At 40.2% G+C, this 63,073-nt stretch overlaps 1 protein-coding gene across 1 annotated transcript; it reads left to right on the forward strand.

Annotated features, from left to right (window-relative positions):
* The first annotated feature begins 16,843 nt into the window (after window positions 1-16,843).
* On the forward strand, window positions 16,844-60,126 carry trpc1 (transient receptor potential cation channel, subfamily C, member 1). The gene is made up of 13 exons (XM_079806738.1): window positions 16,844-17,346; window positions 18,406-18,560; window positions 18,660-18,761; window positions 18,893-19,095; window positions 28,303-28,434; window positions 29,523-29,718; window positions 33,157-33,493; window positions 42,944-43,083; window positions 44,294-44,440; window positions 52,939-53,123; window positions 53,496-53,697; window positions 56,545-56,739; window positions 58,631-60,126. The coding sequence occupies exons 1-13, from the start codon at window positions 17,181-17,183 to the stop codon at window positions 58,856-58,858; spliced, it is 2,388 nt and encodes a 795-aa protein (XP_079662864.1). The 5' UTR covers window positions 16,844-17,180; the 3' UTR covers window positions 58,859-60,126.
* The last annotated feature ends 2,947 nt before the right edge of the window (window positions 60,127-63,073 follow it).

The following is a 63,073-nucleotide window of genomic DNA, read 5'->3' on the forward strand; positions in this document are numbered from 1 at the left end:
TGTAGGCTATGACAGCTGAATAGACTTGCTTTTGACATCATTCATTTTCACATTTCAGGGAACCCAAAGAAAAAGAGGCAGTTGATGTTAGACAAACTTTGAACCATTTGGCCAAAATGGCAGCATATATCATAACATGATCAAAAAACGTAGGTAATTAACATATAAACAAGTAGAATATACACAAATATAATTAGAACATTTACATTTATTTACATATTTTAAACACCATTTCATATAGGGTGAATACTGGTAAAGTGGGGCATTGGGTAAAGTGGGACAGTTAAGCTTTATAATTTCTATATTTACATGTATATGCTTCCATTAATAAAAATCAACACTGAGCTCATCAAGCAATTATGTGAAAAAAATATATTGGTTCTGTGGCTATAAGAAATGACAAAATGTAAAATGTGTACCTTGAATGCAATGTAAGTCGCTTTGGATAAAAGCGTCTGCCAAATGTAAAATGTCGCTTCAGGGGTGTGTGGCTTACCATATTCAATAACCTTGCTGTGAATCAGGATGGTAAGTAAAATGACATAGCATTGTGAAGTGAATAATGTTAAGGTTATAAAAATAAAAAAAACTCATGGATCATTAGTAATTGCTATATATTTTGTTATGGGATATAATGGTGAATTAAAATGTTAAAAATCACATTTAATTTTAATAATCTATTTTTTTAAAGGTCCCATGGCATGACATTTTCATTTTATGAGTTTTTTTAACATTAATATTAGTTCATCTAGCCTGTATATGGTCCCCAAGTGGCTAGAAATTTTGATAGGTGTAAACCGAGTTCTGGCTGTCCTGCTCTGCGTTTGAGAAAATGAGAGCTCAGACGAGCCTATAAGGAATCTTCCCTGTATGTCGTCATACGGGGAACGGTTACCTCCCCTTCCTCTGCTTTGCCAGCTCAGAGAATTTGGAGAAAATGGATTCCGTTTATCAGTCGCGATGTCAGCACAGGTTTTACAAACAGACTTTTACCAAATGGATCCGACAGCACCGCCACAAACAGTGAGTAACAGTGTTCATTAATGCCTGATCTGTGATCAGTGATTTCTGATGTGTAGCTAATTATTCAAGTTCACACAGACTTTCTTCCTAAATCGTTTAATACTGTTTATGCATCAGTGAATCAAGCCAGTGACTAAACGATAAACTTCACATCGTTTCTGTTAGTAGCATGAAACAAATCTGTTATTTAAATGATTACAGAGAGCGATCAAAGAACACTCTCTTTATAATGTTCGGAGCTGTCAATCACACGTCGCGAGTGTATCTGCACACTTGTCTAAACTGCCGTTATAACGAATGAAGCTGTTATGCTGCACAACAAAGATCTTACTGTATTCATGTCGATGTCGTGTTTGCTGTTAGTTGTGGTCAAAGCATTTTGTGAGAGAAAACGTGTTGCAATGACGAGATCACTGCATTCACGCCCTCAACAGACTGTCTGTGTACTGAATGCTCAAACCTTTCATCCCACATGAAAAAATACTATAGTATATTATAGTAAAATTACAGTAAAATTACTCTAGTAAATACTATAGTTTTTGAACCATACTATATACTACAGTATATTGTAGTATATTGTAGTATATTATAGTATTTACTACACTTTGTTAATTTACTGTAGTATATTTACTATAGGACGGTTCAAAAACACTATAGTATTTACTAGAGTAATTTTACTATAATATACTATAGTATTTTTTCATGTGGGATGTGATGGGAAAAGACCTAAAGATAATGCTATAATCAACACTTTCACGATTCGTTCATCTCACCGGCTGTGATGGGAAAAAAAACGTAGTAAAAGTATTCGAGAGGAGTTCCACATGTTACACAGTTCGTAGAATAAGGAGGAAGAAGACAGGGGTCGTGTGACTGGGACTTGTGTTTATTCAGAACTCTCAGATACAAACAAAATAAACTTAAGCTCTCAGCACTCTCAACAACTCGGTACAATAAAACTTTCTCAGCTATCTTGTGTGCCCAGTCTGTCTCTCTCTGGACTGGCAGTGCTTGCAGAGTCAGGCGGTGCCTCGCAAAATCACGCCCGCTCCGCCACATAATCTAATACTAATTTCAAATGCAAAGATGTCAGCCAATCACAACAGTGGGCGTTTTCACTGAAGTCAGGACTTTTGCAATATTTGTAAAGCCAAATTTGGTGATGAAAATGATCCCAAGAAGACAGAGGATTGGATCATGTGCATTACTTGCAATGACTAGTTCCATGAGACGTGTGGCGAGGAGAATGGCATCTTTGAAGATGGGGAGGCATTCACTTGCACTGGCTTTATTACTGATCTGAATCCAAGATGGCGGCGCGAGTAGTTCGCGAGGCTCTGGGTCTCTCCAGATTCTGCAATTTTGCGGTATTTTTCCTGCTCATCTCGGGTCTGTTCGTTCAGAATAGTTGTGCCTTAACATCGTACACCCGTGGTGAGATTTTGGATATTGGTTTGCGAATTTCCGACAGTTTTATGGACAATCTTCGACTCCTTCCTGAGATCGCTAGAACACCCGAGGCTATGCACTCTGCCCGGCCGGGCGGAAGTGCTCGCAGGCGGCGCCGAGATCGTAAACAAAGGCGGGGAATACGCGGTGGTCTGAGAGCTAAGCTAAGGCTAAAGCTAAAGCTTACCCCACATCGGCTCTCTTTACCCAGTATTTTCCTTGCCAATGTACGGTCGCTAGTGAACAAAATGGAGGAGATTCGACTCAGCATCACACACAGTAAGAAACTTTTGAACTGTAACGTCCTAATCTTCACGGAAACCTGGCTAAACGGCGGAATACCGGACACCGCTATTGAGCTAGCGGGATGCCACACGCTCCGGGCGGATAGAACATTAGATGGCTCCGGTAAGACCAGAGGTGGTGGATTGTGCATTTACATTAACAAAGCCTGGTGCACAAACTCTGCTATTGTTGGGAGTCATTGTTCAGCTAACCTCGAGTTTCTCATGGTTAAATGTAGACCGTTTTATCTGCCGCGAGAGTTCACTTCCACCATTATAACTGCAGCCTATATTCCCCCGGATGCTGATGCCAAGCTTGCTATGAAAGAACTTCATGCAGCCATCAGTAAACAACAGACTGATCACCCGGAAGCTGCTTTTATTGTTGCAGGTGACTTTAATCATTCAAACTTAAAGTCAGTGCTACCCAAGTTTCACCAGCATGTTTCCTGCCACACCAGAGGAAACAAAACCTTAGACCATGTTTACACAAACATGGCTGGTGCTTACGTTGCGACACCCCTCCCCCACCTGGGACAGTCAGACCACATCTCTTTGTTCCTCATCCCCAAATATTCACCCCTCATCAACCGTGTGAAGCCATCAGTAAAGACCATCAAGGTGTGGCCTGCGGGGGTTGATTCCACACTCCAGGAAAGGTTTCTACACACAGACTGGAGTGTGTTTGCTTCTCAAGCCACCAGTGGCGCTCACACGGACATTGACTCCTACACCTCCTCTGTATTGGATCATATCAATACCACCATTGACAGTGTTACAACCCAGAAACAGATCACCACATACCCAAATCAGAAGCCATGGATGAACAGGGAAGTGCGACTCCTGCTGAAGTCACGCAATACTGCCTTCAGATCAGGAGATGCACAAGCCTACAGCGCATCCAGAGCTAACCTGAAGAGGGGCATCAAAAAGGCCAAGCACTGCTACAAGCTAAAGATAGAGGGTCACTTTTCCAACTCTGACCCTCGACGCATGTGGCAGGGCATCCAGGCCATCAGTGACTACAAACCCACCCACTCCACCCCCGCAGCCACTGATGTCAACTTCCTGAACGAGCTAAATCACTTTTATGCTCGCTTTGAAAGAGACAACAGAGAAACTGCCACCAAGCTCAAACCCTCAGCTGACCCACCAATCACACTCTCCTCCACAGATGTCTGCAAGTCACTGAGCCGGATCAGCGCGCACAAGGCTGCTGGACCAGACAACATCCCTGGTCGTGTTCTCAGGGCATGTGCGGAGCAGCTCGCTGAGGTTTTTACAGACATTTTCAACCTGTCTCTTGCCCAAGCAGCTGTACCTTCATGCTTCAAACGCACGTCCATTGTGCCAGTGCCAAAACACTCTAACCCGAGGTGCCCTAACGACTACCGCCCTGTAGCACTCACACCCATCGTCATGAAGTGCTTTGAGCGGCTGGTCCTGGAACACCTAAAAGACTCTCTACCATCCACATTGGACTCACACCAGTTTGCCTACCGCAGCAATAGGAGCACAGAGGATGCCGTTTCCATGGCACTGCACTCTGTGCTCACTCACCTGGACAATAAGAACACTTATGCACGCATGCTGTTTGTTGACTTCAGCTCAGCATTCAACACTGTCATCCCAACCAAGTTAATAGCCAAACTTGGAGACCTGGGCATCAATACCTCAATGTGCAACTGGATTTTGGACTTCCTAACTGACAGACCCCAGAATGTTCGTTCAGGATCCACCTGCTCCACATCCATCACACTCAACACTGGTGTACCACAGGGCTGTGTGCTAAGTCCGTTTCTCTACTCCCTCTTCACCTCCGACTGCAAGCCTGTGTATGGATCTAATTCTATCGTCAAGTTTGCGGACGACACAACGGTGATTGGGCTCATCAGCAACAACGATGAGACTGCCTACAGGGAGGAGATCCAGCACCTGGCCACATGGTGCACCGAAAATAACCTGCTCCTCAACACCACCAAAACGAAGGAGCTCATCGTGGACTTCAGGAAGGAGTCAAGAGGCACACACGACACCATCCACATCAATGGAATGGCTGTTGAACGTGTCTCCAGTTTCAAGTTCCTGGGGATCCACATCTCAGCGGACATGTCGTGGACGACCAACACCTCCAGCCTGGTCAAGAAGGCTCACCAGCGCCTCTTCTTCCTGAGGACACTGAGGAAGAATCAGCTCTCCTCGGCTATCCTGGTGAACTTCTATCGCTGCGCAATAGAAAGCATCCTGACCAACTGTGTCGCAGTGTGGTATGGGAGCTGCTCTGTTGCGGAGCGCAAGGCACTGCAGCGGGTGGTGAAAACTGCCCAGCGCATCACAGGGACTCCACTGCCTGCCATCGAACACATCCAGAGGAAACGCTGTCTGCATCGAGCTCGCAGCATCCTCAAGGACTCCTCTCACCCAGCCCACAGACTGTTTTCTCTCCTGCCCTCCGGCAGGCGTTTCAGGATCCACCGGACCAGGACCAGCAGACTTAAGAACAGTTTTTTCCCCAGAGCTGTCTCTTTATTGAACTCAAACCCCCGCTGATCCACTCCCCTCATATACTGATAACTCTCCTACCTCACATCCACCTTCACTTTGTTATTTGCACTACCGACTCTTTATTACAGTAACAACTGTTTACTTATTCATTTTGCACTACCACACCGTAACTGGATTATGCTCATTTGCACTGCCGACTGTTATTTACAGTACCTACTGTTTACATTTGTATTTTGCACCGTACTTCTAACTGTAATATGCAATCACTTCCACTGCACTTTTACACTTTTTTTCGGATAGCTTCTGTCCATAATTTATTGCACTACCTTAATCCACTGCCATATTCCTAATTTTAGCCTAACATATCATTGTATACCTCTATCTGTAAAATTCTGTTTATAGTAATAGCCATCTGTATATTATATTATATTCATAGTACATATCCACCTGTAAATTCTGTTTATAGTATTAACCATCTGTATATTATTCACTGTACATATTCACCTGTAAATTCTGTTTATAGTAATAACCATCTCTCTATTTATAGACATATTTATATATACTCAGTACATATCCATGTCCTGCACTTATGCAAACGTTGTATATCCTGCACTTGCTGCTATTGCACTTCTGGTTAGACCTAAACTGCATTTCGTTGCCTTGTACTTGTACTTGTGTAATGACAATAAAGTTGAATCTAATCTAATCTAATCTTTATTGATGCGTAGACTAACCGTATAAAAAGCAGAAATGAAATGTAGCCTGTGTGAAATGAATTAGCCTATAAGAGGATATGTTCATGAAGGTAACTCTTTTTTAAATGTAAATTTATATGAAATAAATTAAACCTAATGCAAAATATTGTGGGCAGGCGAGAGGGAGGGGGTGAAACTGCTGTCCCTTAAAAAGTGATGTTTATTATTATTGTTTATATTGTTATAGTGTTATTGGTATAGCGGCCGCCAGTTGCCGCTGAGAGGCTAAGCAGTGGGATTAACATCTCTGACGCGTTTCGTTTCAAATTAAGATAGTTTAATTAAAGGAACAGACAAGTGTTGTATAATGATAATAAAGCAGAAAACATAAAATAAACAAAATAACAATACAAAAATATATGGTACGAAAACGGTCAACAGAAAGTGAGCGTCCCAGCTACTCACCCCCTCCCTGTCTGCCATTCACAATGAACAGGTAATATAAGCACCTACACCCTAAGTGAAGTTACCCAAACAGAAAAGAACAATTTCAAAATAAAAGACTATTTCAAAATAAGAGACATCGCACTGTTGCTGGCACCTACATTCCAGCCCCTGATTATTACACCCCAAAATAGTAATAATCACAATACAATACAATCAAAGTACATATAAATCACAAATATTTACCTGTAAGCATGTAAAACATGAATTTTACAAATAAACAGTGTATACAAAAACATGTGTATGTGTGCAAATGTCCAGTTCTTCAATGTGTGAACAATGTCCTGCAAATCCATCAAAGTCAATAAGTCCATCAAACAGTCTATAGTCAAAGTATCCAGTAAGTCATTTGAGAGCTCTCATAAGTCGGTCAATCAGTCAGTCAGTCAGTCGGTCGGTCGGTCGGTCAGTCATAGAACAGTTAGAAGTCTTCTGTTTCAAGGAGAAGACAAATCTTAGTAATGGGTCGGGTCAAGCAGGTGCTCTTTGTCTTGATTCTTACTTGACGTGTCAATCCTCTTTTATCCTGTATGATTTCAATGATTTTGCCCATAATCCATGAGCTCCTTGGGGCAGTCTCATCCACTACAAGCACAATATCACCCAATTGAAAATTGCGTTTCTTCACCAGCCACTTCTGACGTTCTTGTAGTTGAAGTAGGTACTCCCCGATCCATCTCTTCCAAAATAAATCCGCCATATATTGGACCTGACGCCACCTTCGTTGTGAATACAGATCGTCCTTATTAAACAGTCCAGATGGTAAAGATGGCTGTGTTTTTAGCAGGATGAGATGGTTAGGAGTAAGTGCTTCTAAATCATTAACATCCATAGATGCTCTGGATATAGGACGATTGTTTAGGATGGATTCAACTTCACAAAAGAGTGTGTAGAGACCCTCCTCGTCCAAACTTTGTCCTCTAAGGATAGAATTTAGAATCTTCCTTACTGACCTTATCAGCCTTTCCCAGATTCCGCCAAAGTGCGAACCAGCCGGGGGATTAAAGTTCCACTTAATTCCTTTCTGCAGCAGAACTGAATTGATCTGATTATGATTCCAGTTTTTTATAGCCTCCTGCAGTTCACGTTGGGCACCAACAAAGTTAGTTCCATTGTCTGAACGGATCTCGACTACTTGTCCTCTACGTGCAATAAATCGCCTTAATGCATGGATGAAAGAGTCCGTATCAAGTGAAGCAGCTATTTCAAGGTGAACAGCTCTCATAGTCAAACATGTGAAGATTACTCCATAACGTTTTACAACGCTCCTTCCCCGTTTTACTTCAAAGGGACCAAAGTAGTCTACTCCAACATGCGTAAATGGTGGTTTGTCAGGTGTAATTCTGTCTTGTGGCAAATCTGCCATCTGCTGATGACCTGTAGCTCCGTGAAGACGTCTACAGACTACACATTTAGACAAAATTCTTCTTATAGCCGTGCAAGCACCAGGGATCCAATATCTCTGCCTCAGTTTAGCCAGCATATAATTCCGTCCACAATGTCCAATGTCATGATGAATTTGCAACAGAATCAAATCTGAAATGGGTAGATCCTTGGCTAGTATTACTGGATGTTTCACTTCCTCAGGCATCATAGCCTTGTCCAAACGTCCACCCACTCTGATGATATCTGAGTGAAGCACAGGGTTCAGTCTGTAGAGTTCACTACTCCGTTTTACCAATCCATCTTTCCGAAGACTAGTCAGTTCCTCAGAATACCTTTTCCTTTGGCAAAGACGGATAATCTCCAATTCAGCCCTTTCCAGCTCCTCTGAAGACAACAAATTCGAAGGCATATTGGATCTGAATTTTTGCATCTCTTGATTGACAACAATCTCTTGTTGGAACTTGTCTATGTCAGAGTAAGTAGTCATCAACCCTTTTCTTTTCTTGCTGAGATCAATCAGAATGTTTCTGAATCGAAGGATCCAAGCCACACCCCTTTTCAATCCCATCCATGAAGAGTAATACTTAAAGAATGGCATAAAATCATACTCTTGATGAACCTGTACCACATTTACCAGAACACTCCCTTTCACTTCTGGGTCACAAGTGGACATCACATCTACATCAGTAGGATCCATGGGCCACAACTCTTGTGGTTGAATAAGAAATGGAGGACCAGAAATCCATATCTGGTTTTTCAAGAATGAATTTACATTCAAACCTCTGGATGCTAGGTCAGCTGGATTGTTGGATGAATTCACATACCTCCATTGTGTGACTTCAGAAACCCTTTGAATTTCAGCAACTCTGTTTGCTACAAAGCATTTGAATCTTGAAGTCTCATTTCGAATGTACTTAAGCACTGAGGTGCTATCTGTCCAAAAAACAGAATCCTGACATTGTATGTTCAGCTCCTTTTTCCACAGCATGTCCATGCGACTAGCCAGTGTGGCAGCTGTAAGCTCCAGACGAGGGATAGTAATAGATCTTAAAGGCGTCACTCTTGCTTTACTCATTAGAAGAAAGGAATGGGCAAGTCGTTGATCATTTTGAAGTAGTAAATAGGACACCATGCCATAACCCTTCTCACTGGCGTCTGAAAAGTGATGCAATTGGGCAGACAGAGCTTCACCAAAGTTTTCAGGTTTCAGACATCTGCGAACCTTGAATTTCTCCAATTCATGAAGTTCCTCCAACCAACTTGTCCATCGCTGAATGTACACTGTAGGAATCGTGCTGTCCCATCCAATTTTCTCTCTACACAGATCCTGAAGTATAATTTTGGCACGTAGAATCACAGGAGACAGAAAGCCAAGAGGGTCATATATAGAACTAATGATAGAAAGAATACCTCTTCTGGTAAGAGGTCTATCCTTGATGGTCACCTTGAACTTGAAAACATCCGACTCCGCACACCATTGAACACCCAATGCTCTTTCCAAAGGTAGCGTGTCATGTTCCAAATCCAAGCTCTTTACTTTCGTGTCTTTGTCTTCCTCAGGGATAGCACTTAACACAGTGCGGCTGTTAGTTATCCATTTTGTTAATCGGAATCCACCTTTGGCGCACAACTCCGTGAGCTTCTGGTACAATAGTACAGCATCTGAATCTGTAGACACAGATACAAGACAGTCGTCTACATAGAAGTTTTTAAAGACAATGTCTACAGTCTTAGCATCATACAGATCCTTGTGGTCCTCTGCACACTTTCTCAGTGCATAGCTAGAGCAACTTGGAGATGATGTCGCTCCAAACAAATGTACAGCCATTCTGTATTCTTGCAGACTGCCATCAAGCTTTCCTCCTGGCCACCAGAGAAACCTCAAAAGATCGCAATCATCAGGATGCACCTTGACTTGATGAAACATTGATTCTATGTCAGCCATCATGGCAACATACTCCATTCTGAATCTCACCAGAACACTCACCAATGAACTTGTTAAATCTGGACCTTGTAAAAGATGTTCATTCAATGATGTTCCTTGGTAGAAGCTCCGCAATCAAACACAACTCTGATCTTTTGTTTCTTAGGATGATACACACCGTGGTGCGGTATGTACCATAAGCGTCCATCCAGTCTTTCCAATTCAGCTGTGGGAACCCTTTCAGCATGGCCTTTAGCAATGACACTCTCCATAAAGGTAGTATAATCAGCATGAAAAGCAGTGTTTCGTTGAAACCTTCGTTGGAGATTCAGAGCACGTTGTTCCACAAGTGATCTATTCTTTGGCATGACTACCTTTTCAGTTTTAAGTGGAAGACCAATGTAGTAATGTCCGTTGATCAGTCTTGCCGAGCCTGAAACAAAATCCAAGAATTGATGATCATCCTTTGACAATCCTTGCTGTTCCTCCTGAACACACTCAGGGAAGTCAACCCTAAACTGTTGCTCCCACAAATCATCAAGTTTCATAACTGTGATCCTGTTAACAGTCATGTGAGGATGGTCCTCAACAGCATCCTCTTCCTGATGCTTAATTGGTCCATTAACTGCCCACCCAAACATGGTCTTAATAGCATATGGGCCATTGTCTTGACTGCGAATAATCTGCCACGGCTCCAATGCCTCTGGAACATTAGCACCAATCAATAACTCAACATCAGCATCAATTGAAGGCAAACATAGATGACTTAAATGAGGCCACAATGCAAGATCGTTTTGTGTAGCGATGTTAGTTTTACTTACAGGCATATTCTTCTGCGTGTATACTTCTGGTAAAGCACAGTAATGCTCTTGATTCAGTCCAGACACTTCCAAATCCTTAAGAACATAACAGAAAACTGATTTGTCCTGACTCATGGTTCTCATTAGAATGTTGATTTTCTTTGCAGAGAGATTAAGCTTGGACATCAAACTCTCGGTGCAGAAAGATGCTGAGCTCCCAGAGTCCAGGAAAGCATAGGTGGTCACAACTTCACTTCCTTTCTGCGATTTCACACATACAGGAACAATGGACAATGCACAATTATCTTTACCAGCCCCAGTAAGAGCACTGGACTGGAGTGAGACCAAAGCACTTCCCACTGTAGTTTTTGACTCATCCTTTTTGTACTGAATGCCCCTTTTCTCTGATGAAAGAATATGAAGAATGCTAGGGTGTTTGAGGTGGCATATCTTACATATGCGTCTCTCCTTACAATCACGACTGATATGTCCTGTACATAAACAACCGAAACAAATCCCCTTCTTCTTCAAGAAATTCATCTTTTCGCCATGAGGCTTTTCAGCAATCCTTTTACAGGAATCCAAAGCATGTTCTCCTTCACAGAAAAGACAGATGTTGTTCACAATCTTCCCACTATACCCCTTTGCACCAGTTTCACTGACTGTAGTGGCAAAACTGCTTCTGGGTTTTGAATGAGGTGGTTTGATATTCAAGTTTCTACCTCCACTAGGAAGAACATCTTGAATGTTTCCAAATACCGGATCAGTGACTATTTTCACTTGTCTTTCTATGAAGTTCACAATATCAGAAAAGCAAGCTGGATGGTTACGTCTTTCCTGTAGATCATAAGCTACTCCTCTCCATCTTTCTCTGAGCTTATAAGGAAGTTTTGCAAGAACAATTTGCATATTAGAAGCAAGATTTAACTCATTCATGTAACAAATATTCTGCATAGCATTGCAACAACTTCTGAGAAATAAGCTGTAGTCCTGCAGAGCCTTAGCATCCTCAGACTTTATTGTTCTCCATGACAGCGCCTTTTCCATGTAAGCAGAGCCTATCCTCACCTCATTGCCGAAGTGTTCCTTGAGCAAAGCTTTAGCCCTTATGTACCCTTGCGATGGGATCATGTGCTGACAGCTCCTAACCAGCTCCTTAGGTTGCCCTCTGGTGTACTGTTCAAGGAAATGCAATGAATCTGCACCGCCACTAGTTTTCTTTTCTACAACCTCTTCAAACGTTCTCATAAAGTCGTGATAACGCAATGGATCTCCATCAAAGAATGGGACGTCCCTTGGTGGAAGTGAAGACAAATTCTGTTGTTGAACTAACAAAGCAGCAATTTCATTTTGCTTGTCAATCAGCTTAAGAATACTTCCTCCTTCCAAACCATCCTGTACACTTGATCCATGTGCACCTTGCAATCCAGGTCCATATACACCATCATGACTGATACTGGGCAAAGCAGAGGGTGTCAAACTTGTTTTAGGTCTTACAATTGGTTGCTGTTGTTGTTGAGTTGACTGAGTTGGAAGACGCCTTGAATCTTGTGTTGCTCGAGTCGTTGAATAAGATACAGGTGGTTGTTGTGATATTGAATGTGAACTTGAAGGTACAAATGAATTCACATTAGGGTTAAGAGAACGGGTTTCAGTAGGTTTCATCCTCAATGCATTGGTATCAGGACGATTAGTAAACTCACTCGCCTCTGATCTTGCATCACTATATACTTTCATCTTGGCCATAGACACAGCAATTTTAGAATCAAGCTCCATTTGTTCCTTTTTCCTCTTCAGATCATCCTCTTCTTGCTGTAATGCATGTTTGCGTTGTAACATTTTTTGATGTGTCAACAAAGCAGCCATTTCAGCCTTGATCTTGAGATGAGCAGATACAATAGAAGATCGACTTGATCGAGATCCATGAGTTTTCCTGCTCACATTAGAAATACTGTCTGTTGGTTGTACTTGACTTTGCACATCACCATAGTCGCTGTTTTGACATTCACTTGGAACATTCATGTTACGAGAAGATGAAACTGGTCCAGCTGACGATGGAATTTTTGAATCACAAGTCAACCGAGGTTCCACAGAGTTATCCATTGTCATTGCATCATGAACACCAGAGAGTGATGGTACATTTCCATAACCTTGCGTAGATTCTGTTATTTGAGCATTTTGCCTCAGACTCTCAGCTTCATTCAACCATTGATCGACATCTTCCATGAACCCATCATTGTGCTTAGAAATCGAACCAAACCACTCATTTTGTTTGTTTTGTTCATCCGGAGGTAAGAAAGGAAGTAATTCTTTGTGCAACCCAGATGCATCATCTTTCAAACACTTCAAAGATCCCAACATTGAAGACACCTTTAAATCATTCTCATCACATTTCATGAGATCTTTCATGGATAAAATCAAGCTCTTCATGTGATTCACTTTAGCTTTACGATCCTTTTGCAGTGTTTCAATTTTCAGTGCCAATGCCTTTGCCGTAAGCTTAGGCTCTCTTTTACTGCTCTCAGCAGCACGCTCAGAATCATCGTCGTCCATTTCACACACAGCGCGAGCCCAGTACTCCAACGCCGTATTCAACGTGCATTAATCACGCCACCAATTCATGAATGAGCGCAGCACCATCGAGCGATACCAAGCACGCCAACTTGTACTTCAATCCACAACCGCGATCCATTCGCCATCTCACTCAATAAACAGCAGTGCTGTATCCAAACATAGCAAACCGCTTCACATACCTCTTCTGTCGTCGGGATACAGAAGCGTGTTGTTTCTCTTCAGTGTGTGTGGCTGTGTTTCACATGCGGCAATGGAATCCTTTCCGATGATCCACTGGCTCCAATCCAACGGTAGCGGTTTTCTGTTGACTAAATATAGCGGCCGCCAGTTGCCGCTGAGAGGCTAAGCAGTGGGATTAACATCTCTGACGCGTTTCGTTTCAAATTAAGATAGTTTAATTAAAGGAACAGACAAGTGTTGTATAATGATAATAAAGCAGAAAACATAAAATAAACAAAATAACAATACAAAAATATATGGTACGAAAACGGTCAACAGAAAGTGAGCGTCCCAGCTACTCACCCCCTCCCTGTCTGCCATTCACAATGAACAGGTAATATAAGCACCTACACCCTAAGTGAAGTTACCCAAACAGAAAAGAACAATTTCAAAATAAAAGACTATTTCAAAATAAGAGACATCGCACTGTTGCTGGCACCTACAATTGGTATTGGTATATTGTTGGTATATTGGTATATTGTTATTGGTCTTGGATGGGAGACCAAACTGGGAAAACTAGGTAGCTGCTGGTAGAGGTGTTAGTGAGGCCAACAGGGGGTGCTCACCCTGTGGTCTGTGTGGGTCCTAACGCCCCAGTATAGTGATGGGGACACTATACTGTAACAAGCACCGTCCTTCGGATGAGACGTTAAACCGAGGTCCTGACTCTCTGTGGTCATTAAAAATCCCAGGATGTCCTTCGATAAAGAGTAGGGGTGTAACCCCGGCATCCTGGCCAAAAAAAATGTGCCCATTGGCCCCTGTCCATCATGGCCTCCTAATCATCCCTATATATATATATACAATTGGTATCATCCCTCAGTCTCCTCTCCACCAATCAGCTGGTGTGTGGTGGGCGTACTGGCGCAATATGGCTGCCGTCGCATCATCCAGGTGGATGCTGCACATTGGTGGTGGTTGAGGAGATTCCCCCCTTCTATGTAAAAGCGCTTTGAGTGAGTGCCTAGAAAAGCGCTATATAAATGTAATTAAAGCTACACTGTGTGATATTTTCCCCCATCTAGTGGTGAAAAGGTATATGACCATCCAGTGAATTTTAGTTTCTGTTCCTCTCAATTCCGATTTCGTTTCAACTCCTACGGTGGCCGATTTAGTCCAAGATTAACATGGCTTCCCGTTCGACCTCGTCCACATTCGACACGGTGCCTGTGGGATATTCTGTGTGCAGTGGGATGGTTGGAACTCAACTGGCCTAATTATTCGGCTAGAAAGAACTGCAGCTAATCCAGAGTGAACTTTGATGATAGTAATGTTTATTCAGTCATCCAATTGCAAGGCATAAACAGGTTTGTGTGGATATGTACATAAATGTGGTTTCTGTGAGAGAACATAAGGATGGTAAATATAAATACACAGTTAAGAACTGTATAACTATACTTATAAGTTACATTTGTATAGTGTAACCGTAAACCAGAGCTTATTGTACCATATATAGGCGCTAAATGCAGCTGCATTAAAAGGAGCGGAGCTGCCGCTGCTGCTGCTAACAAGCGGTGTCGGATACAAAAGTGTGTGCGCCGCTTTAACGTTAGCACTGCAGTGCGCTCTGTATAACAATTGTTAATATGCCGATCAGACCTGATACATATTTCCATCAACATACATTACAAGTAAATATTTTCTATAAACGAATAAACATTGTTGATAACAAAATAACTGAATGATTATTCAAATAGGTGAGCATTACGCTATGTTGACACAAAAATACTTCTGAGGTGACATCAACTGAATTACGCGATGACACACTCTGAAACACATCTACAATGACAATAACTATTATTACTTACAGGGTTATTAACGCACAGAAATACCACACAAGGAAAAACAGACTTTTGAGGAATAAACAAGCCAGGAAAACTCTGTATAACTCTGTTACTGGACGCTGCTGAGATGAAAACTCTGCGCATGCACCAGACAAGTCTGAACAAGTTGACGCGCGAGACAGAGAATTTTGTACAGTGCCATCGAGTATTAAAACCGGTTAAAACGTGAAAGGCGACGCTTGAATTTACGGGTATGTCCCTCTTTGGCTAATGTACTTTCAAGATGGAGGGGCAACATGGCGACCACCGTTAGATCCCATTACCTTATGTATTTTCAATGGCATATTATAAACTTACGAGAATACTTTATTACTTGAAAGAAGTAAATATACATTAATGAGCACATATATTTTTGAAAGAACTAAGTGTTTTTAGCTAAGAATAGACTAAAAAAGTTACACAGTGTAGCTTTAACTACTAGTGTATTTAATTAATTAGGCCTACACTTGAATAATAATTTAAAGTGTTTGAGTTGGTTTGCCAATAAAGGTGTCCCAGTTTTGACAGTATAGCGCCTGGAAAAATGTGGTTTAGAGTCAATGTTTGTTTGAGGAAGAGTCACCCATCCTGTGTTTAATGTTTCTTTCTGTTTTATTCTGTATAGTATAGTATAGTAGAGCTCTTAAGCTATTTAAAATAGTATTGTATGAGGGGCTAAGACATTTGGATCATAATAAAAAAATTATGCAGAATGTAAATTATCAGAAAGTGTCCCACTTTACCAGTATTCACTTCATCATACTTGGATTAATACAACTTTTTTTGTAAAACATCAAATCAATCAAATCACTTTATTGTCATGCAACCCACAAGTGCAACAGTGGTGAAATTCTTAGGTGTAGTTCAGAGCAACATAGCAGTCGTGACATGAGACGTATGACAATTACAGCAAACATCCGATTACACATCTAATGCGCGCACAATTACTCACAGCACAGTATACATTAAACAAAATACAATACACAATAAATAATATACGTAATGTGAGCGCACAATTTCTCACAGCACAATATAATTTAAACAAAATACACTAAACAATATACTCCAAACAATAACAATATATATAAATAAACAATATACAATAATAATATACAATGTACAGTACATCCATAAATACATGTTTTTGGTATGGTGTCAATGCATGTATTGTTTCACCCTTTGATTAATTGCTTTTGCTTGTTTAATTCGGTTACACTTTATTTTAAGGTGTCATTGTTACAGTGTAACTATATTTAAGTACTGAGTAATAATCATTAACAACATAGCCTACTTAGCTACTAGAGGGTTAGGGTAGGATTTAGGTTTGGTTGTGGGTTAGTTGCATGTAATTATCATAGGTAATTATGCATAATTTACTGTTATTACTATGGTAAGTACCTGTAATATATGAAACGAGGACACTAAAATAAAGTGTTACCTTCAATTCTTATTGGTAATTTGCTTGACGAATCAGTTAGATGAGCCTACAATAGAACATTTCCTTCGTTTTTTTGACTACAATGCAGAAGACTCAACGCTCAAAATCATGGTATGTTGTAAAATATACAATCAGATGTACTGTACTTAAGCTTTGTCAGTGTCAAAAGAGGTTCTCACGGACATTCATCACTTATGTAACTATTGATGCTCCAACGGCGTGGGCGCGCATGCGCATTTAAAGCATCATCAGCACCAGCTCAACAGATCATCGCGATGCTCCTGCCTCTTGTGTTTACTATCGTTTGGGGAAGATTTGGTTATGAAAACCTTTAGAGTATCGTCGTACATGCTGATGGATGTTTTCTCTATCGTACCATACACATAAGGCGAGACGCGGACGGTGAATAAAGAGTCTGACAGGAGTCAATCTGTCATTATAGTGAGTGAGGGCCTCATCAGAGCGCGCAACATCGTTTTCTTCAGGACTGACCAGGGCTCGTATTTTTATTTCGGGGATTTCATGTGTATAAAGGTGTAATTATCTGCTCAGTGGGATGCACATCAGTGCTTTGCCGTACTCTCTCTCCGTTATAATGGCTGCTCTATATCAGGGCACGGACGTGTCCTCACCGGATAAATATCTGGCGTTAAAAGACGTCAGAGAGGTGAAGGAGGAGACCACTCTGGACGAGAAGCTCTTTCTGCTGGCCTGCGAGAAGGGTAAGTTCATCTACCATTCGAACGAACGCTTAAAACGTTTAAAATATATTATATAGTCCAACAACAACAATATATTTTTGGTTATATTTATACGTTTTGAGGTATGCTTATATGTGAACCTTTTTATTGTTGGTTTTATTTATTGTTGTTTTATTAAAACAATTCTGCTCTAATGTCAGATTACATTTATTCAGTGTATATAGTTAAACATGAGAAAATGTTACAACATAAACAATTTATTAAGAGAAAACTGTAAAATAGTGCTAAAATGGAAAGTTTTAAAATTTCTTAGATTACAGAGATGTGACTGTGAAATAATAGAGAATGACAATTTTATTTTGAATGGCTTAAGAGTAATTGCATGCAAATCAAATAATTCTATTAAAATAAGGGACTATAATAATTTCACAGATTTATTTTTACGTTACGTACTACTAGGTACTAGTCATTTGTTTTGAAATAAGTAGATTTTGAGAGCTTGACTGATGGTTCAGACCTCTTCAGCGGGTTCATACTTCCATTTAGAGTTTTGTTTAACAGCGGTGCGTTGCGTAGTTTATTTCCAAGCATTCCAGAAACAGCTTGGAAAACGAATGAATTTTCTCTGGTTACATTGTGCAGACAAGGGTCAGTTGCTATTCTTTTACCATATAAAGAAATCCTAAAACGGCTCAGGGAAGGATATCTCTCCTTTAAAGGCTATATTATTTTCCATCACAAACCGCTGTCCTCTCCTGCTGATAACATAAAGACACATCTCTTCAAGCAGCACCTGACCAATCAAGGATAGCACTTATCATTCTATTCATTTTCTGTCTGTCTAATTTATTTATAAAAAATTTAAAAAATTCTGTCCTGTGTGTTCTGTGCTACATTAACTGAGACTTGTTACAGCACTTGCATACTGTTGCCCTTGACTGTTCAAGTTGCTTCTTTTGCTCTCATTTGTAAGTCGCTTTAGATAAAAGCGTCTGCTAAATGACTAAATGTAAATGTAAATGTAAACATTTAGTAGGTGTCATTGAACTAATGTTTTGTTATATCTAACTGCATTTTAAGGAGACTACTACATGGTAAAGAAACTGCTGGAGGAGAAACGACATGGGGAATTAAACATTAACTGTGTAGATGTACTTGGAAGAGATGCTGTCACCATTTCAATCGAAAATGAGAATCTAGACATATTGCAGTTGCTCTTGGATCATGGCTGTCAGGTAAGAACACACCCATGTCCTCAGCTCATAAGTAACATATTAGATAAAACCAATCTGTTCCTTTGTGATGGGTGGATGTGTGTGTATGTGTGCGCACAGGCCACAGATGCATTATTAGTGGCTATTGATTCAGAAGTGGTAGGAGCAGTTGACATCCTGCTAAACCATAGGCCCAGGCGTTCCTCCAAGCCTTCTATTGCGGTTAGTCTATTTTGCAATTATATATTCATTCTTTTTTTTCTTTTTAAAATATAAACTCTACCTATCTATGTTTGATTGACTAGATATTAGTATTTTATCAGTGAATATATTTATAAAAATTCATGTTTCAGAAATTGATGCAGCGCATTCAAAACCCAGAGTATTCCACAACCATGGATGTTGCTCCAGTCATTCTTGCTGCCCACAGGAACAATTATGAGATTTTGACCATGCTATTAAAGCAAGACATCTCACTGCCCCGACCCCATGCTGTAGGGTGCGAGTGCACCCTCTGTAATGCCAAGAACAAGAAGGACAGTCTTCGCCACTCAAGGTAACCATTTTTATCCAATCAATCAAACCATGAATGGTTTATTTAAAGGGTTAGTTCACCCAAAAATGAAAATTATCCCATAATTTACTCACACTCAAGACATCCTAGGTGCTTATGACTTTCATCAGAAACAAAGTTGAATTTTTGTAAGAAAAATATCCATATTTATAACTTTATAGGGCTGCACGATATTGGGGGAAAAAAACGTACATTGCGATATTTTGTTTTTCTGCAGTATATATAATCCAGACCCATCCTAGCGTCAGCAAATGTCAACTCAATCAACTCTAGTCAACTCTAGCCAATCACATCGTGCATAGAGTCGGTGGGCGGGCTTAACATTATGACGGCAGAGTTGCGACGGTTCCGTGTGAATTCCCTGCTAACAAAGAATGGCACTGAAGTCATTCTTAAAAAAGGAAGATGTGTTCAGAGTTTTGCCGACCGGATACGGCTAGCTAGCTCCGCTGGTGGGAAAATTAATGGGGCTCAGCCACAACCCACTTGTGATGGTTGTCTCACCACTGATAGCGCTCTGGTTGGTTGTAGCGCTATCCTATTGCGTGCGAGGGAATTTGAAAGACAACCCTTTATCCCGACCCTCGGATTGATCCCTGCCAATGGTGTGTTCTCAGACTCAACATCTTGATGTAGGTCTGGCTTGTCAGGCTAATATACATATATTGTGATATAAAAACAATTTCACCAAATGATTTGAATACTCTATTTGATAAGAATGAATCATTCTAGAATGATTGGGGTGATTTTGTAGGGGAGTGAATCTGCATAGAAAATAATAAACAAATTACAAGCATAGATAAATTCAATAGAAGAAAGACACAATTGAAATAAGCAGTGCTAAATCTAACAGTATTGAGGTACAGAAATTGAATAAATAACAGTCTTCATTGTATAAATGAAATATAACTAGTATAATTAATGAATCAATTAATACAATTTATCTTTGTTAAAGCTACAAAAGTCATTTTCTCTTTCTCTTTTGTTGTTTGATCACCATTGGTGACAAACACCTGTGGGTGTATTAGGTTTCTGTCCCTGATGAATGCATGGATCTAATGTAAATTACATGCATCCGTTTTCTTTCACAACTGTTTACAACACATAACCGACTGTGTTTATGAAGATACTCACAGAGACGGGTCCGTTTAAGCTTAAAAGAAAGAGCAAGAGAAATGAATAGGGCGCTCACGTGCTGTCTACATGGCTCTGTGTGTGCGCAGAGAAAATAGTATGCGAGTCCTCTTGTGCTTGATTCCTGACTCGTATGGGATGATCTTAGACTAAAAACGATTAATGAATGTACACACAATTATCCATGTACTAGATAAATGTTATGAATGTATCTTACTAGCCACAAACAAATGCCATTCGATTTGAATCTGTGGAATTCGGGTTTGGAATGATTGTGCAGCGATTTGTACATGTTTGCGAATAAAAATGTTCTGTTCTGCATTCATAAATCATAAATTGCTCATTCAAAAAGTAATTTGTGCATTTGTGAATCAGGTGACACGCGTGCATTTATTGACGTCTTGTTCGAGTGGATCGCGTTCGGTTCATTTGGATTTTGAGACTTCCTTTTCGCAGTTTACAGCATTTCAAGACCCGCACACACACAAACAACCAACTAACAAGCCCAGTGCTATTCATTAATGTGTAAACGATTTAAAAAATTTGCAAATGTTCGTTTCTACACTGAAACAAATGCTTTTCAACTGGTGTCTGTAGAATTAAGATTTTCATTAACGTGAAGCATTTTGTACCAATAAAGTCATCTTTGTGAGTATAAATGTTCTATTTTGTAGTAAAGTGTCATAATTTCCACGTGCAGAAAGTAATCCGTGCATTTGTGGATCAGGTGACGTGCATGCATTCATTGACTCGTTTGTGAGTCGATCCTATTTGATTCATTTGGATTTTGAGACTTTCATTTCGCCGGTTTGGCCTTGCACGATCCACACACAGAGAGATGTGTAAGAAAACCTGCTGCCACTAGATGGCAGTATCTGCCAAAACAGACACCGCACCGGAATCAAGCGTTCTCACCATAGACTGTAAAAAAGTTCTCACCCATATTATGCTTAAAGTGGCTTAAGGAAGTGATATTAAAACACCAAATTCACAACACACTTTATTTATAAAAACATATTTTGTAGGCTTCAGACAAGCAGAAAAATATGAACTCAAAACGCGAATGTTTCCTCGTTGTAAAGATAACGCTTAACAGTAGGCTAACATTAAAATCATAGTCTAGCTACTTTGTATAGGCAAGCAGATTAAATCAGGTTATGAACAACATTTTCTCATCACAACATTATTATCCAATAGAAAACCATTATACAATGCTTAACATGCAATAAAACGAGTGGATGTTCAATTAGGTGTATAGTTTTATCATCACCATCTTACTGCATTAAGCCACGTTAAGCGTTTTCTTTTAATAGGCTCTACAGTAGGAAACCGCTTAGCCTAGGCTACAGGCAAGAGCCTAGAATATAACACAACGCAATCTGGGGAATTCTTCCCTTAGAGCCCGTTAAGAAGAAACGCTTAATGTGAAACTCCCCAGTTGCGCTCATATTCTAGGCTTCTTTTTATCTGCTAAATTAATAATGTATGCAGGCCTATATGGAGTTTGGTATTTTAATGTCTTACTACATTAAGCCAGGTTAAGTGCTTTATAACGGGTTTCTAAGAAAAGGCTTAAGTAGGCCTAAAATTTTATTCTGGTCTGTTTTTATGTTGCCTACATATAGGCTACTATATAGCCAGCCTATTCTTTATTAGTGAGGTACAGAATTTGTTCTTTTAATACCACTGGTTATAATTAAGCCATGCACGTTAAGCGTGCAGAAAAATGCTTAACGTAATTATAGAGCTGCCTTTTTGCACATGCTTGCCTATGCTTTATTAATAAGAGTTTGGTCTTGCACAGTCTTCATAATGCGTTTTAGAATATTCCAGAGGAAACAATGTGAAACTATGCGCGTTTTGAGTTCATATTTAATGTCACTGTCTTGCATTAAGTAAAAAAAGAAAAAGAGTTTTCTTTTTAACAGGGGACGAAATGCCCTGCACGTGATAGCTTACTTTGCGCGTCGCATTCATATTCTAGGCTCTTATCATAGTAAGCGTTTTCTCACATAAAGCCTGTTATAAAAGAAAACGCACATTAATGTGGCTTCATGCAGTAAGACGGTATTAAAAGTGAGTAGGCTATACACTTTATTGAACATGCTATTGTAACAAAGTTCAAATAGCAAGGATGAAGACAATTGGGTAAGCGTAACTTGAACTCTTTTATTCAGAACTCTCTTTGTCCAACACAAAGTAAACGTTGCGCTTACAGCGTTCTAAATAACTCAGAACTATATAACTTGTTTCCTCTCAGCTTTCCAGCTCCCAGTGTCCGCACAAGTTCCCAGTCAGTCTCTCTCTCCTCCATTGATGATTTCCCTCTGGTTTTATACTGTCTCTCCATGCCAATCACTGCAATCAAACTCAGGTGTTCATCATTTGAACTTGACTTACCCATCGCCACTCTCCCGTCTCTCTCCGTGCAGACCTCGCCAAACCACGCCTCCTCTGTCACAGCTAAATTGCAAATTAAGCATTTTATAATGGTTTTCTATGGGAGAAAAATGTTGTGATGAACAATGTTGTGTTCATAACCTGATTTAATCTGCTTGCTTATACAAAGTATGCGTTATTAATACCTTTTCAATGCTAGCCTAATGTTAAGCGTTTTCCTCGTCTTACGAGGACACAAAGCGTCTTAAAGGCAGAATAACGCTCACGGTGCGGTGTCTGTTTTGGCAGATACTGCCATCTAGTGGCAGCAGGTTTTCTTACACATCTCTCTGTGTGTGGATCGTGCAAGGCCAAACCGGCGAAATGAAAGTCTCAAATCCAAATGAATCAAATAGGATCGACTCACAAACGAGTCAATGAATGCATGCACGTCACCTGATCCACAAATGCACGGATTACTTTTTGCACGTGGAAATTATGACACTTTACTACAAAATAGCACATTTATACTCACAAAGATGACTTTATTGGTACAAAATGCTTCACGTTAATGAAAATCTTAATTCTACAGACACCAGTTGAAAAGCATTTGTTTCAGTGTAGAAACGCACATTTGCAAAAAATTTAAATCGTTTACACATTAATGAATAGCACTGGGCTTGTTAGTTGGTTGTTTGTGTGTGTGCGGGTCTTGAAATGCTGTAAACTGCGAAAAGGAAGTCTCAAAATCCAAATGAACCGAACGCGATCCACTCGAACAAGACGTCAATAAATGCACGCGTGTCACCTGATTCACAAATGCACAAATTACTTTTTGAATGAGCAATTTATGATTTATGAATGCAGAACAGAACATTTTTATTCGCAAACATGTACAAATCGCTGCACAATCATTCAAACCCGAATTCCACAGATTCAAATCGAATGGCATTTGTTTGTGGCTAGTAAGATACATTCATAACATTTATCTAGTACATGGATAATTGTGTGTACATTCATTAATCGTTTTGAGTCTAAGATCATCCCATAGACTCGACTTAAAAACACATGCAAATGATAAACTTTCAGTCTATGATGGTTAAACTTTGCAATTAATACGCAAAATCACATGCGTTCTGAACCGGGGTGCAGCTGGCCCATATGGATCAACTATGATCCCTATACTTGACACCAGGGCCGGCCCAAGCCCTTATGGGGCCCTAAGCAGAATTTTATTTGGGGGCCCCGCGGTGCCACCAATACGATTGACTATTGTCAATTCTTGATAATTTGCACACCCAGTATCAATGTTAGTAGTTGTACCGATGTTGTTTACATCATGTCTGGCTGTCATGTTTTCACCCGTATACGATTTTTAATTGTACCAGTAGCAAACCCACAAGAGTGGTCAGGTGTTAATATTCAAAACCTTACAGTACTACAGTTCAGGATGGGATATGTATTTAAAAAAAAATAAAAAAAAATGTGTTTCTTGTGCTGAATATGCTCACTTTTCCCTAGGATTCTTTGATGAATAGAATGTTCAAAATAACAGCATTTCTCTGAAATAGAAAGCTTTAAAGCTACACTGTGTAACTTTTTTAGTCTATTCTTAGCTAAAAACACTTAGTTCTTTCAAAAATATATGTGCTCATTAATGTATATTTACTTCTTTCAAGTAATAAAGTATTCTCGTAAGTTTATAATATGCCATTGAAAATACATAAGGTAATGGGATCTAACGGTGGTCGCCATGTTGCCCCTCCATCTTGAAAGTACATTAGCCAAAGAGGGACATACCCGTAAATTCAAGCTTCGCCTTTGGCGTTTTAACCGGTTTTAACACTTGATGGCACTGTACAAAATTCTCTGCCTCGCGCATATGCGCGTCAACTTGTTCAGACTTGTCTGGTGCATGTGCAGAGAGTTTTCATCTCAGCAGCTCCAGTAACAGATGGAGTTTTCCTGGCTTGTTTATTCCTCAAAAGTCTGTTTTTCCTTGTGTGGTATTTCTGTGCGTTAATAACTCCGTAAGTAATAATAGTTATTGTCATTGTAGATGTGTTTCAGAGTGTGTCATCACGTAATTCAGTTGATGTCACCGCATAATGCTCACCTATTTTGTTATCAACAATGTTTATTCGTTTATAGAAAATATTTGCTTGTAATGTATGTTGATGGAAATATGCATCAGGTCTGATCGGCATATTAACAATTGTTATACAGAGCGCATTGCAGTGCTAACGTTAAAGCGCCGCACACTTTTGTAATCCGACACCGCTTGTTAGCAGCATCAGCGGCAGCTCCGCTCCTTTTAATGCAGCTGCATTTAGCGCCTATATATGGTACAATAAGCTCTGGTTTACGGTTACATTATACAAATGTAACTTATAAGTATAGTTATACAGTTCTTAACTGTGTATGTATATTTACCATCCTTATTTGTTCTCTCACAGAAACCACATTTATGTACATATCCACGCAAACCTGTTTATGCCTTGCAATTGGATGACTGAATAAACATTACTATCATCAAAGTTCACTCTGGATTAGCTGCAGTTCTTTCTAGCCGAATAATTAGGCCAGTTGAGTTCCAACGGTCCCACTGCGCACAGAATATCCCACAGGCACCGTGTCGAATGTGGACGAGGTCGAGCTGGAATTCATGTTAAAGCTACACTGTGTAACTTTTTTAGTCTATTCTTAGCTAAAAACACTTAGTTCTTTCAAAAATATATGTGCTCATTAATGTATATTTACTTCTTTCAAGTAATAAAGTATTCTCGTAAGTTTATAATATGCCATTGAAAATACATAAGGTAATGGGATCTAACGGTGGTCGCCATGTTGCCCCTCCATCTTGAAAGTACATTAGCCAAAGAGGGACATACCCGTAAATTCAAGCTTCGCCTTTCGCGTTTTTAACCGGTTTTAACACCGTGCGCGTCAACTTGTTCAGACTTGTCTGGTGCATGCGCAGAGAGTTTTCATCTCAGCAGCTCCAGTAACAGAGTTATACGGAGTTTTCCTGGCTTGTTTATTCCTCAAAAGTCTGTTTTTCCTTGTGTGGTATTTCTGTGCGTTAATAACTCCGTAAGTAATAATAGTTATTGTCATTGTAGATGTGTTTCAGAGTGTGTCATCACGTAATTCAGTTGATGTTACCTCAGAAGTATTTTTGTGTCAACATACAATAGCGTAATGCTCACCTATTTGAATAGTCATTCAGTTATTAACAATGTTTATTCGTTTATAGAAAATATTTGCTTGTAATGTATGTTGATGGAAAAATGTATCATGTCTGATCGGCATATTAACACTTGTTATACAGAGCTAAACCTGCGCACACACTTTTGTAACCGGACACCGCTTGTTAGCAGCAGCAGCGGCAGCTCCGCTCCTTTTAATGCAGCTGCATTTAGCGCCTATATGTGGTACAATAAGCTCTGGTTTACGGTTACATTATACAAATGTAACTTATAAGTATAGTTATACAGTTCTTAACTGTGTATATTCTGTCATGTCATTATCATGTATATTTACCATCCTAATTTGTTCTCTCACAGAAACCACATTTATGTACATATCCATGCAAACCTGTTTATGCCTTGCAATTGGATGACTGAATAAACATTACTATCATCAAAGTTCACTCTGGATTAGCTGCAGTTCTTTCTAGCCGAATAATTAGGACAGTTGAGTTCCAACGGTCCCACTGCGCACAGAATATCCCACAGGCACCATGTCGAATGTGGACGAGGTCGAACTGGAAGCCATATTAATCTTGGACTAAATCGGCCACCGTAGGAGTTAAAACGAAATCGGAATTGAACAGAACAGAAACTAAAATTCACTGGATGGTCATATACAAGTTCACCACTAGATGGGGGAAAATATCACACAGTGTAGCTTTAATCTTGGTCTAAATCGGCCACCGTAGGAGTTAAAACGAAATCGGAATTGAGAGGAACAGAAACTAAAATTCAATGGATGGTCATATACCTTTTCACCACTAGATGGGGGAAAATATCACACAGTGTAGCTTTAAAAAAAATTCAAAAAATATTGTACACAACTGATAATCATAAATGTTTGTTGAGTATCAAATTATCATTTTAGAATGATTTGTGAAGGATCATGTGACACTGAAGACTGGAGTAATGATGATAAATTCAGCTTTGATCACAGGAATAAATTACACTTTACACTCAAAAATAAAATGGTGCTATATGGCACTAAAAGTGGTTCTTTGTCGTAATCATAGGGGAACCACTTTTAGTGCTATGTAGCACCTTTTTTTTTAGAGTGTACTATATATTCACATAGAAAACAGCTGTTTTACATAATAATAATTAATATTTTTACTGTATTTTTGATCAAATAAATGCAGCCTAGGTGAGAAGAAGAGACTTATTTTAAAAACAAGAAATGTTGATTTCTTTCAAACATTACACAGAGCTTTTATTTTGGCAGAATTAAAATAAAAAAAATTGCATTCCATTCAACTGTGTAGAAAGAACCTTTTTATTTTGTAAATAAAAACTTCCAAAATATAGGCTACACAATTTAGGCTATAATTCCAAGGGGACTATATAGCACTTGCAGAAAAACACTTTTACTGAGAAACTGGAAGCTATGCTGTACTCCGTCCAAAACATGCAGCACATCAGATAAGATTTTCGCACTTAACTAAATATAATACTATATATACTATTTTTTAATATAACTCCGATTTGTGTTTGGCTGAAAGGAGAAAGTCATATACACATATGATGGCTTGAAGGCATTAGCAAATTATGGGACAATTTTCATTTTTGAGTGAACTATCACTTTAACTTTCCTTATTCTGACATCTCAAAAACATTCTTTTTTTTTTTTACAACCAGGCAGTTATTGACATTAAATGTATGGGCGATTCTTCAGTTAGTGGAGCTTGTCTTTTCACTAGAATGATTTTTGAAAAATTATTTATTTTAAAATGTTACGGCTGTTATTGCATCTTTAAAATAATATTTTTTCTTATTGTATATATTTTTTTATTTTTGTAATCTATACATTTATTTAAGGATTTTCCGGTTTTCCCCATCCAGACTTCTTAAAATTAATTCTGTATTTATATCTAAAAATTGTATAGAAAAAAAATAGACAAGCATTTTAGAGAACAATTTAAATGTATTAGTTCAAAAATGAATACCAACGTTGAAGGCTAATCAGGGACATGGTCGGATCTTTTTTCAAAAACATATTTCAACTTATATGATAGATACTTAGGGATTTCAAGTAGTCCCTATTGAAAACTCACCTATAAACATGGGTGGAAATGGCAAAGATTCACTGGTGGGATGTGGTCTTGCTCCACTTCACAGATGAGTGGAACATCATAGAGACGCATGACCATTGGCTGCAACCTGCAGATATTATGTCCAATCACCGAGGTCGACTGCACAACTGATTTTAGAATACTCTGCTGCTTTTTAAGTAGCTTATATAGTTTTTATTGAGCTATGTTTTTGGGCTGAATTCGCCGTTCCCCCTCGGAATTCAGTCCGGCATTACCCCCCCATTTCCAACCCTGATTATAAATGCATTTGATAAGCACAAACATAGACATACTAAAGTATACTTACAATGTGGAGTAATCTGCATCTCTTTCCTCCTCCATTGTGTCTCTTGCAGGTTCCGTCTAGATATCTACCGGTGCCTTGCCAGTCCATCCTTGATCATGCTTACAGAAGAAGACCCCATACTGAGAGCATTTGAGCTCAGCACTGATCTGAAAGAGCTCAGCCTGGTGGAAGTGGAGTTTCGGTAATGGAAGTGTGATTAGAGAAATAGGTCTCATAGGGTTAACTGCTAAATGGAGAGAGCTAAACAGCAGCAAATACACTTTGCTTTGGTTTTGACCATTTTACAAATGCATCTAATCCAAATTAAATGTTAGGGTAAGTTTACACTACAGCAATGTACAAAAAACGGAAAAGTTTTTCCTTTGCGTTTTTCGAGTAAACGAATGATCCTCGTTCACACGGATCTGCGGAAACGACTAAAAACGCTGTATTCTGCTGCCAGGCCAATAGTTGGCGATGTCACTTTGTAAAGAAACACTACGCGCCTATAGACTGAACATGTAATATGCATGCACATGACATCACTGTTTTCAAAAATTTGTATTTTATGCCCTTTCAGGCCCCAAAATGCTGGTGTGGTGTAAAAGAATGGCCAAAACAAATAAAACGTTTTCAGTTTTTAGTTGGAAACGGTGTTGTGTAAATGGCCCCTTGATTGGTTTTTGCCAGTTCATTTACATGTGACTATTTTATTCCGACTGTGCTAGTAGTCAGATTATAATCAGATAATTAGGGTCCATGTAAATGCAACTAATGTTGATATTTGAAATCGCCACCCAATCAAAATCACCCCTCCCTTCATTGCTCAGCCCCCTAAATAAAGAGCATGCTATGCAACACAGGCAACGACTAACAGCTGCCGCATCATGTTACTCGTGTATTGAGCAGAACAAAGCAACCTCAGTATCCGTTTGCAGGCCTTCCCACTATCTAACGTGTATCCTAGCTTTTTTAATATTAATGCAGATCCTAGTTCTTACCAAATCGTAACCCTTCTTCTTCCAATTAAATTCCTCCAATATTAGAACCATTTTTGGTTCCCCAAAGAACCTTTCAGTGAACAGAAAGAACCAAGTGCAAAGAACATTTTAAAAATCTAAAGGACCCTTTTCCACTATATTAAAAATAAACTTGATTGCAATGGAAAGATTCCATGGATGTTAAAGGTTCTTCATGGAGCCACCGATGCCTTTATTTTTAAGGTTGTAGAAGAAATGAAGATTTTTGCTTCTACTGCTCATTCTGGGTCTCATTGTCATTATATTACAGGAATGATTACGAAGAACTTGCCAAGCAGTGCAAGATGTTTGCCAAGGACCTGCTGGCTCAGGCCCGCAACTCTCGCGAGCTGGAAGTCATACTGAACCACACGTCCAGTGAAGACCACGTGGACAAGAGAGGCCTGATGGAGGAACGCATGAACCTAAGTCGTCTCAAACTGGCCATCAAATACAACCAAAAAGAGGTTCATGAGAATTTTTAACAAAACTTACTGTGCTTGTGTCTTCAAGCCTGGGGCCCGTTCTTCGTACCTCGCTTAATACATCTAAGATGATTTGACAGATCCCAGATCTTTTAATCGTGATAACTGATCTCTGGCTAATTTGGTTCTTCAAACGAATTTGCGGATTGGATTAAAATATCTGGATTAAATGATCTAAGATTACTGAGCGTTCTTTTTTTCCCTGAAGAGGGCAGATGCATCGATACTCGAAACCACGATCAGCAATGCAGTGATTGGCTGGCGTCAAGACAGCAACGTAATGACATCATATAATTAAAAAGCCACCTGGCAAAAAACTTGACAAATTACACACAAAACCCCCACGAATTTCTGAACCTTTATAAGGAAACAGCCAAACGACCAAACCAACATAAAAGTTATAATAGATAAATGATAAATGTTTTTTTTTTTTAAACATGATTACCAATTATTTATATTCACGATTTTATACAGTATTTGTACACCCTTTACATTTTTATTTCAATGTTGTAATTTAATTTTTAATTTAATTTGAAGCAGATTTGTAACGTGACCGTATTTACATTTCTTATGGGTCAAGATCAAATTATCCTCTCTTGCGCTGCATCAAGCCACTCCCATAATATCCGTGATCACTTAATGCACAGCTCAGATTAACTATACAACATGTGTGTAAACCAATAAAAACAAAATTATATAAAGTAATTATTCCATCACAAATAAATCTCTCAATCAAGTGGCTGTGTCTATAGTATTATACACAACATTATACATTCTCATATACATATACAATATAACATTTTTATATTATTATTTAAAATTATTATTATTGCCCCTGGTTCAGTAATGCACTCTTGTAATAAAGTAGCAGTGGCTGGGACAGATTTTAAGTATCACCTCAAGATGCAATCTAATCCTGTTTACATGAAATAAGCTGCTCGCGAGTAGGTTTAAGCTTAAGGACCTGTTGCTATGACAGCAAGTCCAGGATGAGCTTCGAAGAACCAAACAATCCAAGATCATGCCAAATCGTCAACAATCAAATCCAGCTAACTGAGTTAGCGAGGTACGAAGAACGGGCCCCTGGGCTGCGTTTCTCATAACATGTTGCTTAAACTCCCCCTGTTGGCCATAATTTTATCCCTTAAAAAATGGTAAATGTTTTCCCCCTTCCTGTGAAAATGTATTCATGCCTTAAAATAGCTTGAATGTAACTCAATAGCCTTGCTTCATTTAGTGAATATGCGGATACATGAATATGCAAATTAGCCCCACCTTCATTCACTCACCAGCACCAGAGATCCACTCAGTCAACTTTATTGTAGTAAATGCTGCACAATGGCAAGTGGTTTACCATTACTGGTTTAATTCAGCCATATATGTTTGAACTAGAAACTGATTTAGAAGAAGAAGTGAAAAAGTGAATTATACAGGCTCGTATACAATACACATAACGTTAATTAATATGATTAACCTTTTGCTTGACTACATTATCAAACATAATTTTTTTGTTCTGTTATTTTGCTTCAGTTGCAGGTTCCGTCTTATGTCGTATTCCGGTTCTAGAGCGTGCATGTCAGCCTGCTTATTTTGCTGCAGAGCATGATCTATTAAGTCATGCTAACAAGGAACTATGCTTCAGGTTAAGAGCTGTGGTTCCGACCACGGAAGTTTGCAATTCTGTTTGTGAATGTTCTTTGGAACTATGATTCCTGGAAACACCAAGGGCCAGATTTACTAAACAGGGCAAATCAGCGTTAGAGCGCATTTCCAGAAAAGTGCAGATGGGGGTGGACAGTTCTGCGCGTGATCTACAGGCGACACGCAAATTAATGAACACAGTAAATAATGGTGCAAACACCAGTAAATTGACAAGCGCAAACCTTTGTAAATCACCTCTCATGATTCATTTAAACACTCTCCTCCCATGAATTTTGCACCTGAACGGGAAACTCTTACAAATGCACATGCAATAATGTCAACCACAAAAATAACCTTGTCCAAGCCTTTTCAGCGCTAATTTATCACTGCGTGTCTTTAGTAAATCCTGACAGTAGTTTTTAACGCCAAAAGAGGGTTTGCACTGGCGCAGGCTGTTAGTAAATCTGGCCCCAAATCATTAAAGGGGTGATGAATTGAGAAATCAACTTTCCTTTGAGCCTTTGATATATAAAAGTTCATGGTAATATAAGAATACCCTGTAAGTTTCGGAGCTGAAAACTTCCTTGTTAGTCAAAGAAAAGCTTTTATTGACACCAGGTCCAGAAAACGATCGATTTCAGAATATGTCGACCATTGACGTCATAGAATGCGGAAGTTCCGCCTCAAGCCCGCCCACCGACTCGTGGAGCTAAACGGGTCGCGCTACCGAGCAATAAACATGCCTGTTCCAGCTCACGTGCGTAAGACATTGCACGTTTGTTTCGCTTAATTTCACCACGGAATCGTTTCTAAACAAGATACAGGTCGAGACTGGATTTGCAGACATATTGAGATTAAAACACAATGCTGTGCCTTCTATATTGGATCCGACAGGAATGGTGCAACACACACTTATGTGAGTAAAACATTTTTTTTATATGTGTTAGTACTGCATTGTTACAGATCGTTTGATATCTATTGATTACATACCTTAACACGCTTTCAAAGGCTGAAGAATCCTTTATTTGAGGTGTTATTGGTTCATTCGTGATCAGACTTGGACTTGTAACGTTATGGGCCAGGGCTCGCAAAGCCCAACGTCCCGGGGCTATGTGTTTTTCAGACGGGCTACCAAAACGTATCACCGGCCTGCCAACGGGCTATCTTAAATGGAGAAAAAACATTCCGTTCTTGCGCGCGTGTGTGTGTGTGTGTACGGTTTGCGGTTATATTCACTCATCGGGCCGGCCAAGTAATAAAAAAATAACATTCCAGTTAATCGCGGGTGGATGAGAGATGAATCGTTGTGTTTTTTGATAAAGATATTTTGCGAGTCCTGTGAGCGTTTCCCCAGAGCTTTCAAAACAATTCCCACATGTACTGAGGGGAGCTGAAGCTCATTAAATATGCAAATCTTCAGTGCGGCACGCCCATAAAAACCGAGTGTTTCTTCAAAGAGCCTCAAAACCAAGGCAGAAAATAGCCTATTACTTATTCATTATGATGCTTTTGAATGTAAAAACCACGCAAACGTCATAAGTTGACCTCAGACAGTATAAAAAAATTAAAAAGCAAGTTCATGACCCCTTTAAACTATGCTCCCAACAACGAAACCTGCAACCATAGTTAGGAAATGCACCCCTGGTTATTTAGATTAATCAATGGCCAAATATTGGCAGATTAAACGACTTGACAGATATATCAGCCTTTATTTTATAAGAAAAGACCATATACATAATTTTTCTTGTATTGTGTTTTCTCGTTTTCTGACATGTATAGTTTGTCGCCCAGTCCAATTGTCAACAGTTCCTGAACACGGTGTGGTTCGGAGAGATGGCGAGCTACCGCCGCAAACACACATGCTTAAAGATCCTGTATGTTTTGAGTGTTGCTCTGCTGTGGCCGCTGCTGTCTGTCTGCTACCTGCTGGGACCTCGTTCTCGCGTGGGCCAGGTCATCCACACACCTTTCATCAAGTTTATCATTCACAGTGCATCTTACTTCACCTTCCTACTGCTTCTAAACTTGTATTCAATGGTCTACAATGAGGGTAAGAAGAACATCATGGGTCCCCCTTTGGCGTCGATAGACTACCTTCTCATTATCTGGATCATAGGTGAGGATGGGCGGCATTTGTGCACATACATGAACACTTTGATCCATTATTTTCTTGGCATGTGCTTTCTATCCAGCAAACAAGAATGCTGTGTTGTAGTTGTTGTTTCAACAGGAAGCAAAAGATAAAATCAAGTACTATAACAAATCATAAAGTGCCGTAAATTCCTCCCTAAGGCCTTTTGGTCCACTTCTGAGTCCACTCTTTGGTGATGTAATGCTGCATGGACTGTAGAGCAGAAGTACGCTGTGCATCAATTGGTACAAAATAACAATTTGTATAGTTTAGATTTTAGAAATTAATTTAAATATTAGGGTGTGTTCACACTTTGGTTGGTCCGGACCAAAAAAAAAAACATTTAATCTTGGTTCGCTTGGCGTACACACTGTAATTTTTCTAACACCAAACCTAAAGATACAAAACAAACAAAAAAGGCTTTTACGATGTATATTTTGCGACAGAACTTGTCGAACATCCAAAACAATGCTGTGTTCGGGGCTAAATATGCTCGTTGTATGTGCGTACATATGATGGTATATGACTCGTGATACATATATATGATACGAGTCAGGAATTCCTCCGTCACACACACAAACTGCTGCGAGGAGACACGGTTCTGACGCCTGTATTGAACTGTGATGGGCAACATTGTGACTAAAAAAGTCCCAATGATTGGCAAATTTTACAAGAAAAAAATTATTTTTTATGGTTGCATTAGTGTTGACATAAGTACCAATTTAAAAAAAATGTGACGCTTTGAGCGCTGTTGAGCGGAATCGTAAAACACCTCTGACTGGTCATTGTGCTCACGCGCTCATCAAATATGTCTGTGATTGGCTACAATGACCAGCGCTTCAAAAACATGTTATAAATATACATCAATGACACTTTTCACAGAACGCTTACACAGATAAACACGGGAGCGTTTAATGGCTGGCGCCTTTCAGCCTACCAGACCACTGGTCGACGGCTGCTTGCTCCCGCTCCTGCTTTCAAAACACTTTCAAACACTTCCGTGTGCTTTCAAACGCTCCCCTGCGTTGATCATTGTAGCCAACCACAGACGCATCCGATGAGCTCATGAGCACAATGGCCAGTCAGAGGTGTTTACGATTCCAGCTCAACAGTGCTCAAAGTGTCACATTTTTTAAATTTCAGTACCAACTTGGTATTGCGGTCTGTATTTTTGACAACACTAGGTTGCATTTTGTGACATCATGTCCTGTTTTTGGTTCATTTACATGTCTTTGGTCCATGTTGAGTTCATATTTCATTAAAACTGCACCAGAGTTCCTTTTTAGCAGTCTCTGTCTGCTTGTTTGGTGCGCACCAGGGTTCGGAATCGGATGGCAGCGTTCACACTTATTCAAACGAAGCGCACTAACAGAGCAATCGCACCAGGGTTCGTTTTTATCAAACCAAACCCACCAAGTATGAACACACCTGCTTTCACACCTGAGCGTTTGTTTTGGAACCTGGTGCGTTTTCTCCTTCGTTTCGGTTTGTTTAGAAATATGTAAACACGGCAATCGCGCTTGGATCCTCACCAAAACAATCTCTCCGAGACCGTCTGAACGAGGTGGTCTCTGCCCGATTGCAAACTAACTCTGAGACAGTTCGCTTGAGGTGTGAAAGCAATCCGACCCAATGGACCAACAAACCAAATGAGATTATAATTCATTTTAAAGGTGCTATATAAATAGCAGTAGTGTCTGATTCTGTGTGTCAGCACATCACAGTTGGAAACCAAAAGAGCACCTCTTCATCTTAAAATGTTGGGTAATTGTGCTTCTCCGTGCAAGAATGCTGTCCTGATGAAGCCTTGATTACTGCTCTAGCTGCATTATAGCATTCGTATAGTGTTTGCGTGTGTCTTGATACTGTTAGCTCTAGACAGCGCTGGGAGATCCAGAGAGAGCGCGTTTTAACTTGTCAATCATCTTGATGGATGATGCAGAGGAAACTCTGACCAATAAGAGGGCAATTGTACTCGCCTGTGACTTGCATTTAAACACATTTGGATACGTTTTGAAAAATTGCCTTGTGAAAGCGAACCGAATCAAGAAGAAAATGCAACATTGGAACAAATTAAGTCCCTGTTTCGGAATAAAACCAACCATCTACAGGTGTGAAAACGCCCGACAAGCTTTTTGCTCTGCACATGCTCTGGGTTTCTTCATTCTTACAGGGGTGGCGTACTACAGCAAACTACAGACTCACAGTTTAATTGCTCTTCTACCTAAATGCTCTTATAAAAATGCCAAGATAAGGTATAGTCTGATCAATTGTATTCATTCTGCACAATAGTGGATGCATTTTGTGTGGCTGTACACTATCGTTCAAAAGTTTGGAGGTTGTAAGACTTTTTCTTAGTTTCTTATGCTCACCAAGGGTGTTTATTTGATCAAAAAATACTATAAAATATTATTACAATTTAAAATAACTTTTCTATTGTGATATATTTTAAAATGATCCCATATTCCTGTGATCAAAGCTGAATTTTCAGCATCATTACTCCAGTCTTCAGTGTCACATGATCGTTCAGAAATCTTTAGGCTTGTTCTACTTGATGCAGCGATGCGCAGATTAGAAATTTTGTCCGACTTGAGACAGCGCCAACACCACGTGACTGTGACGTATGGCATCAAAGTACCGCGAGAGCGATTCGAGAGCAGTTGGCTAATACAGCCGTTGCAGTTTCTCTAGAGCGGCTGCACCAGACTGCACGGACTCTGATGACGACACAGCTGTTCCACGATTGGCCAGATTCACCGCATGACAGAAAAAAATCTTATTATCATCATTGTTGAAATGTTGCTGCTTAATATTTTCATGGAAACTATGATACATTTGATTCTTTGATAAATATAAAGTTCAAGAACAGCATTGAATTTAATTATTTTTCTGTATTACTGTAAAAGTCTCACTTTTACTGTCATTTTTGATCAATTTAATGTGTCCTTGATGAATAAAAGTATTAATTTACAAAAAAAGTCTTACTGACCCCAAACTTTTGAACAATAGCATGTATGCATTTATTATTTTTTTTCAGTGAAAATCATTCACAGTGATTTCAGTGAATAATTTTAGGTGCAAATATCCGACTACATTTTAACATTTTCTGAAGAACATTTGAGTGGTGTTTCCAATAACAATGTCTCCGCTGTGATGATACAGTGCATCCGGAAAGTATTCACAGCACTTCACTTTTTCCACATTTCGTTATATTACAGCCTTATTCCAAAATTGATTAAATTCATTATTTCCTCAATTCTACAAACAGTACCCCATAATGCCAACGTGAAATAAGTTTGTTTGAAATCTTTGCAAATGTATTAAAAATAAAAACGAAAAAAATTCACATGTACACATGTATACACAGCTTTTGCCATGACACTCAAAATTGAGCTCAGGTGCATCCTGTTTCCGCTGATCATCCTTGAGATGTTTCAACTGCTGCATCCCAATTCGCATACTATCCGTACTAAATAGTATTCGAAAAAAGAATTAGTATGTCTCAAATTGAGTATGTTGAAAACAGTATTCCAAAGATTCCAAAAGAGTCCAAAGAGTCAGAATTCGAAGTGCAGATTGATGCGCACTCTAACAGCTGATATTGCTCACAACCCATTGCGAGATGGACGAGGATTCGATTAGAACTACAAACACGGATAAAAAGTGTTAAAAAAAAACACAAACATGACAGTTATGCGAGTACCACGGTTAAGTAGAGAGGGTTATATAAAGGGGTTTGAGTGAGCAATTATCAGTATTTAACCTGACGAAAATATATTTATTCAATATTATCCACATTATATTTCACCTGCAGCAGCATTGTGAACTTTTGTAATGATATGTTTGGCCATTAACTTTTTAAATATATCATTATATTTAAACTGCAAACATATAAGTATAAGTAGGCAAATTGGGACGCAGCATACAACTTGATTGGAGTCCACCTGTGGCAAATTCAATTGATTGGACATGATTTGGAAAGGTCCCACATTTAACAGTGCATGTCAGAGCACAAACCTAGCTATGAAGTCCAAGAAATTGTCTGTAGACCTCCAAGAAAGGATTGTATCAAGGCACATATTTCTGCAGCATTGAAGGTCCCAATGAGCACAGTGGCCTCCATGATGAAAAAAGTTTAGAACCACCAGGACTCTTCCTATAGCTGGCCGCCCAGCCAAACTGAGCAATCGGGGGACAAGGGCCTTAGTCAGGGAGGTGACCAAGAACCTGATGGTTACTCTGACAGAGCTCCAGTGTTTCTCTGTGGAGAGAGGAGAACCTTCTAGAAGAACAACCATCTCTGCAGCTCTCCACCAATCAGGCCTGTATGGTAGAGTGGCCAGATGGAAGCCACTCCGAAAAGCCCGCCTGGAGTTTGTCAAAAGGCACCTCTCAGACCACGAGAAACAAAATTCTCTGATGAAACAAAGATTGAACTCTTTGGCCTGAATGGCAAGTGTCATGTCTGGAGGAAACCAGGCACCGCTAATCAACTGGCCAATATCATCCCTACAGTGAAGCATGGTGGTGACAGCATCATGCTCTGGGGATGTTTTTCAGCGCTAGGAACTGGGTGACTCGTCAAGGTCGAGGGAAAGAGGAATGCAGCAATGTACAGAGACATCCTTGATGAAAACCTGCTTCAGAGCGCTCTGGACCTCAGACTGGGGCGACGGTTCCTCTTCCAACAGGACAACGACCCTAAGCCCACAGCCAAGATGACAAAGGAGTGGCTACGGGACAACTCTGTGAATGTCTTTGAGTGGCCCAGCCAGTGCCCAGACTTGAACCCAATTGAACATCTCTGGAGAGATCTGAAAATGGCTGTGAACTGACACTGCCCATCCAACCTGATGGAGCTTGAGAGGTCCTGCAAAGAAGAATGAGAGAAACTGCCCAAAAAAGGTGTCAAGCTTCATACTCAAAAAGACTTGAGGCTGTAATTGGTGCCAAGGGTGCTTCAACAAAGAATTGAGCAAAGGCTGTGAATACTTATGTACTTGTGTTTTTTTGTTTGTTTGTTTTTTTAAATAAATTTGCAAAGATTTCAAACTTCTCTAACATTGTCATTATGAGGTATTGTTTGTAGAATTGAGGAAAACAAATAATGAATTTAATCAATTTTGGAATAAGGCTGTAACATAAAACCATTTAGAACATGCTAGCATGTTCTGAATGGTTTTAGCATATTGCTATGTGGTTGCCAGGTGACTGATATTACTGTAGATATGATATTGACCCCTCACTATACCCCACTTTAAAACCTTTACTGACCAAAATACATTAGGAACAGTTGACAAGCTGTTATTTTCTTTAAGTTTATTAGGGTTAAGGAAAATGAAACTATCAAATATGCAGTTACTACTGAGGCATTTGTAATATTTACAAAATATACTCAGAGAAGACACACACTATAGGATGTTTCCCATCTCTGTGTTAAGAGGTTCATGTTGTGGATTCAGTTTGTGGCAGCCAACATTCTCAAATTCAATGAAATCTCAATGTCAAATGCACCACTGTATTTATGTATATATTTATGAAGTCAAATAAGTGATCACAATGGACTCACCAGCCTTAGACTTATTCGCAGTATCGTCCATCTGTTCTTCATAATTTTACAGCACCATTAGAACGACTGATAAATTACATAGATAATGTTCCTTGATGCGGAAGTGAGAAAACAGCTATTGGTTAGAATCTCTCTAGAGCGCATTACCATGATAGCACTGGGTAATTTGTTGCTAATGGCACTTGTTTTAGTTTTTGTCGTATTTGCTTCTATTAAGACCTAACCTTCATGAATAATGTAAAAAGTATATTCTGATTATGGCCTCAAATGGCTGTGAATTTAAAGTTTGTATGGTTTATTGTGCACCCTGACTAAAAGAATGTCAAATCAAGTATGAAGGAAATTTAGGGCTTGTCCAAATACCCACACTTGCGATCTTTGCCACTCAAGAGAGCGTGCATGTGATAGGAAGTAAGTGCGCAGACAATTACATTTTTAAGATATCTTAAAAATGCCAAAGCGCGGTGCCCTGAACGCATACTAAACCCACACTATCCGGTATTAAACAACATCTCCCCTTAATACGGTGCAGTCGTCCTGTCCCATTTGCAGAAAAGCATCCCCAAAGAATTATGTTTCCACCTCCATGCTTCACGGTTGGGATGATGTTCTTGGGGTTGTACTCATCCTTCTTCTTCCTCCAAACACGGCGAGTGGAGTTTAGACCAAAAAGCTCTATTTTTGTCTCATCAGACCACATGACCATCTCCCGTTCCACCTTCATCCAGATCAGGGTTCCTCAAACTCGGTCCTGGAGGGCCGCTGTCCTGCAGAGTTTAGCTCCAACCCTGATCAAACACACCTGAGCAAGCTAATCAAGGTCTTTAGGATCACTAGAAAATCACAGGAAAGTGTGTTTGATCAGGGTTGGAGCTAGACTCTGCAGGACAGCGGCCCTCCAGGACTGAGTTTGAGGAACCCTGATCCAGATGGTCATTGGCAAACTTCAGACGGGCTGTGCTGGTTTGAGCAGGGGGGCCTTGCGTGCGCTGCAGGATTTTAATCCATGACGGCGTAGTGTGTTACTAATGGTTTTCTTTGAGACTGTGGTCCCAGCTCTATTCAGGTCATTGACAAGGTCCTGCCGTGTAGTTCTGGGCTGATCCCTCACCTTTCTCATGATCATTGATGCCCCACGAGGTGAGATCTTGCATGGTGCCCCAGACCGAGGGAGATTGACCGTCATCTTGAACTTCTTCCATTTTTTAATAATTGCGCTAAACGTTGTTGCCTTCTGACCAAGCTGCTTGCCTATTGTCCTGTAGCCCATCCCAGCCTTGTGCAAGTCTACAATTTTATCCCTGATGTCCTTACACAGCTCTCTGGTCTTGGCCATTGTGGAGAGGTTGGAGTCTGTTTGATTGAGTGTGTCAGGTGTCTTTTATACAGGTAACGAGTTCAAACAGGTGCAGTTTGAAGTCCTCCTGTTCTCCACTCATTACGGGTAATGAGTGGAGAACAGGAGGGCTTCTTAAAGAAAAACTAACAGGTCTGTGAGAGCTGGAATTCTTACTGGTTGGTAGGTGATCAAATACTTATGTCATGCAATAAAATGCTGATTAATTATTTAGAAATCATACAATGTGATTTTCTGGATTTTTGTTTTAGATTCCATCTCTCACAGTTGAAGTGTACCTATGATAAAAATTACAGACCTCTACATGCTTTGTAAGTAGGAAAACCTGCAAAATCGGCAGTATATCAAATACATGTACCGCAAGTGTGGGTATTTGAACAGGCCCTTAGACTGCATGAAGACCGCTAGAGGGAGGAAGATGATTCCTTTACACCTCAGCTTTAAAGGGTTAGTTCACCCAAAAATGAAAATTCTGTTATCATTTTGTTCCAAACCTGTAAGAATTACTTTTTTTCTGCTGAACACAAAATAAATTTTTTTGAAGAATTCTGGTAACCAAACAGTTGATGGGCCCCATTAAATGCTATGGGGACATTTTTTTTTATGGAAGTCAAAGGGGCCCATCAACTGTTTGGTTATCAACATTCTTTGAAATATCTTCTAACGTTCCACATAACAGAGAAATTCATATAGGTTTGGAACACCCTGAGGTGTGACAGAAAATGTATGGGTGAAGTGAAGCCCTACAGTGTACTTGCATACATCAAAATGTCATCACTGTCATATTCAACAATGTATTTAAAACTAGTTCAGCGAGTTTTGTGCTTTTTTCTGGTATGTTCATTGTTGTGTTTATTGGCAGCTCTGCTTTATCACTAATCTTCCTCCCACTTCCCTACTAAAGGGTGTCTCTGAAGTGAGTATTTCAAAATCTGCAAAAGCGTTATCATAATAATTATTTTTAGCTGGAAATTGATCAAAAAATGTGTTGAATAATGAAATGAATTAAATACTTTATTAATGAAAGATTCTCATTAAGCCCCATTGAAAGCCATTTACTCACCCACATGTTGTACCAAACCTATAAGACTTTCTTTGTTCTGCGAAACACAAAATACATTTTGATAAATGTCCATACAATGAGGTCAAATATTGTTTGGACATCAGCATTCTTCAAAATGAATAATGACAGATTTTTCTTTAAAAAAAAAGTTTTAAGTGTAAGTTTCTTTTAAGTTGTCAGTAATTGTAAAATCCATGTATCATTGTGTAATTGTAAACACCATTTATCACAAGTCATAATGAAATCAAAATGGACTATTCTTATGTTTATAGAATATTGCAGTATTTATTATAAATTATTTATTCGTCATTGTTTTTTATAAGCAATGTACCCTTGTAATCTTTCAAATTAATCAAAATAACTCCCCCTCCCTCTTGCAGTAAGATCTCTTTCTAATGACGTTCACTGGCACAACCTGTCACTCAGTGAGATTGACCAATAGCAAACCACATCCACCCAATCAATTCCCAATGGACAAAACCAAGTCCCGCCCTACATTTCTTTCTTATTTGAGAAGCTGTTTCACTCGGATATGCGTTACATAGGGAAGAAAAAACGATCACAACTTGTGTTTATTAATCATGATTCACGCATGATTTATGATTCTTTATCACTGTCAAATGTAGATAATGTAAAGCAGTCTTACTCTCTTATAATGACAATAGAAACGGTACAGCTACAAAAATGGTGCAAAATATATACCCTCATACCGTCCTGCCCTAATATATTTATGAGTGTCTATTTACACTAAATCCCAAAAGCCTGTCTTGTTGAGAGTTCTTTTTATACTGACTCAACTTGTCATTGTCTGGTGAGCCAAACAAAGTGACAAAAGAAAATCATTCAATAACAGGAGTAGTGTCATGGTGAGTAAGCATAGTGGATACAGCATTTTTCCAATCCCATTCTTCACCATTGAATACCTGGCATGTCGTCCGTGACGCATGTATCTCGTATTGTTACCAAACCCAAAACTGTGGATACCTTTACTGATCAGCAGATTCTATAGGGTTAGGGTTAAGAGTAGGTGTAGGGGAGGGCTTTTGGGATAGCGATAAGTAAGGTCCCAATAAGGCAGCATTCATTTATCATTTTAATAAATGTAAATATATATTGTTGTAAACAATATGTTGTTATTATTGTATGCTGTTATAAAATGTAATGCAATACACTGAGCATCTGCCACTCTTTGCACTAAGTATGACTAGCATCCAAGACTTTCTATCTATCAATCACTTTTTCAAATACTTACACTTAGAGGAAATATAATTGATCGATATTTGCACTTAGTTTAAAAAGCATCCATAAATCTTTTCTGTCAGGCATGGTTATTTGAGTTACATTGGCACTGCAGGGATAGAATCTTGTTGTTATTCAAAACGAAAGAATTTCTGATTTGCTGCTTGGAAGCTTCTTTGCGCTGATGGCAAATTCCTATCTCTGCAGGCATGGTGTGGTCTGATGTGAAGCGTCTCTGGTATGAGGGATTGGAAGATTTCCTGGAAGAGTCACGGAACCAGCTAAGTTTCGTCATGAACTCACTTTATTTGGCCACCTTTGCCTTAAGAATGGTGGCGCACAGCAAGGTATAAACCCAGTCCAGAACATTACATTCTGAGCACTTTACCAAGTCATTAGCCACTAGTTTACTCAAGAATTAAAATTCTGTCATCATTTAGGCTACTCGTACTCTTTTCTTTCCAGTCTTTGACTTTATTTCTTCCTTGGTGCATAAAATAAGTACTTTACTGTTGAACAGCTCGTTCTGTGGTGCACGGAAGCAGAAAGTTATAGTTTTGAATGACACAAGGATGTGTAAATTACAGATCATTCGATGTCAAACCGATTAATCACACCTAACATAACAATTTGTGTTTATATATTATGTGTGTGTGTGTTTGTGTGTGCGTGTGTGTGTGTGTGTGTGTGTGTGTGTGTGTGTGTGTGTGTGTGTGCGCATGTGTGTATTATATGTATTAGTGCTGTCAATCGATTAAAATTTACTAATTAATTGCACATTATTATTTAATTAATTGTGATTATATTAATATTGTAATAATTTCATCTTTAAATTTCCAAATTAATGTATAAAACAAATAAAGAAGCCTATAATAAAGCCTATATTTTACATATTTGTTTAATGACATCTTTTTATGAAAGAAGACCACTGTCACCAAAACCAATTCTGTTACTGATGTCTCTATGAAATAGATTTTTTTTCTCAATTTTAGCCTTTAATTGAAATCGGTATTGAAAGCTATCATTTTTAGCATTTATAAGGCTTTAAAAATAATATAACAACTTTTAATTTAAGTTAACTTAAAACAATCTTCAAATAAACCCATTATAATACGATAAATGTCACATTTACCTGTGCCCTTCAATATATCAAGGCTAAAAAAAAATTGTTAGCCCAGTCAGACCGGTTCAGATTTTTACTTGCCTTGTCAAAGTGCACAAAAAATGTATTGTTTTTGTTGTTTTTGACCCCTGTAATCTTGGAAACAGTGCTTTAAGATTTTTCTAACAGGTAGGATAGCTAACCAGAAATTGAATACATTGAATAAAGTTCACTTCCCATAATAATATATATTCACACATATATTATATAAACAAACCTTTATGTTAGAATGCGATTAATCGCGATTAATTGTTTTGACAGCACTAATACAGTATATCATGTCTTGACTCTAATGAGTTAACAATGTTTAAACTCTTGTTGTCTAAAGTGCTTCTGTGTTAATGTGTCTCTGATAACATCATTTACACCAGCCTTTCCTTTGTCCTCTGCTTCAGTTTAAGAACATCGAACGAGAGAGGAAAGACTGGGATGCGTTCCATCCCATCCTGGTTGCAGAAGGGCTTTTTGCTTTCGCCAATGTTCTGAGCTATCTGCGTCTCTTCTTCATGTATACCACCAGCTCCATCTTGGGGCCTTTACAGGTAATCACAACTTCCTCTGACTGCAGTTCTTATCCGTTCACTGTCAGAACCAGTGAACTGTTAAACCACTGCAGTTTTTTCTTCAGTTACCTAATTCCCAGTGGTCACACCTATAATACAGAATGACAGGAAGTTCTTTCATTTTATATCTCATCAGTTGTGCAAGTGTCTGTTATCATTCTTCTATCAGATCTGTTGGTTGAATCCCCATTTGATCACCTCTACCATGGGATTTAATTTCTCATTTATAAGGATTTATTGCTGGAAATGTCCCACTTATAGTTTGGGGGTGAATCTCAAAGTATCATCTACCTCCTGCTTTTTTCATAGTAGCTGGGAATTTTTCCTCCCAGCCACTGTGGGACAGGGACCTATAACTTGTCTTGAATTGGACTCGACAATTCTATGACTTAGCATTTAACACGCACTTGTTGAACCAACATTTTATTGTTTCTTAAAGAACAGATGAAAGACAAGCTGTCAAGATGTGCGTCTGTTTGTTCAGTAGCGCTTTGAACTTGGCAGTGTGCCATGCTCTGCGTTAACAGGAGGATTTCTTTCTACATAATTGTTGTGAGATTCACAGAATCAGCTTCAGTCTTCAGCAGTAGAGAGGTTGCATAATGCAGTGCTCTTCTCTGAGGACTCCAGTGTTTGGCATGAGTAACACCATGTCAGTCCTGAGCGTATGTGTGAGTGGCTCTCTGCTCTCCTTCACGCTCTCTTAGACTGACATCAGTGTCTGGCGCTGCTGTATGGAAAAGTAATTTTCTCAAGAAGTGTGGTCGGAATGATGCATATGCACACACGCACTCACTTGTAATGGATTCACTTATGAACACACACCCTACGCAAGTTATTTAGCGGAACGAGCATGGTATTACTGGTTTTCTGTAAATGTGCATACCTACCGACGTTTAAATGGTTGCTTTGTCACTCCCTCTAACAGACAAACATATGATGTACAGATACAGGAATGACAAGGAACAGACCCAAGTATTCACACAGCAGACCTCCACTGGGAAGGCAGAGGAACACTCAGACATACTCCCTCCTGTTGCATTATTATGTTGAGCGTGTCTAGTAAATTTCCCCAAGGAAGGATAGCAAGTGGAAAACACTAAATCACCTCTGGATAAACGTCTGAGAACATATTTCTCTTTGTGAGGGCAAGAGTTGAGACGTCAAACCGACCGCTTAAACTTTATTTAAAGGAGTAATATGGTGTTTGTAGAGTACAGCTGTCTGAATTGTGTGTGAAGCGTTAACATACCGGGTGTGCAATATGTGATGGGCTGGTGTATTGCCAAATCCTGTCCTTACAAAAGATAACTATTCTTCAAGTAAATTTTTTAAGGAAAGTATATTTTAAGCATACTGTATGTAGTAAGTATACTAATATCAATGTACTAATAGGATACTTGTAAGTGTACTATTTCAATACTTAATACACAGTGTGTGGGTGCGTTCCGTTCGACCGTAAGTGGACTGCGAAGTGGACTTCAGAGGGTATTCCGCCATCTTAAGTGAGATTCCAATCCAAAGGGAGCGAACATGTTCAGTCCGAAGGGTACTGCGAACGGCGCAGGGAAGAAGGGAACATCGATACATCACTTCACAGGAAGTAGAGAGTGAAAATCACCCAAATGTCTTTGCGCGTCGCATGCATCACCTGTCTGAACTAATTAATGATGGAGCAGAGCCGTTGGTTGGAATAGTTTTTAAACAGCTTTGCGATTAAGGAGTTTACATATGCATTTGAATATTCATAGTTATTATACAAACTAGAGTATTTATGAATTGTTATGGCAATAACTGTTACATTTGTATATTATATTTTATGAATATTTAAACAAATTAAAAGTTTTGAGAAGCACCTGAGGGCTGTCATTTTATATTTTACTTTATTTACCTCAGGAATGTTTACTGTGCAGCTGCACTTGGGAAAGAAAGCGCACGAGATGAGACCGCTACAAAGCCCATTAAGAATAGCCTACATACATAGTTAACCAAATCAAAGTATTTTCATATTGAATGACAGGTGCAGCTTCAAATCTGTTCATAGTCAATACAGGTTATAAGTAAACTAATAAAACTAATGGACAATGTTTTGATTATATGTTTTAGCCTACTGTGTGTTTTGTAAATGTATGCTTATTATATGGTTTTCAATTTGAAAGTAAAGTAAATTACAATATTAATTTATGTCGTAATCTGCACCCGTCGTTGCCTTTCTTTGATGACGTTGCAGGGCGTTCCAAATGAGCGATTATTGTCAGCGAAGTCCACTTCAACTGATATACCGTGCTCAGGGAGTAGGGAGCAGTGAACAGTGCGTAGGGACCCTGTCGAATGGAATGCACCTGTAACATAGATCCACTGGAGGCGAGTTGCAGAACCCAAGTGCAGTTTTATTCAATATATCAAAACATAAAAACCATAAACAAAAAACTTGGCTTGGCTAACTTAACTAAACTTGACTTGACATGACCTAAACTAGAACAGAAACAGACTCACCACCAACGGGTTACAACATCAATAAGAGACCAAGACACATGGCAAACATGAGGGCTAAAATACACACACAGACTAATGACAAGACAAGTGACACCTGTGAACAGTGATGAGACAATGAACCAATGACAGGACAAGACACAAGATCACATGAGGGCATGGGATTCACATGACACTGAAACATGACAAAACCAGGAAGTGCATGACAAGACTGTGAACAAGACACTAAAACAAAGCAAGAACATGATAAACTAAAACATGAACCAAGAACAATGAACATGAACCAACACCAAGACACCATGTGACAGATCCCCCCCTCTATGGGCGGCCCCTGACGCCCAAACAACACCAACACATCAATAACCTAACAAAGAGTCTTAACAAAAAGTCTTGGGGGGCGGTCTTGGGGGAGGGATGGGGGGCCAGGCCCGTGCAGGGGCACCGGACCCAGACATGACACGGCCGGGCCTGGGAGCGTGGGCGGACCTGGACCCTGTGGCGTGGGCGGACCTGGACCCTGTGGCGTGGGCGGACCTGGACCCTGTGGCGTGGGCGGACCTGGACCCTGTGGCGTGGGCGGACCTGGACCCTGTGGCGTGGGCGGACCTGGACCCTGTGGCGTGGGCGGACCTGGACCCTGTGGCGTGGGCGGACCTGGACCCTGTGGCGTGGGCGGACCTGGACCCTGTGGCGTGGGCGGACCTGGACCCTGTGGCGTGGGCGGACCTGGACCCTGTGGCGTGGGCGGACCTGGACCCTCAGGCGTGGGAGGCCATGGCGGCAACGGCAGTTCATCAGGCCATGGCGGTAATGGCGGTTCAGGGGCCCACAGAGGCGTGGCCTTCATGGCCTCCATGTACCCCCTGCCCCCCCCCAAAATTTTCTTGGGTGGGACAGCGGGGCCGTGGGCTGGAGCCTGGACGGGGCCGTGGGCTGGAGCCTGGACGGGGCCGTGGGCTGGAGCCTGGACGGGGCCGTGGGCTGGAGCCTGGACGGGGCCGTGGGCTGGAGCCTGGACGGGGCCGTGGGCTGGAGCCTGGACGGGGCCGTGGGCTGGAGCCTGGACGGGGCCGTGGGCTGGAGCCTGGACGGGGCCGTGGGCTGGAGCCTGGACGGGGCCGTGGGCTGGAGCCTGGACGGGGCCGTGGGCTGGAGCCTGGACGGGGCCGTGGGCTGGAGCCTGGACGGGGCCGTGGGCTGGAGCCTGGACGGGGCCGTGGGCTGGAGCCTGGACGGGGCCGTGGGCTGGAGCCTGGACGGGGCCGTGGGCTGGAGCCTGGACGGGGCCGTGGGCTGGAGCCTGGGCTGGAGCCTGGACGGGGCCGTGGGCTGGAGCCTGGACGGGGCCGTGGGCTGGAGCCTGGACGGGGCCGTGGGCTGGAGCCTGGACGGGGCCGTGGGCTGGAGCCTGGACGGGGCCGTGGGCTGGAGCCTGGACGGGGCCGTGGGCTGGAGCCTGGACGGGGACGTGGGCTGGAGCCTGGACGGGGACGTGGGCTGGAGCCTGGACGGGGACGTGGGCTGGAGCCTGGACGGGGACGTGGGCTGGAGCCTGGACGGGGACGTGGGCTGGAGCCTGGACGTGGGCTGGAGCCTGGACGTGGGCTGGAGCCTGGACGTGGGCTGGAGCCTGGACGTGGGCTGGAGCCTGGACGTGGGCTGGAGCCTGGACGTGGGCTGGAGCCTGGACGTGGGCTGGAGCCTGGACGTGGGCTGGAGCCTGGACGTGGGCTGGAGCCTGGACGTGGGCTGGAGCCTGGACGTGGGCTGGAGCCTGGACGTGGGCTGGAGCATGGACGTGGGCTGGAGCATGGACGTGGGCTGGAGCATGGACGTGGGCTGGAGCATGGACGTGGGCTGGAGCATGGACGTGGGCTGGAGCATGGACGTGGGCTGGAGCATGGACGTGGGCTGGGCTCACTGGGGTGGAGAGTACTGTGGGAACGTGGAGCTCCTCATCCACCGTTCCCACAGTAAAAGATGAGCCACTCAACTGAAGTGCATAGTCAATATATCCAGCTAGAGTTCCTGGAGAATTGCTCTCTGGCATCAAATACCTTAAAAGGTCATTAAGTCCATTTAAGAAAATACCCTTGAGGGCAACATCATTAAAGTTCACCTGGTAGCAAAGTCCACAAAACTCCTCCACATAGTTCTCTATGGCTTGGTTTCCCTGGCGTAGACGAAGCAAGGATACAACTGCTGGGTCCATTTTGTAGGTCTGTTATTCTGTAACATAGATCCACTGGAGGCGAGTTGCAGAACCCAAGTGCAGTTTTATTCAATATATCAAAACATAAAAACCATAAACAAAAAACTTGGCTTGGCTAACTTAACTAAACTTGACTTGACTTGGCATGACCTAAACTAGAACAGATAAACAGACTCACCACCAACGGGTTACAACATCAATAAGAGACCAAGACACATGGCAAACATGAGGGCTAAAATACACACACAGACTAATGACAAGACAAGTGACACCTGTGAACAGTGATGAGACAATGAACCAATGACAGGACAAGACACAAGATCACATGAGGGCATGGGATTCACATGACACTGAAACATGACAAAACCAGGAAGTGCATGACAAGACTGTGAACAAGACACTAAAACAAAGCAAGAACATGATAAACTAAAACATGAACCAAGAACAATGAACATGAACCAACACCAAGACACCATGTGACAGCACCCTGTGTGTTCACTGCTGTGTGTGTGCACTTGGATGGGTTAAATGCAGTGCACAAATTCCAAGTATGGATCACCATACTTGGCCACAAGTCACTTTCACATGTATAAAAGTATACTTTACGTAACAGTAACTAGTTTACAACTACGTTTTTCATTTGTACTGCAACTATACTACAAGTGAACTATAGGTATACTCATAGTTTAATAGTTAAATGTAGCACTTGTGGCCAAGCAACTTTTATCTTTTGTGTGAACTTTGTAAGGTGTCCTTGAGTGTCATGAAAGGCGCCTATAAATAAAATGAATAATAATAATAATAATAATAATAATAATAAATGTTAGTTTATGAAAGTAGTTTTAAGTATACTCTCAGTAAACCACTAGTTTAGTAGTTTTATACTTCAAGTAAGTTTTCTTTATAAATCAATATATTAAAAATGTAAGTTTATGGGACAGTATATGAAAAAAAGTATTTCATAGGCTATACTCAATCAAAGGAGTAAACACAAATACAAGCCAAGTATACTTAGTTTACTTAATTATACTTTTAAGTATATATTGATCAAAAGTTTGAGTATAATAGGCCAAATATACTTAGACATTTCGGTCAGTATAAGTAAAGTATACTAAAGTATACTAAAGTGTAATTTAATGTTTATTTCTGAGAACACAAAAACGTTCTTATTTTAAAAGAAGTATACTAATAGCAGACTTAAATAAACTTTTTTTTTCTTTTCTTTTTTTAAGGGTGTCTTGCTTGCTTGGATGTAAAAGAGAAGTCACTTGCAGGTCCAGATGGAATCTGTGGGCTTTTCCTCCATTTTTATCGTGCTGATATTTGGGGGGGGGAATCTACAAAATTCTGTGGAAGGGATTTTAAAACATGATTAAATGTGTTCAACAGAGCTCTTTCTATAGCGTCATCCTATTGTAATTGATCACATTACCGTTCCAATGTTTATAGTCAGTAAGATACCATCTTTGTTTTAAATAAATTAATACATTGTTCAGCAAGAATGCATTCAATTGATCAGAAGTGACAGTAAAGACTGAAAATTCAGCTTTGCCAACCATAATCAGGCATCAAATAGAATTCTCAAAAAAAAAAAAAGTTACTTCAGCCAGTGGAAACACTTTGAGGTTGGATTTGGCATGACACCAGGGCTTCATATCAGAGACAGAAGTTTCAAATGGCTACTGCAACTACCATAGTTCAACAAAGGTTGAAAAATATTAGATGTGGAAAATGGCTTTGAGAGTGACAAGAACATTTATTGAACTAATTGAAAAAGAAAAGGGAGAAAAAAAAACATTCTGGCTATGTTTCAGAGCAAACACACAGTACAGAACATTACCGGTCAGACTTGACTCAAGCGATTCATCTAGTCCTCAGCCCACACTGGAAAGGCCAGTGGAATCTAAAGTACAGACAGAGGTAGGCATCTTAAAAGAGCTAGTCTACTGTATGTGTGCAAGTACAGGTCACTTAATGTTGCTACCGAGAAATGTTCCCCTTCCATTACCCCCAAATGAGTCAAACAAATATTTACCCAAGCCGGGTTTATCAGTGACTAGTTGTTGTCTGATATATGAAGTTAGTTAAAAATGACATCCAACACTTAAAATTAACTTGTTTCAGAACATTGCCATATTTACTTAACTTGAAAACATTTTTAATTCTATGACCATCAACCCATAAATAGCTTTTCTCAAATATATCTATTTCAAAAGGAATATAGTATTCCGGGTTAAAAGGATAGTTCACCCAAAATGTAGATTCTGTCATTTTTAGGGGTTCAAGCATGAAGTGTTGAAACCCTATTGTAATTGTAAGGATTTTTATTATTATTCCGCCATAAAACTGACAACGTATATCTCCGATTTAATTTTCGCCATATTGGATCCATATTGGATTTTGTCTGAAACTACTTTTGAAAGCTAGTCCTAGGTTTTTCGCAGCGAAAAAGTTTTCCGCCATTTTGGATTTTGCCTGAAACCAACTTTTGCGAAGTAGTCCTAGGGTCTTCGCAGCAGAAAAAAGTCTAATTTATTTGAAAATTGCAATGTAATGCATGCAATGTTCAAGGTGCCATGATGGTCAATGAGGAGGACATTCGCATATCTAAAAAAAAAAAACAGCCGCCATCAACCAATGAAGTTTGAGGACCTATTAGGCAAGGTTAATGGAGGCAGATCTGAACAAAACTCAGTGGGCCTGTTTGACCTAAAGGTCTGTGAGAATTTTGAAAGAAATCGGCCACCGGGAAGCGATATCACGTTTTATTGCATTAAGTTTCACACATACAATATGTTTATCATATGTTAGATCTCCTCATTCTGAAACATTTTCCTTCAAGAACCACTGCTGTCAATCAAATCATTTGTTTACTATTTGAGAATATTTATACCTTTGAAAACTAGTCATAGGCTTTCCTGTAGCTCAAACAGTAGAGCATGGCGCTAGCAACGCCAAGGTCATGGGTTCGATTCCCAGGGAAAGCAAGAACTGACAAAATGTAAAATGTGTACCTTGAATGCAATGTAAGTCGCTTTGGATAAAAGCGTCTGCCAAATGCATAAATGTAAATGTAGTTTTTTTGCTTAACTACAATAAAATCAATGCAGTACAATTCTCTAGACTCTCTAGGTCAATAATTAGCAAAAAAAAATGAGCTTTGCTCTTTGGATAGCTATAACAGGGTCATTTAGACACGGGGCATGGCTAAATATACCCAAATGCCTATACATCCTAAACGAAAATATCTATGATCAATTTGTGGGAGGGAGTTCAGTTAGGAGGTCAAAAGAAGCTCATGTGCAGTTCTAAGGTCTGAAGAGACAGTCATACAGGAAAGAAGCCAGTCAGTTGAGTTTTTGGCAAAACCTTTACAGTGCTTGTTGTCTTTTACTGCATATGATAATTCATACTCAGAAAGCAGAACTGAAATGACATTTATTACAAGATGATGAGTTAAAACATTTCAAATGCACCCGCAAACAATTTTTCTATTCATGTATTTCATCATTGATGATTTCTTCAAAATACTATGTAAAAATCTCGTCTCGTCTTGTTCTCGTGAAATAAGTGTCTCGTCACACCCCTATATATATATTAGGGATTTTTTTTTCAAACTGGGACGAGTCAAAATGATTTTCTGTGGTAAACAATAGAACGCTGCATTATGGCAATGGATCTTAAGTTGTATTTAACCTGGAATATTCCTTATTAGGAAAATTTCTGTTACTCATGTTTTAATGTGAAAGGGCCGCTGTATTTGTCATTGCAGATCTCCATGGGCCAGATGCTACAAGAGTTTGGGAAGTTTCTTGGCTTATTCCTGCTCGTGCTCATCTCTTTCACCATCGGCCTGAGACAGCTGTATGGAAAAGACCAGAAGGATCCATCCAAAAGCAAAGATCAAAACTGCGAAGGCATCTTCTGTCCGCTGCAGAGCAACGACACCTTTCACACGTACTTTGCCATTCATTTCATTTACACTAATTAGAGAACTTGAAGTCATTTTTTTGCTCAAAGACTTATGCCATAAGTCTTTGAGCAAAAAATATGCAAACTTTCCTGTAAAAATGTAAAGTTAAAGGGGTCATTTACATTTTTCATTCAAAATGAGTTGTTTTTGCATCTTAGTTTCAATAAATGCTCTTCTTGGACGGCGGAGGAAGTTTTTAGTTCTTAGCTCTTGCTCATAATATGACCCCTTTGAAAGGAATTTGACAGAATCTAAAGATTCTAAAGATGTGAGGCTCCATATTGACCATGAAAAGTATAAAAGCTCTGTTTTAATGAAATCTTTTACCTTTATCATTTATCTTCAACTTTCTCTAGGTTTATGGGGACATGTTATGCCCTCTTCTGGTACATATTTTCCCTGGCACACGTGGCTCTGTTCGTCACTAGGATCAGCTATACAGAGGAGCTGCGATCATTTGTTGGTGCTCTTATCGTCGGTACCTACAACATTGTTGTAGTCATCGTTCTCACTAAACTCCTGGTGGCTATGCTGCATAAGAGCTTCAGGCAGATTGCTGTGAGTGACCTTTGAGATGATTTGATTCCAAAAAATGTGAATCCTATAGGTGCTTTCTTAACATGATAGAATTACCGTAATTGTGTGTTTCCGTCAAGTAGAATGAATCAAAGGAAGTTCCATAGTATCCATCCACCTGAGTTAACATCACATGAACGCTATGGCAGGGGTTCTCTACTCTGGCCAACGAGATCTTGCACAGTTTAGCTCCAACTGTAATCAAACACACCTGAAGAAGCTAGTCAAGATCTTCAGGCTTCCTAGAAAGTTACAGGCAGGTGAGTTTGATTAGAGTTGGAGATAAAAGGTGCGTTCCATTCGACCGTAAGGGGACTGCAGGGTATTCCGCCATCTTATTAAAGGAACACGCCGACTTTTTGGGACTTAAGCTTATTCACCGTTTCCCCCAGAGTTAGATAAGTCCATACATACCATTCTCATCTCCGTGCGTGCCATAACTCTGTCTGACGCACCCACAGCTAGCTTAGCTTAGCTTAGCACAAAGACTAGTCTAGCCATCTAGCCTACTGCTCAATAAGTTCCAAAATAACGCCAACATTTTCCTATTTACATGTTGTGTACAGTTACATCGTGTACTAAGACCGACGGAAAATGAAAAGTTGCGATTTTCTAGACCGATATGGCTAGGAACTATACTCTCATTCCTGCGTAGTAATCAAGGAACTTTGAGCCGTACCATGGGTGCAGAGGCGCAATGATATTACGCAGCGCCTGAAAATAGTCCCCAGCACGCTCTCTGTGCAAGCAGGTTGTCACGTTGGTTATGTTGACGAAAGTTAACCTATTTTCAGGCGCTGCGTAATATCATTGTGCCTCTGCATGAATGTATTTTCATATTGAGCTGTTCATATTCAAAATCATATTGATTTTCATATTCAGCATCAAATATCTTAATAGTCAATTAAATATACAAGTATATGTAAACTAATAAACTAATACAATGTTTTGATTATATTTTTTAGATACATACTGTGTGTTTTGTAAATGTATATGCCTATTATATGGTTTTAAATTTGAAAATTAAATAAATTACAATATTATTAATTTATGTTATATCATAATCTGCGCGACCCTGTCGTTGCCTTTCTTTGATGACAGCGAAGTCCACTTCAAGTGATATACTTCAAGAGTAGGGAGCAGTGAACACTGCAAAGGGACCCTGTCGAATGGAACGCACCTAAACTCTGCACGAAAGTGGATCTCGAGGGCCAGCTTTAAGAACCTCTGTGCTATGAGTTCTCCAAACCTGATGGGGGCAGTAGAGAGGTTAATGCAGTCTTGTTGGTGGTTTCAAGCATAGATATCCATAACAAAGGCTAGATGTCTCGTCCGCACTGCTGGCCAATGGAGGTCGACGTCCGCACCTGGCGGCCATCTTGTCACAGGCAGCTCGCTCACTCGTAACATTGTTTTCATGGGTGCTTGCACTTTTTAATTAACCATCACTTGCTCAATTTTCTACCGATTTTCAAACTGTTTGGTTTGTTATAAAGGTCAGAGATGTAGTAATGACACTGCATACTTATGAAAAATTATTCATAATTTGTTCAAGCATCCACGTTAATAACGTTTGTTAGAAACCAAACCATTTGTAAATCCGTCAAGATTTCATTGAGATAAGAGTATTTGTGTTCATGCAGATCACTCGCCTTACATCAGGTACCACAGAGCCCTGCCTGTGACAAGATGGCCGCCTGTGATGACGTTAGAGACTCCGCCGTAAGACATCTAGCCTTTATTATGGATATCTATGGTTTCAAGGAGGTCTATCCATTAGCATTCCCGTTCATTTCAACAAAGTTTAATCAGCTGGCACATTTAGAGGGTATGCATTGATATCACTTTCCCGCTGGAACACGTCTCCTCAGCCGGACTAAGTGGCAAAATAGCTTCTGTGCGACTGGATTTAATAGGGGAAACATGAGTAAAACAAACGATTATCAGTTTAAACTAAAGGTTGGACTTGATATAAGTGTACCTTACAACTTACCAAAAATCCAGTGATCCATGTATATTGACATGCACCTAGGAATCGTGTTTCCTGATATTTATATCCGCCTGATTTCAATACCGATTAAATGCCTAAATAAAATTTCCCTCTGAACGCTTAATATAAATACAATATAGGTAGGTATAATTCAATGTTATATATCATCATATCGTCCAGCCCTAAAACTTCTATAGTTTTTTTTCAGTGTTTATTTAAAAACATCCAATTATGCAGAATATAAGATGGTACATATTTAATTGATTAATTGTCAATATAATATATATAATATAATATATAGGGTATGAAAATTAAGCATTTTGACACAAAATGATAACTGCAAATCCACGTTTCGCTACCTGGAGTCCAGTTGTGTCTATGAATTGCAGCGATCCATTTGTTTCTCTTTTCTGTAAAAATGTACCTCAGATTTCTTGTCAAATCTATTTATACAATGAATCTCAAAGCTCTTTCCCGTTTTAGCTGTGTTGTCGTGGCATTCACGCTGAAAACCAATGCTGCCACTCAGTCTTTTTCCACTCATTGGGCGTAACCGCAGTCATTCCAGCCGATGGTGACGTCACACGCATACGCTCTATAACCGTGGAAATAGGTGACCTGAAACCTGCCATCTTTGCTCATGGGCATTCAGTTCAGCCATGTGACCAATCACTTATAATTGAGAACAATGGGAATATTAATGGATAGAGCTCTTTAGGAATATTATAATGCTTTGGTTCAGGTATGAGTACAGATACCTCTGGTTATTTGTCTCAAGCAATGAGCATCAGGTAGTGAAGGCATCACTGTTGTACCTTGATGACTTTCTCTGCTTGCAGAACCATGAAGATAAGGAGTGGAAGTTTGCTCGGGCTAAGCTGTGGCTCAGCTACTTTGATGACAAGTGCACACTGCCTCCACCCTTTAACATCCTCCCCTCACCCAAGACCGTGTGCTACCTGGTGATCAGCATGAGCAAATGGATCTGTTCCCATACCTCCACAGGCAAGGTCAAGAGACAGAATAGCCTCAAGGTATGTAAGACTTATATTTGGGAAGATCTACCTACTGTACTGTGTATCCATAGTTTGCATTTAGTGGTATATGAATAATTGATCGATTTGATGATCAAGTAAAAACTGTTGTTTCTAAAGACAGCCTATCCTTAGTTCCTTACAGAATTGTACTGGTGCTGGAACAGGTGCATGGTTAGTGGATTTGTCAACCTTACTTGCCCACTTTCCCCCGACATTGTTCCATGTTCCTGATTAATGCTATGCATTTCTACCTCAAAAAATTAGGTTCAGGGCCTGAAACATACCAGGGAGATTTTGTTGTTTTATAGTGCAGAACTGCTGCTATTGCATACAGCAGGGGTGCCCAATTCATGATTCTGGAGGGACTATTCTCCAGAGTTTAGCCCAGACCCTAATTAACCCTTAAACGCATACCTCAGGGTCTTTAGTTACCCGGGACATCATTTACTACCTCCTCATTCATTTCTCATTCCTCATTCGCCCACAACATTTGAGGTCGGCAAGTTCGGTCTGGACTTGATCCGTTGTGGAGCAACTTTGCTCAAACCAGAGCTGTTCGGACCAATGAAATTGTCAGGGCGGGGTTTATACGATGATGGACAGATGATCAATAGGGACGTAATCATGCACGTCACCAAAGAGCGCTTGAGTTGAATTTGTTCTAATCCTAAATGGAGAACTTGTTCGTATATGCATTCACCTTTACTATTTCTCTCAAAAATGATGATCGTGTTGGTAAGTACTCCATGTATCCTTAAATAAATTTTTACAACACCAGCAAAAATCGTTTACACTCATCTTCTACTTCTTCCAGCATGCGTGCAGTTGAGTTCTGTTGACAACTCGCTCCATTGCTCTGATTGGTTGTAGATCTATCCAATTGAGTGCAGAGGCATTTTCTTTCCTGGTCCGGATGAAACACGCCCCATAATCACAGCCCAATGGAGCAGTATCAGACTCATATTCTGACTAGAATCTGAGTATGACGATGTCAGGCTAAATGAATGCTTCTCTAGCAAGGAAACGGATCTACTCGTGCGCGAGGTTAAAACACGTGAGCAGACGGGACAAGCCGGATTGGGCGCAAATGCATTTGCTATTTAAACAACGTGGCGCAGGACGTGAAAATGATAACTGCGTCAGGCTGAAACTAGCAAAAAACACTTGCGTTGCACCTGGTGCCACATTACGCCGGGTGTATAATAGGGCCCACAGTTACCGCAGTCATAAAACAAAAGAATAGGAAGTATCATCAGCAACACTTGAAATGGCTCAGTGATTTACTGCAGAGCAAGGAATGAACGCACTCAAAAATTTGTGTCACTGCCACTTGATGGTGGATCTGGGTAAGAAGCTGTCAGCAATCAAAATATTTATTATTTTTTGAGAATATGTTTAAGAATATGAATGAACTGGGAAATAAGCTCTGACAGTGATGATGGTATAAAACATCTGCTCAAACTGAACCCTTCCAAAATATGCTTTATTTAATTTTTCTGTAATTGTTACTCTAATATCAGGAGTTTTATATTATCCCAACTGGTAGAGATCCATCCGTGTTAGATATAGATCCGGGTCACTAAAAACTGGAATATGTAATAATGATTGGCAAAACATTCATGCATTTAAGGGTTAAACACAAATGTGCCAGGTAATCAATGTCTTTAGAAGTGCTAGAAAGCTCCAGGCAGGCTGGAGCAAAACACTGCAGGATGTTGGCCCTCCAGTTGGCCCTATGAAAAGCGAACACTGGGCCTCTTCGAAATAGGTTTGCCAGAACATTGGCAGAGAACCGGGTCTTGCACCATTTTAGTGGAAATGTGGTGAGCTCTAGAATATTGTGCCTTAAAGTCAGCCTACCAATGACCCAATAACTTTTTGCTTCCAGGAATGGACGAACCTGAAGCAGAAAAGAGACCAGAACTACCAGAAGATTATGTGCTGCCTAGTGCACCGTTATCTGACGTCCACAAGGCAGAAGATGCAGAGCACGGATCAGGCCACGGTAGAGAACCTCAACGATCTGCGGCAAGACCTGTCCAAGTTCCGCAATGAAATGAGGGACCTTTTGGGCTTCCGCACTTCCAAATATGCCATGTTCTACCCCAGAAGCTAAGCCATGACCATTTAGTAAATATGACCCAGCATGCTTGGCAATGCTCTTCTTCTTTTTCTTTGGAAGATGTAAGGTGACAAAAAAGTACTGGGACTCTACTGGAATTCTCTCTATGCTCTATTTATTCTACACTAAAGCCTCCAGAACCATAACTTATGTAATATTCTTGCATCCTACTTGTTTTCTAAAAGTGTAATTCTTTTCAATTAAATAACATTTATTATAAAGAAATGTTTTCTATTGAACTTGCTAAAGTTCTTTGTAACTGTTGCAGCTTTTTCAGTGTTTTAACGTATTACTTAAAGGTGCACTATGTAACTTTTCCGTCGGCTAGAGGTCGCCTATTCAAAACAAGGGCGTAGTTTGGTGACGGCAAGTTTGAGCACAGAATCTTGGGACATGTGGTCTTCACCTAACAGCCGGTGGAAAAGAATCGGGATAGGACTCGGGCAGAAATCACATTCATGGATGCGATTATTAACGTTACTGTAGTATGAAGCAGAGCAGGAGCGAGTGTTGTGGAGCTGAGCAAGGCCTCTGGAGCGATTGTTAATAAGATGAACGCAACACACGCTCGCGAGCAGCGGGACTTTTATTACGACACAGTCGCCGGTGCCATTTCCGCTTTTCCGGTCATGAATATGAGGTAACGCAGCTCTGTTTATCATAATAGATACATCTGAGTGTGTTACAAATGATGTTATGGCGTTACTCTGTGCGTTTGCTCTGCGCCTGTTATGACACTTGTTACACACTGTAGTAAGAGTAAAGCGTTTCTGCAAAATAAAACTGGAAACTGAGGGTAACGCAGATATGACGCAATTGACAGGCGACTCCCTCACATGTCCCGGTTCCTTGGCTAAAATAGCAATTTCTCACGATTTACAAAAAGTTGGAAACATTTGGGATATTGTAAGTACTCAACTGAACAAAATATACAACAATGGCCTTGTGGTTTTTTGGAAATTTTACTGAAAAAATGTTAAATAGTGCACCTTTAACGTATTTTAGAGCAGAGTTCTTCAACCCTACTCCTCAAGACCCACAGTGTTTCCAAAACCACATACTGTGTGAGTAGGTGCTACATTTGAACTTGAACTTACTTCACAACCATTAAAAATGTATGTCAGTGTTTCTCAACTGGTAGGTGGCGGCGTGTGCAATAAACATTTTTTTATTTCTTTTTTATCAAGACTTTTATTTTGAAAGACGTGCATAAAAGCTGTTGACTCTTCTGTCAGAATCAGTTTGAGTAAAGAGTGTCTGAGAAAAATGCATTGTCCTGATTCAGTATATGTGGTCAGATGAGATGCTGTAAGGATATATGTTGGTGTCATTATTCTAACGTCATAGTCGCAATTTGTTTGTCTCACACCCCAGAAAAAACGGACTGTCCTGCCAGACGTTATACTGTGCTCATAGCGCAGACTCTTCAATTGCACGTGCAAATTACACTGTTTACTCATCAGTCATTTATGTGTATGTTAAGTAAAGTAGGGCTTAGGAATTAGGTGGAATTGATAAAAAATGGTGCCATGGCCATAGACTGTAAAAACGTAGTGTCCGTGACATCACCCGTAGGTTTCTGAAGAGCGTTTTTGAAGCGTAAAGTCTGCCGTTGCCATCTTGGCAGTGCGTTGTCGCGTGTCACTCGTAGGTTTCTGAAGAGCGTTTTTGAAGCGTAAAGTCTGCCGTTGCCATCTTGGCAGTGCGTTGTCGGGTGTCACTCCTGGATAAATCAAAATGGGCAAAGAGACGGGACGTGGGTGGAGCTGAGGTGATGACTAATGGTGACATGTTCACACCAGACGCGAATGAAGGGTTTTGCGCGAGTGATTTACATGTTAAGTCAATGCAAAGACGCGAATAGACATTCTGCGGTGTGAACGATGCGGCGCAAATTGAGTGTTTGACGTGTAATTCGCGTGAGTTGAAAAATCTGAACTTTGCCGGATATTCGCGCCGCGTTAACCAATCATGAGCTTGCTCTAGTAGTGACAACAATGAGGACAAAATCATATGTGGATACCCGGAGATGTACGTACTTTATAGAAACAGGAATAAAAAGTATCTTGCTTGGAAGAAAGTGAGTGAGGAGGTCGGACAATCTGGTAAATTGTAAAAAAACGCTCTTTACTCAATTTCAGCTATACATAGGGTGATTTCAGGGTGATTGGGACACTTTTTGCCATTACAATGACTTGGAAAAAGTGTCCCAATCACCCTGAATTCACCCTATTGAGACGACAAGCTAGTTAAAGCCAGCAAATTGGGCTTATTCACCGTATTTTAAAACAATCCATGTCAGCCATTTCGCAGAAGCCCCTCCAATGACGCAAATTCATGTCTGTTGTGTAGTGAATGTCACACACGAATGAAGCAAATTTCCCACGCGAATGACGCAAGTAAACTCAAAATGTTCAAGCGTCCAACTACACGCGAAAAGCGCGATTTATTCGCTTAATTCGTGTTTGGTGTAAACGCACCATAACAGACAGCAGACAAACGGCAAACCACCTGTCACTCAAAGTAGCCACGCCCTTAATTATGCCGAACTTTAAAACTTAATACAATTAAACTAGGGATGCACAATATCATCGGTACGACATCGGAATTGCCCGTTAAGCGCTTAAAATATAAAAATCGGTATCGGCCGTTATAGAAAAAATTATGCCGATATGATAACGCGTTGATATGCACCTGCAATAACTCACATGTGCAAGGAGTGCTATAGCGATAAGTTCATGTCAAATGTGTGGTAATTCTTGAAGTGAACTTATATGTCAACAAGCAAATACATTGCATGTATGGCGTTTTTAAATGCTGCCTTGAATTTGTGAATGCGCGTACAGAAAAATGTGACCGTTAACAGTGACTCCCCACTCTCTAGTGTGTGCAGACGCAGCAGCCTCCACAGCAGCAGAAGCCTCCTCCAGGGGCCGGATTCACAAAACATTCTTAAGAATTAAATTATTCTCAACTGCCAATTTCTTCGTATTTTCTAACTTCAGAAAAAATATAAGAATATTTTGTATTCCCAAAAACTTTTCTTAAGAATGTTCTTATCGTTTTTCTTATGATTGTTCTTAAGATAAAATTTAAGAAGTATTCATATTCACGAAAAGAATGTTCTTAAAAATCATCGTAAATAACTTCTTAAAGTTAGGATAACCTCCAACTTATCTTAAATACCCAAATGTAAGATGTTTAACAAATGTATTGGGTTGTTTCAAATATTAAGCATTACAACATAACAGTAGCTAGCTAAATATAATATTTATAACTAATAGTACTATATGGACGAGCATAAAACCAGCAACCAGCTCGCACCAACCAGCAAGCGTCAATAGCGGACGAGAAACCCAGTGTCATTTAAAAATACTACTGTTAATGTCTCACAAATTGTAGTTTTAAGACTTTCTCAGGCGAGAATGTACTTGTTTTTAAGATTAAATCTGTGGTTTATTTATAAAGAGAGCGCCCATTTGACAATTTTATCTGCCGTTTTCGGAGTTGTGAGATCCAGTCGATCACCGGGTGTTCAGCACTCATTAAACCCGCAGAGAGCAGCCTTTCCTCGACTAGTCCTTCTGATGTTTGCCGCTGGCTCTGATGTCTCTGAGATATGATTCGTCTTGTGTAGATCTAACGGCTGATCTTTGGTACCCAAGCAGCGTTCCTGATAAACGGCTAGGCTCTCATAAAATAACGATTTTACCGACACGGCACATTAAAAACACGATGTTGATTTACTCCCGTCAAACCAGTCACGACGAAAATAGTCTGCACACTTATTATGATATCTACAGTAATCTGCAGTGTGGCGAGCAGCGAGGCTGAGGGACCGTGAGAGCGGGACGAGGCCGCGGTCATTAGTGATGATGAGCGCCAGCTGCGTGCCGTCAGCCTCGTGTCTCACGGAGAAGTGACGGGAAAATAAAGGAGGAGCGACGACAGTGAAGGACGAGAGAGAACCAGGCCTAGATTTTAAGTTGTGTTTTATTTATTTATTTATTTATGTGTTTTTTAAGTTTTGTTTATGTATGTGCTTTTACTTTCACTTTGTTCATTTGTTTAATTAAAGTTTGTTGTTTATTGTTCGCCGATTCCCGCCTCCTTCTTCCCACACGAACAAACTCCGTTTCATTGGTGCCGAAGCCCGGGAGGAAGGAGAGACATGCTGTCGAAGAGCCCTCGCTGCTGAGCATTTTTGAA

Source organism: Gobio gobio (genome assembly GCF_949357685.1).
Source record: "Gobio gobio genome assembly, chromosome: 23".
NCBI classification, from domain to species: domain Eukaryota; kingdom Metazoa; phylum Chordata; class Actinopteri; order Cypriniformes; family Gobionidae; genus Gobio; species Gobio gobio.

What these genes read in the sequence shown, in the direction of transcription:
- trpc1 (XM_079806738.1), top strand. Translation starts at nt 17,181, where the DNA reads ATGCACATCAGTGCTTTGCCGTACTCTCTCTCCGTTATAATGGCTGCT. An exon ending in CCATCTTGGGGCCTTTACAG is followed by an intron (nt 44,441 to 52,938) that starts GTAATCACAACT and finishes TTGTCATTGCAG; the next exon opens with ATCTCCATGGGCCAGATGCT. An exon ending in AGAGCTTCAGGCAGATTGCT is followed by an intron (nt 53,698 to 56,544) that starts GTGAGTGACCTT and finishes CTCTGCTTGCAG; the next exon opens with AACCATGAAGATAAGGAGTG.